Source organism: Peromyscus leucopus, chromosome 20 (genome assembly GCF_004664715.2).
Source record: "Peromyscus leucopus breed LL Stock chromosome 20, UCI_PerLeu_2.1, whole genome shotgun sequence".
Classification (NCBI taxonomy): Eukaryota; Metazoa; Chordata; class Mammalia; order Rodentia; family Cricetidae; genus Peromyscus; species Peromyscus leucopus.
This window is the reverse complement of record NC_051080.1, coordinates 62,984,541-63,056,629: the sequence shown is the minus strand read 5'-3', so window position 1 is coordinate 63,056,629 and position 72,089 is coordinate 62,984,541.

Below are 72,089 nucleotides of genomic sequence, written 5' to 3'. Positions count from 1 at the left end.
GCACATTGAACATGAAGAAGATGAGCTGGTGCCTATCTAGAAACTTTACCCTTAGATTCTAATATCTATGGTACAGGAAGGTACTTTGCAAGATACCAGAAGAGACATGTAAACACCAACCCAGCCACAAACCTTTTGATCTACAATGTTGTCCTGTTTATAAGATATGCTAGGGCAATTGTGGCACAAAGCTTGTGGGAGTAACCAACCAATAACTGATTTGACTTCACAAGATGAAATACATACCTGGCATTGCTTTGGTAATCAACGACCATAGACTATATAGCTCAGAGACCTAGGGTAAAACCAAATACTAGAGCCAAATTGTAGAAGTAAATGTCTTATTCAATAAGAAACACAGAACCAATGCAAAGATGAAAACCCAAGAGGTCAGAGCTAAGAGCCTTACCCTTCAATCTGCAGCTATCCTCTTCAGCCAAGAGAACTACTTCCTGTGTGTTTGTCTTTATAAAGACTTTCTGTTCTGCCTTCTTATTGGTTGTAAACCCAACACATGACTGTCTCATCACTGCCTGTCTGTACAGACCTCCAGGTCTTCTATGGTTGGTGTTGAGATTAAAGGCATGTGTCTCCATGCTGGCTGTATCCTTGAACACACAGAGATCCACCTAGCTCTGCCTCCGAAGAGCTGGGATTAAAGGCGTGCACCACCACCACCACCACCACCACCACCACCACCACCACCACCACCCAGCTTCTGCGATGGCTTGCTATTAGCTCTGACCCCCAGGCAACTTTATTTATTAACATACAAATAAAATCACATTTCAGTACAAATAAAATAGCACCATACCAAATATTTTTAAAAAATAAATAAAACCACAGTGATAAAATGATTCCTAATGTTATTCTGCTGTACTTATAGATCAGTGTGTGTGTGTGTGTGTGTGTGTGTGTGTGTGTGTGTGTGTGTTTTCAGACTTCAGAGAAGCTTCCTCCTGAAGATCTAACTTTTGGGACAGTGTCTGACACTTGGTACTGATCTGGTTTTTGTTGGCAAATACATTTCCTTTTTATTTTGAGAGTATAGGCAAGAGTTGGCCTGATTGGAGACACTGTTACTGACATAATATATTCTGTGCCTTATCTATCCCTCACTATATTATCTTTGATAACAAAGGAAACTGCTGTGGTTAACCTGAGAAAGGCCCTATCAGTTATCCATATCTTTAATGCAAATGAAGTATAACACTGAGGTATCCTCCCCAGAGAATTTAAACCAGGGTGTAATAATATGAAAAATACCAGAACTAAGAACAGAGAAAACAATTTAATTTTCTTTCTTACTAGCCATTTTTTATCTTGATCTCCAGGGCCCTCATTTACAAAATAGGTATGAATGTGTCTATCTCACAGGCATTCCAAAGAATTTAATTAATTAATACATGAGTGTCAGATAAATGGTAGAAAGCTAACTGAAGATTTGCATAAATATCAATGCCTTTTGCTCTTCCTTCATAATAATTATCTCTGTAAATGATTGGTGGTGGTGATAACCCTCTTTCTCCTTTTCATGCTCATTACCTCTTTCCTTTTCTCTCCTTTGTTTGATTTCTTCCAATGACTCTATTATTTAATCCTATTTATACCTTTTCTGTTAGTACATTCATATCTGCTATCCCCCCATATTGTAATACTTGATGATACACAGAATATAATTATACATTGAGCAAATGAGCATCTGCCTTGCACATTTAGGGCATGATGTTGCCTATAATTCTTCATAGCTCATAATTCTAATTTATATTTGAAATGTGTATATAATGTTAGGTCAATGGGTTAAAATTGTAATATTATTTTGGCAGATAGTATGTTTTCCAAAGACCTCTTCTCTGGTTGCATATTAAATAGTTTCATCATATAGACTTGAGCGCCCTTGACCACACAAATTAGAAACTGACTTAGTTGGCAAAAGTTCATCTACTTTTTGGAAGAAATTTAAAACTCTACATTTCATTTGTATTGTGCTTTTATTGTGTCATGAATATTTCTGACATGCTTGCCTGTTCTCTCTCTGTTTTTCTTTTCTCTCTCTCTTCTTCCCTTCCTCCTCCTCCTCCTCCTCCTCCTTCTTCTTCTCTCTCTCTCTCTGCAAATCAAAGTAGATGAATCATTCACACCTGTTACTGACACAATGATTATCTGCTCTTTGCTGATGTACATGCTTGTCAATAAAATTGGTCCCAACATGTGGCTGTCATCTGGCCTTTGAATTTGTTGACTATATAACCTGCCCAAGAAGAGTTTCCAGATATTTTAAGAAGCTTGAGATGGAGAGCTTGTCCTAGATTGTATGGCTGGACCTTGTACAAGTAAAGCAGACTTATCAGAATTTCAGATGAAGCAAGGAAAATGATTGAGGAGAATGATACAGGGGCAATAACTGGAGACCAAAAGTTGAAGAAATGCCTTTATCCTAATTTCATAAAACTCATTTGAGATTGGAAGACTGTAAAGTGGTTGTGGACTCCTAAGTAATACATGTAAAGCATCAAGAACTTTTGTCATTTATTACAGAAGAAATAGGAAGCTAACACGATGAATTAAAATGAGATGATTTATTATTGATTTTGTGCTTGGATTTTATTTTCTTGTTAGGTTTGGTAGCACATGCCTACAACCCAGCACTTAGGAGGTAGAAGCAAGAAAATTGTGGGATCTGGGCCAGCCTAGGCTACATAGCATAATCCTGTCTCAATAATAATAACAAAAATAATAACATAATTAAAAAGAAAAGTTTTATTCTTAATTTCCAAACTAGAATACCAAATGATGTACAATTTAACACCAGAAATATGCTCTTGGGGTTGGAAAAATGCTCAGCAGTTAAGAACCTTGACTGTTTTCTTGAGTACCCAGCTTCAATTCTCAGCTCCCATGTGATGGCCTGTAACTCTGGTCACAGAGTATCTGAGGGCCCTGTCTGGCCTCCATGTGCAGCACACATACACATGATACACAGAAATGCATTCTGGCAAAACACCTATACATAAGAAAACAGTGGACTCCTCAAGTCTTTAAATCTACTTTTTGTTGCCAGAGAGCTTCCCTGGAGGTTGTGAGCTGGATGAAACTTTTGATTTTATAAAGGAATGAAAATTTGACATAAATTTGTATATTCATCTAAGAATTAATATACTAAATATACACATGTGTTTACTTTTAATTGATCCTAATCTACTATACAAAGTTTCCCTTTATACCTTGATTCAAAGAATAAGTCACTGTTAGGCTTAGGAGATCTTAATAGATCGATATGTTGAGTGATGTCTGTTTGAGAGCCACAGACAGTGCTAAACTTGAGGGGACAAGAAAGACAATTGTATCATTTCAAGTAGTTAAAGAACCCTAAACAACAGCTGAAGTCCACTTTTGGAGGATAGAATTATTTTCTTCTTTCTTATCATATTTAATAGCTTTGCATGGTTCAAAGTCAATTTAATCAAACAAAACACTATAGAGGCTTAGTCTGGGTTGGCCTCAGCATCTATGTGAATGTATTTGGATCTTCACACACCATGGAAGGGTTCATTGTCTTCCCATTGTTGCTGGTTTGTTTGGGCTTATGAGTTAAACCTCTCTGAATCTGGGTTCATTCCAACAGTAAGTCCAGTAGTTTCTTCAGTTCCTGTGTTCTTATGTCATTCAAAATATCTCCACCACTGCATTCTTGCTGGACTCTAAGACGTGATAATACAAACCAAGCAAATTTGTGTCTGACATTCACCTTCAAGCATGCAGTGTGCACCCTCTCCTGCCTTGTTTGTTGACCATGACCCTTCTCCTGCTATTCCTTTAAGATGCATTAGTGACTCTAAATAAGAATATGGATAACTCTTTATGGTTATGTCATATGTCTCCTCCAAGTTAACCAAATGCTCTAAGATTAGAATATTTGCATAAGCATTAATTGGTTTTAGTAAAATATGATCACTGACTTCACTATTAGTACAAAATGCAGAAAATATGTACCTGATAAATTTGGAATATGTAAATCCATATTTGCATGTTTGATTTTTCTGGTGAAATTTACCTGTGACAACGAAGCAAGAGGCAGGAGATGGTTTGAAAAAAAGAAAAAAGGAAAAATTGTGTCATATATATATATATATATATATATATATATATATATATATATTTCCATACTAACCACAATTTCCCCCCATATTCCTCCCCCTGACCTAACCCTCATCCCCTCCTCTAAAAGGATAAGTTCTCCCATGGGGGGACAGCTAAGCCTGGTACATTCAGTTGAGGCAGGACCAAGCCCCTCCCCACTTCATCAAGGGTGAGAAAGGTGTCCAACCATAGGTAACAGGATCCAGAAAGCCAGCTCATGCACCAGGGATAGGTCCTGACCACACTGCCAGGGCCCCTCAAACAGATCCAGCTACTCATCTCTCTTTTGTATGTAGAGGGTCTAGTTTGGTCCCATGCAGGTTCCACAGTTATGCTAGGGGGAAGTCATTTGTTCCACCCCTTATCATTCCTATAAAAAGCCCTTTAGAAGAGACAGAAGGGGCTAGTGGATTAGGATCCACGGCTCTCCGGAGGCTATTCTTTGTTTCTGTCTTTTTCTCTCCCCTCTATTCTTCTATCTAAGTCTCTTATTCCTCTTTCCTCAAGAGTACACTGGTGGGAAAAAGTAGAACCTGGTCTCCCACAATAACCCCAGATTAGACTACTGGCAATAGTGGTGAGGATGCCTGAACTGGCCTACCCTAAGCAGATTGGTGAATACCCTAACTATTATCATAGAGCCTTCATCCAGTATCTGATGGGAGCAGATGCAGAGATCCACAACCAAGCACCAGTCTGAACTCAAGGAGTCCAGTCAAAGAAAGGGAAGAAGGAGTATATGAACAAGGGGGGTCAAGATCATGATGGGGGAAATCTACAGAGACAAGTGAACCAAGCTCATAGGAACTAATGAAACCTATATTTTTCTTAATGGCAAAAGCTCAAATAGTATCCTTTTGATGAGTGGCCATTTTGGTTCTCTGATATAGGCTTTTAAATATGCCTTTAAAATGTAGTCCAAACTGTATGTTGCTTAACATTTGACATTGTTTTCTCTGAAATGATTTTAGTGGTTAGTTGGATATTGGATATTGTAATGGCCTAAATTCTCTTTGTCAGTCCATTCACTGGCCACTGCAAAGCTGGCATTCAATATGCAATGTGAAATCAGCCAAAAGTGTCACTTTGGCTTTAGTTAGAGACGTCTGAACATTCCAGTGTCATAAAACAGAATCAGAAAGCTTAACCTTGGCCTGGGCTGAGCACCAGGAACAACATACAGCTTTAAATGACTCATTTTTTTAGCGACTCCATTTCTTCATCTTTTACAGTTAATGGAAAATATGCCCAATTCCAGTCATATAAATGGCTATGATGTCGGCTGTAATAATCTAAACAGATTAAGTAATTGCTCCTGTTCTTGGCTTTCATGCATTTAGTCATCTTGTCCCATACATTTAGGAACATATATAATCTTCAAATAGACCAAATTTTAAAGCATATGTTGGTTTCTTTATCAGAGTCAAAGGGCAAAGGCATAATCCTTAGTGGCTGACAGCATTCTCTGTGAAACTCATCATTGTCTTTTTTAAAACTAAAGTATCCCTATATGTCCAAGATTCTCTTGAGGACAGATTAAAAGAAAGATCGCCATATATGCACAGTTATTTTTACATTCATCCCTAATCAAATTAGTCATCTCCCCTCACAGATAAAAAGGTAAAGGAGGACTCCAACTGGGGAAGCAGGTAGGCTAGCCAGAGATCTTCACCTCCCCCTCCTCATCTCCAGATCAAATCAACCAGTCTCATCCCCAGCTCTGGGGCAGACCACATGCTGCAACCTTCACTAACTCCCGGCTCCAGCCTCTAGCTGATAACAGAGATCTTCTCCATCAACATTCCTCTCCACTTATCCCATTATCCCAGCCCCTAATTCCAGCAGATGTTGCCTGGGAAATCACCAGCCAAGCCTGGCAGATAAGCAAGTAGACCAGCAGAGCAGGAAAGATCTTCACTCTCTGTTCTCTCCTCCAAAATCAGTCTCCTAATCTCATCCCAGCTCTACAGAAGACTACCTGTTGTGGCCTCTCCTCTCTCTTTTCTCTCTCATCCCCAGGAGACTAAACACATCCTAATGGAACACCTTGCTTTTCTCACTCCAGTGGACCTCCTCAGCCTGTGCCCATTTCTAAGTGTCAGCTCCCAATACCTAGAAAGAAATTTTACCCAGAAATACCAGGGGTCACACCTGGCAGGATCCCAAAATTCTCTACCAGGCAACACAGAGCCACCATAGCCTCCTAAGAACCAGAAGGGCAACAGAAATCAAGGAATAAAAGACCTACCCAACAAAGACAAGACCAGATATCAGCACTTGGAATTATAATCATCCCCAACCCAAATGTCTAGGCTTTAGTCTAAAAACACAATAAATACCAACCAGGAGAATATGTTTCTACCAGATACAAGCAAATGTGCTATAATGGGCCCTGAGAACCGCAACAGAGCAGATGCACAAGACAGTGACCTGAAATTTGCCCTTGTGAATATGGTAGATGTCCTTACAAATGAATACATTCCTTAAAGAAAACACAGACGGTGGAAGGACATGCACACAATAGTGCTCAGTACCTTAAAGTGGAAATAGAATCAACAACAACAGTAAAAGCCAAATGAGGGAAATCCAGAAATGAAAAATTTAGAAACTCAAACAGAGGAAAGTCTCATCAACAGAATACAAGCAATGGAAGAGATAATCTCAGGCATTGAAAACATGCTAGAAGAAATGGCCACCTTGGTCAAAGAAAATGTTAAATCTAATGTAATCCAGGCACAAGACATCTAGGAAATCTAGAACTCCATGAAAAGACCAAATCTAAGAGTAATAGGAATAGAGGAAAGAGAAGAAACCCAGGTCAAAGGCACAGAAAACATTTCCAAAAATGATTATAAAAGCAAATTTTCCTAACGTAAATAAGGAGATGCCTATCAAAATACAAGAAACACACAGAACACCAAATAGACTGAACCAGAAAAGAAATTCCTCTCACCACATAATCCAAATACTAAGTGTACAGAACAAAGAAAAATATGAAAAGCTGTAAGAGAAAAAGACTAAGTAACATACAAAGGCAGACCTATTATATTAACACTTGACTTCTCAGTATAGACTGAAAATGCCAGAAAGACCTGGACTGATGGTCTCCAAGCTCTGAAGGGTCCTTCACAGATGCCAAGTCAAATTACTCTACCCAGAAATTCTGTCAATCATAATAACGAAGAAAGAAAAGCATCCCATTATAAGACCAATTTTAAGCACTAGCTACCAATCAAGCACTACAGAAGGCACTAGAAGAAAAACTTCAGTCTGAAGAGGTTAGCAACATACAAGAAAATATAAGGAACAAATAAGCCCAGATAAACAAATAAAATGGGGTAGAACCCCTCATTGTAACACAAAATAACAGGAATCAATATACATGGCTCATTGCTAACTCTCAGTATTAGTGGTGTCAATTCACCCCCCCATGCCCCCACTAACACGGACTAAAAGATTGGATGCAAAATCAGGATCTGTCCTTCTGCTGTATCCAAGAAATATGCCTTATCATCAAGGATAGACTTCCCCTTAGGGTAAAAAGGTATAAAAAGATACTCTAAGCAAATAGATCAAAGAAACAAGCAAGCATAACAATTTTAATATTTCACAAAATAGACTTCAAAACAAAACTAATCAGAAGAGTTACAAAAGGATACTCTATAATTATCAAAGGAAAAAAATCACCAAGAGGTGAAATTAAATTCTAAACATTTATGCCCAAAAATCAAGGGCACCAAAGTTTGTAAAAGAAACACTACCATAGCTTCAATCACATATTGACCTTTACAGAGTAACAATGGGTAACTCCAATACCCCACTGTCACTGGTAGGCATGTCATCTAGACAAAATCTAAGCAGAGAGAAATGCTGGAGCTGATCATTTCATTAACCAAATGACCTAACAGGTTTTAGCAGAACATGTCATCCAAACACAAAAGAATATATCTTCTTTTTGGCACATCATGGAACTTCTCAAAAATTGCCCACAGACTTGAACAAAAAAGCAAATCTAAAAAGATACAAGAAAATTGAAATAAAACTCTGTATCCTATCTGACCATGAGAGATTAAAATTGAATATCAGCTACAAAGACAACAGGAAGCTTGCAGTCATTTACAAAACAACTTACTACTGAATGAAAAATGAAGGAAGAAAGAAATTAAAGGCTTTCCAAAACTGAATTTAAATGAACATGCAACCTACACAAACTTACAGTACACTATGAAGACAATTCTAAAAGGCATGTTCATAGCATGAAGTACCTAAATTTAAAAAAAGAGGGATTTCATAGTAGTAACTTAACAGCACACCTGAAAGCTCTAGACCAAAAAGAAGATAGCACATCTGAAAGCAGACAGCAAGAAGCAGTCAAACTCAGGCTCAGGCCAACAAACACAAAATACAAAGAATCAATGAAACAAATAATTAGTTCTTTGAGAAAAATCAGTAAGATGGACAAACAATTGTCCACATTAACTAAAATGGCAGAGAAAGAAGATCCAAATGAACAAAATTAGAGATGGAAAAGGGGACAAAAGAGACACTGAGGAAATCCAAAGAATCAAAATGATCTGCTTTAAAAATCTGCACTCCACAAAACTGGAAAATCTAAAAAAAAAGTTGGAAAATTTCCTCAGTACATACTGCCTACCATAGTTAAATTGGGATCATATAAAGAATATAACCCTTAGTTAAATAGAAGCAGTTATTAAAATCTACAAACCAAAAGAAACACTGATATTGATAGTTTAGTACAGAATTCTACAAGACTTTCTATAAGCAGTACTTCTCAAATCATTGCACAAAAAAGAAACAAAAGGAACATGGTCTAATTTATTATTTTATGAAGTGACATTTACCCTGATACCCACACCTCAATGAAAGGAAGAAAGAAAGAAAGAGAGAGGGGGGAGGGAGGGAGGGGGGAGGGAGGGAGGGAGGGAGGAAGGAAGGAAGGAGACTTACAGATTAATTTCCCTTATGAACTGGACTCAAAATTCTCACTAAAGTACTTATAAACTGATTCCAGTCTCACACCAAAAAGACAATCTGTCCTGATCAAGTGTGCTTCACCCCAGAAATATAGGGATGGTTCATCATAATTTTCAACAAATTGAAAATTCAATGCACCACATAACCAACTGAAAAGACAAAACTATATGGCTATCTCACTAAATGCAAAAAAGGCATTTGAAAATACAACAGCCCTTCATGATAAAAGTCCTATAGAGATTAGCAATGCAAGGTATATACCTCAACATATTAAAGACAGTTTACAGCAAGACATAGCCAACATCAACTTAATCAAAGAGAAACTCAAAGCAATTCTACTAAATATAGAACAAGACAAGGTTGTCTACTTTCTTCATACCTATTCAATACAATCTTAACTAGAGCAATAAGACAGCTGAAGGTGTTCAAGGGGTTACAAATTAGAAAGAAAAAAGTAAAAATTTCTTTATTTTCAGATGATATGATTGTATATCTAAGTGGTCCTAAAAGTTCTGCCAGGAATCTTCTACAGCTGAAAAACACTTTCAGCAAAGTAGCTGGATACAAAGTTAACTCACAAAACTCAGTAGTCCTCTTATATACAAATGACAAATGGACTGAGAAAGAAACCAGGGAAACAACATCTTTCACAATACTCTCAAACAATGTAAAATATATTGCAGTAACTTTATCTAAGTAAGCAAAACACATATATTATAAAATTTTCAAGTCATTGAAAAAATAAATTGAAGAAGACTCTAGAAGATAGAAAAAAAATCTCCCATGCTAATGGATCAATAGGATTAACATAGTAAAAATGCCCATCCTACCAAAAGCAATCTAATTTTGGTACATTGAATCTACAAAAGATTCAGTGCAATACCCATAAAAATTCTAAGGCAATTCTTCACAGATCTTGAAAGGGTAATTTTCAGCTTCATATGGAAACATAAAAAACTCAGGAAATGCTAAAATGGTCTTGAATAACAAAATACCTGCTGAAGATATCACCATCACTGATCTCAAACTTTAACCTATAGTAATAAAAGCAGCATGGTATTGGGACAAAAACAGACATGTTGGTCAATGGAATCAACTGAAGACATAGATCTAAATCCACACACCTATATATTTTTTATAAAGAAACTAGGAACGCACATTTGACAAGTGATAGTATCTTCATCAAATGGTGCTTGTCAAACTGGATGGCTATATGTAGAAGAATCCAAATAGATCCATACTTATCACCCTGCATAAGACTCAAGTTCAAATGGATCCAAAGATCTCAGCATAGAACCAGATACACTGAACCTGATAGAAAAGCAGGGAATAGCCTTGAACTCATATACACAAGAAAAGGCTTTCTGAAGAAAACATTGTTAGCACAAGCACTAAGATTAACAATTAATAAATGGGTCTTCATGAAACCAAGAAGCTACTATATAGGAAGGAACACCATTACTAGGACAAAATGGCAGCCAACAGTACAGGAAAAGGTTTTTGCCAACTACATATCTGATAGAGCTCTAATATCCAAAATCTGTAAAGAACTAAAAAACCTGAATATCAAGAAAGAAAGTTATCTAATTTAAAAAGGGGGTACAGATCTAACCAAAATTTTCAATATAGGAAATGCAACTGGCTAAGAAACACTTAAAGAAAATTTCAACATCCTTAGTCTTTAGGGAAATGCAAATCAAAACTACTTTGACATTGCACCTTACACCTGTCAGAATGGCTAAGATCAATAAAATAAATGGCAGCCCATGCTGGAGAGGGTATGGAGTGAGGGGTACAGGCAAATACTGCTGGTAGGACTGCAAAGTTGTACAGCCACTATGGAAGTCAATGTGGTGTTTCCTCAGGAATATGGCAATTGATCTGCCTCATGATCCAGTTATACCACTCTTAGACATATCCTCAGAAGACACTTTATCCTACCACAGAGATACTTGCTCAATCATGGTCATTACTGCTCTATTAATAATACCCGGAAATTTGAAACAATGTAGGCATCCTTTGGTAGATGAATAGATAAAGAAAACGTGGTATGGTTGCACAATGGACTACTCCCCAGGCATTTTTAAAAAATGAAACCATGAAATTTGCAGGTAAATGGGTGGAACTGGAAAATAAAAACATCCTGAGTGAAGTAACCAAGACCCAGAAAGATAAATATGGTATGCATTCACTTGTATGTGGATATTATCTGTTAAGTCAATGATAACTAAGCTATAATCTGTAGGACCACTGAGGCTAGGTATAGAATAAGAGTCTAGGCAGAATAGATAGATATCCTTGGAAATAGAAATAGAATAGATAGTTATGGGCTGGGCAGTGGTGGTGCACGCCTTTAATCCCAGCACTCGGGAGGCAGAGCCAGGCAGATCTCTGTGAGTTCAAGGCCAGCCTGGGCTACCAAGTGAGTTCCAGGAAAAGGCGCAAAGCTACACAGAGAAACCCTGTCTGGAAAAAACAAACAAACAAAACAACAACAACAACAACAAAAACATAGTTATGGATAGTGGGGGTAGGGTCAGGTTGGAGGGGACACTGGAATAGGAGGGTTGCATAGAGAAGGAGAGGGAAGATGGGATGAGGGAGGGAACAAGGGGAGGAAAACCTAAATTTAAGTGCCATTTGAGGAGTAGTACGGGAACCTAATACAGCAGTATCTTCCGTATATAAGCAATCTAAATGAAATTGCCAAATAATGGGGTAGGCAGAGCCCCAACTGGACATCTCTTGTCACTAACTGAAGCTTCCAGTACTAGGAATTGATTTCATCTAATTGAGGTTTTTTGTTTTGTTTTGTTTGTTTTTGTTTTGTTTTGTTTTTGCCAAAGGGGCCCATGAGAATTCCTAAACAACCCAAGCTGTTGCTAAGATGATAGATTGCTCTCCACAAACTGAAGGCAAGACCCTTTTGTCAAAGACAACACCTACACAGCTGATTGAACATGGAAATGTTGAGCTGGTGCCAACATGTAACTTTCACCCCACAGTTAGCATCTTCGGGATGCTACCAAAAGAGGGAACTAAACACCAACCTATGTACAAACCCTTCAATTGACAATGGTGTTCTGCCTGTAAAATATGGTATTGTAACAGCGGAACAAAGCTTATAGAAGTAATTAACTAATATTTGATTTGAATTAAGCCACTCCATGAGATAAAATCCATACCTATCATTGCTTGGGTGACCAAGAACCTAATAGTAGATATCCCAGGGTTAAATCAAACACTGCTTTCTTACAAATGAGCACAGCAATAAATTGACTTCTAATGGCATCCTGCTATATGCACAGCTCAGTGCCTTGCTCAGCCATCATCAGAGAAGCTTTCTTCTACAGCAGATGGGAATAAATACAGACAATATTCACAGTGAGAGACCTTGGAACACTTATCCCTAAAGAAGATATCTCCATCAAGTCCTTCCCCTCAGGGCTCATAAAAAGTATGGAAGAGGTGAGAGAAAGAGTATGAGTGCCAGATGAGATGAAGGAAACAAAGTCATCTAAATCAACAGGATTAATGCATATAAGAATGTACAAATACAGAGGCAGCATACACAGTCTTCACCGATCAGCTCCAGATGAGGATCTAGAGCTAAAAGAAGTGGACAAATGCCTCATCCCTATTCTGGAAGCTATCTCCAATCTATAACCTCTTGCAAATGAACATTTAGTGTTTTCTAAGCATATCTTTCTGGAAAATCAACCTCAAGGGTAAGCCACATACCCAGCAGTATATAACCAACAGAAAACAAGATCAGTTACATCTTTGGAAGTTTGTATATGTATTATGGCTTCCAGTTTTGTATTTTTATGGGATTCTTGAGTGTTCAAACTAGTGGATCTCTATGTATGTTTCCTGTGTGTTTTCTTTCCCTCATGTTTGATGGTTTTGTTCTATTCCAATGTGTTGGGTTTTTTTTTAATCTTATTTTATTATCACCCCTAAGAAGCCTGTTTGTTTTCTAATGAGAGACAGAAATGGGCTGGATTCAGATGGGAGGGAAGGTAGGCAGGACCTAGGAGGTGTAGAGGAGGGGCAAACCTTAATCAGAATATATTATAATGAGAATAAAACTATTTTCAATAAAAGGAACATAGATAGTATTAAAAGGCAAATGAGGAAAACAGGGTACGGTGTTAACACAATAGAAAGCACATTGCAAGGGAACAGGACTTACCCAATTTTCTCTTCTAAGAACACTAATCAACAACTTTTGTAAGAAGCACTGATCTCTCATGTCTTAGAACAAAACAAATTGGAACTTCTTAAAATTTATCAAGTGAAAATTAGCAATATCAATGAACAAATCCCAGTTAATACTAGTACTCCTTGTTACAATAATAATATTAAAAATAGAATTTACTCAGTAAGATTTAATCTTGTTTTATTTTCTCAGCTAGAAGGCTATATATTAATAAAATAACTATCAATATGCTACAAAGATTATTAATTCATTGAAATAACATTTAAAAATAAAAAAAGCAGGAAGAATCATGGTAAAATGAGACCCTACAATGATCATTCATTTCTACATCCAGGGCCCAGTGGCAAGGATGGTTCTTATCCATCATCACTTCATTATTCATTGAGCATATTTCCATCTTTCATTTAAAACTAGGCTGTCTGGTATCTATCACATGTCTTCTCAAATTACTTGTGTCCTTGTTCCATAGTGTTCTAACTTGAATCTAAGCACATTTGAAAGAAAAATCACTGTGCCCTTTCCTACCACATCCAAATTATGTGAAAAGTTTTCTCTACTTCTGAAATATTATAGTATTATTTCTGGGGTTTAGCTATTTAGAAGTTCATATTATATCAATCACACGTCTTACTTCATAGTATTATCACATGTCTTCATAAAAAGTATACAGATCTTTGTTTTTGAGATAGTGTCTAGTTTTGTAGGATACCTATTATTTATGATAATCTCCTTGCCTCATCCTCTTAAGTACTAGCATTACAAGCATGAGCCATTGTTATCTTTCTAGTTAGTGGCATGAACCTGGGAGAGTGGAGTCTAAAAATGTCTCGTGAGATAGCCAACTTTATTTAGAGAATCAGACAGTTTATATTCTGAGGGTATTATTGAGAGTTAAGCAAGATCATATAAGCAAAGCTCAAATGAGTTCAGGATGTATACAGCCATGACTACAAGATCACATGAGTTTAGGTTTATACAGTTAAGAGGACAAGGCACGCTTAGAGATATCATCATAATAATAATAGTAAAATGACATGCAGCCTGAAGCAAAACCCACTCCTATTTACTACACTTGGGAGAGGCAAGAAAGCACATTCCAGGAACAATCCATGTGATAGACAAACAAAGGTTACAAGACTCTTGTCTTATCTACTTAGAGTTTTCTCTAAAGTTCTTAGAAATCTTCTTATAGGGCTTCATTCACGGACTGTGTTTCAATAAGCTACCATGCCCAACCACTGTATTTCATCTTTCCTACTGTCATCTCCAGGTCTAATTCTCCTTCCTTCTGTTTACAGATGTTCAGGGTCTCATCCAGGCGGGATTTCAATCTCTCCAATTCTCTTCTTCTATTTTAAGTGAGGCAGCATGAAATTTTCATTCTGAAGACTAATTAATCATGAGAAAGTTGTGTTCTTACACAGTAAACATGAGTTCTGTGATGGCAGCCACTCTATCTAATTTATCTCCACATTTGGCTGACTTCATTGCTTTCCACATAAATGATGAATGAATATTTGCTAAAAAGTTGCATAAAATGTCCTCAGAGTTCATCATGAAATCATTTTTATCATAAATCACAGAGATCTGGTAGTATTCTTTAGATTCACATTTATATAGGTCCTCCCATACCTACTTTTCATCATTTGCTCTTTAACCACATGCTTCATATAACAGAAGTCATGCAAATTATTGTTCCTCTAATTTTGCTTAGGCAACAGGCCCATAGACTGGTCCCATTGCTTGTATTTTTCCCTGCTTAGGTGCTCAGAAAATGGCTGACATGCTTCTACTTTGGCTTATAATCATGTTGGTAAATACCATCTTTTGTTTTACAGTTTTATTCACATTCCCATTGCTGTGATCACTGTGTTACCAGTTGTTCATTTATTTATCAGAAATATTCTATGCAATAAATAATTGACAGGAAATACATTAAGATACAAGACAGAGAGTTTGAATAAAATAAACAACCCAACTCTCAAAAGAGTGGCTATTCCTTCAGACAACAAAGGTAAAATAAAATAAACAGGCAAGTTCTGATCCAGGAAAATATTTTCAAAGTAAATCCATCTGAAATGATCATCTGACTTTTTAATTTGTGGCACTAGGTGGAGAATGTGAAGAGACAGCGTCTACAGAAAAAATAAAACAAAGATCTGAAGACCAAGGCCATTTCTGCAACAAAAAGTTCTTTTGTCTACCTTGGTAAAAGACATAGAGACACAGTTTTGTGGATTTACAAGATGTCAGATAACATCCCAATAATCTGTTTCAGTTAAAGATATAAGATAAACGAACAAAACACTCCCTTGAAACTGGCAATTTGATTGAAAAAAAATCTCTTGAAAGTAGTTATCTAAGCTTTATTGGACAAATTACTAATGAACATGGCAAAACCTAGCTGTATACTGGATGAAACTATGAGAGAAAACTTCTGTAGAATTATATTAGGAGATTGGAGGTATTTAATCTCTAATGGTATTTATTTGGCTGACCAAAAGCAGTAGGCAAATATATTACTGTCACGGGGTTGGGGGGGTAGTAATATACAAAATTAGTTGACATTTTGTGGATTATGTCAGACTACTTGGGTGTGTTATCTTTAAGAAGTCAATTATCTTTTGGTCAGCTACCTCACCCATAAAATGGGCATGGTAAACAGCATCCTTTTGTTGTTTTAGGGATTAAACAGGGTGTAAACTTACTCTTACTTTGTTTATATACCAAAATAGGGATCTAATTCTCAGTGCTGTGAAGAGAAATATACTAAAGAATTTTAATGACTAGAAGGCCAAGAAAATAGGAATTTAAGAAAATAGAAAACCAAAAGTAAATTGGTATAACCTACAAATTTAAAGTGAAATATACAGCAAGGTAAAAAAAAAAAGCTAAATAATATTAAAATAAAACAAAGTAAGTGTTTTATAATGAAACCTGAATTTTGGATTGAGTTACTGCAAAGCATGTCATACAATATTTAAAACAGATCCCTATTTCTGTATTTTAGTTCTGGAAACAAGAAGCTAAATATTCAAGGTATCTAGTTCTACTTTGTGAACATTTTCCAACACAGACACTTAGATATTTACTTAATTCCATTTTTATTTTTCTCTGTCCTCCATATAATTGTCTCTTTTTGTTCTGGTTTTGTTTTGTTTTGCTTTTTGAGACAGGATTTCTCTGTGTAGTTTTGGTGCCTTTCCTGGATCTCACTCTGTAGTCCAAGCTGGCCTCAAACTCACAGAGATCCACCTGGTTCTGTCTCCTGAGTGCTTAGATTAAAGGCATGTGCCACCACCACTCAGCTTGATTGCCTCCTTTTTAAAAACAAGACTGTTTATTTTGTTCACTTATACTCACCTGGTTTTTAATACTCTGCCTGCCAATTCTTTTCTATACACAGTCTATTTGAAAGTCAATGAATACATGCTATAAGAATGGTCACTGCAGCTGGGAATGTGATTTAAGGGAGTTTGCCTAAATGGAAAGTTCAAAAAAATTTTGAGCCGGGCGGTGGTGGCGCACGCCTTTAATCCCAGCACTCGGGAGGCAGAGCCAGGCGGATCTCTGTGAGTTCGAGGCCAGCCTGGGCTACCAAGTGAGTCCCAGGAAAGGCGCAAAGCTACACAGAGAAACCCTGTCTCGAAAAACCAAAAAAAAAAAAAAAAAAAAAAAAAAAAATTTTGAAACTGTGCCACATACTGAATGAGGAAGTCTCATTCAATGGGTCATTCACACAAGTTTTACATTAAACCTTCTCAATTGACAATTACCATCTCAGTTTTATTGTAAAATGAAAACTAACTTTACCATAGAAGAGGCAGCATAGAGATTTGAACTCATGCTTGACTCTGCTTCCTTGATATTCTCAACATACCTTCCATTGTACATTCTTAAAGTGTAGGACCATACCCATACTTTTGTGCCATTGACTTGATAAAGGCTCGATGATGCAGTGTTCTCATACATTGATAGTAGTGCAGATTTCTCTATAGCTGATACTTTAATTTTTGAGTTTTTCATGGAAGTCTTTCTCATCTTCTGGAAGTCTTTCTCATCTCCTCATCCTAATGGTTTTAAGTTAGGGCATTTCTGGTTTTGGTGTTTGGAAAGAGCATTTGAAATATTTGGTTTCATTTCCACTCATCTGTCCATCACTGCAATAAAGAACAAACACATGAAGTGAGGAAGGCCCTGTCAGTTACAGTAATGAGAAGTTAGTATTTTTCTCATAGAGGAAGTTCCATAAGTTCTTGGAGAAATGGAATCCTGGGAGATCACTTTGTGGGTAAATGTGCTTGCCAAGAAGCCCAAGGACCTGTCTTCTATACTGGAATCCATGTGGTGGCAGGACCGAATCAAATGTGGCAAGGTGTCCTCTGATCACCATCTATGTGCCATGGTATACACACATCCACACAGAAACACAGACAACCCACATGCAGGCACATAAACACACAACTAGATAGATAAGGAAAGCTCTAAAGAATATAATACTATCACTTTGTTTCACAATTCTCATGGATTTAAAAAATCCTATTAATTTGCTTTGTCAAAATGAACTTTTCTCATACCTGGCAGGACATTGTGTTTCATGTGTTCACTGTGAATCCAAGTACACTCTATTGTTCTCAGAGAGCTTATGTAATTCAGGGAATTGGGGAAGGGCTAAGTGTTGTATCCATTCTGGTGACATAGAAAATGTTGTTAATATCAAAAATTGGAAAGGTGGTTGTTCAACTTGTATGCTGCCCACAGAAATCACCTTATCCATGACTTATGTAGTATAAACTTTCTGAAATCTTTTAAAGAATGTGTTTAGTTTTTAGTGATCCTTATGCAACAGGATCTGAGTTAATGTCCTTTGTCGCCACAGCCACAAATCTCTGGGGCTGTGACACTTTTACCTGCTCAAATTCACAAATTCACAGCCACAGCCCAGATGGTCTGTACGCAGATAGTCAGCCTTATAACCTGTAAAGATTTTTCACAGTCAGTATACAATTCTCTCACTCTTCTGGGCTAAGATATCTCACATCATAGAATGGACATTTTGCAGTTGTTCTATGGGGTAAACTGTTAAATCTGTAACAGTGATGTGGCATTGCATTTATATATATAATGTATATACATTATGTTGTTGCATTTTTAAATTTGAATTTAAAAACAAAACAATCCTTAATTAATATAGATCAGTTACAATAACCAATATTTCTTAGAATTTAACTCAAGAAATCATTTTAAAATTCTCTGTAGCTAGCTGGTCACCTAGAGAAGGAAGTCTTTCCACTGTGCTCATTCACAGGTGAAAGTAGGGCTGAGCTAACGTAGCAGATAAATTGGATTTATGAAGACACAAGGCATGTGTGCATTAGAGTAGAGCTTTGGAACTAAGTTTAAAGAGTTTTAAAGCCTGTACTCCTAAACACCACTATGGTCTCACTAAGCCAGTGTTGATGCTTAACACATCACAGAGAACAGAGGTTAGAGTTTCTTAAGAGCAACCCACGAAACACTGTTAAAATTATTTGCCCCACTCTGGAACTTCCGAGTCAGAATATCTTGATAGAATACTGAAGATGTCCAAGGAAACAAACCACTTGAGTGCTTCTTAGATAAAGTATTTTAAGGATGACTTACTAAATTCCCACTATATTGAAAGATTTTTTTAAATCTTTTCTTTCATTCTTTGCTTTTTTGCCTAATTTGCACTCTAATGCAAATGATGCTGACAAGTACAACACACTTCAATTTATACCAAGGCTATGTGTATATTTCAGCACAGTATCTCTAACCCATTCTCTTCTCAGGAAATCGTCAGACTATTAGTGAAGTGTAATACTAATTGATAAGTGGTCTTACAAATAAAAACCCGGAGCCAGATATTGGGGTGAAAACTGAGAAATCAGAGGAATATGACAAGCCACAGCCAACTTCACCTTACCAACACCTCAGCTTCCAAAGAGAGCTACTTCCTGTATAAACACACCTATATGCCTTTCTGTTCTGTCTCTCTCCACCAGCTACATCACTTCCTGTCTGTCTGAACAGACCTCCAGACCTCTATGGTTAGTGCTGGGATTAAAGGCATGTGCCACCACACCTGGCCCTCTTCCCAATGTGGCCTTGAACTCACAGAAATTTGGATGGATCTCTGCATCTCAAATGCTAGGATAAATGGCAGGTGCTACTATTGCCTGACTTCTGTGTTTAATATAGTGGCTGACATTTTCCTCTGATCCTCAGGTAAGCTTTATTGGGGTGCACAATATATTGGGGGACACAATATATCACCACAGAGAAGGGGTCTTTAAAGGTACAGCTTTGAACTTCTTTCTAGAGAATAATGTTTAGTAACTATAGTGTGTTAAAAGCTTTGAATAACATTACCATAAGTACTGCCCACAAGTGTGTTGATATGTTGAAATTGAAGACCTCTGGACTTTTCCAACAGCCAATAGTTATAGGGAGCAGAAAAATCTTAGTAATTCTTATACAGTCTACTCCAGATTCACAGATGTCCAAATGTTCAGGATATTCTATTTTCTTTCACTACATGAGCTATGTTAGATAGCCATCCCCACTATTCACAACTATTTACTAATTTTCAGTGCCACTGTTATACTTATTGCCATAGGTTTCTCTTCAACCCCAGGTTTTTGGGTTTTTGTTGTTGTTGTTGTTGTTGTTGATGATGATGATGATGATACCAGTTCAGCCAGGTCTATTAATGATAATCAAAAGTAGGCAGAAAAAGAAGAGTTGGGAGATGCTTTTCACTGATGTTAATGTTGTCGTAACAAAAGGACAACATAGGGAGGTGTCCTTCAGTCTTCTCACCAAGAGAGCTGAGCAGCCTGTTGATGAGAAGCAGAAAATGAATGTGCATATCTGTAAGAGCAAACCTCCATGAAAATGAAGAACTCTGTTGGCGGGAGTCTTGTGTCTTCTGTTGGGTGACCAGAGGGATTAGAATAGTTAGGAGTCATATAGAGTTCATTGGGGCCTTAGATGCCAAAATGTCTTGTGTGAATTGTTTTAAACTGTTGAGAGTAGAAGGCTGTGGTGATTAATGTTGCCAACTTGACAAGACCTAGAACCACTCTAAGACAAACCTCTGGGCCCATCTTTGAAGTAGTTTCTTGTGGTGATATTGTGTCCTCCTTTCACAGCGGAGGGAACGGGCCCCTCAGCAACTCAAGCACAATCTGCTAGAAATAAGCAATTCTACTATGTATGCTATTCTAACTGCACATACCATAAACTTGGGATGCTCTAAACATCACTCACTCTTTATAGTCACACGTCTTCTGTACGCTGATATCACAAACACAGAGCCAGTCACTGGGTATGGTGAGTCCAATAAGTGTAAAATATCTGGAATGAATTCCATTTTCGAAGCATGGAGAAAAGTGCTCTGAATGGTTTGGAGATTTATAACTTAAACTCCATGAGGACTCTGGGCCTGACTCAGGGAGAAGATGAAACTCTGACAAAGAGAACCAATAGACACAAATGCAAAGAACTTTATGTGTGTACTGCTAGTGCCTTTCTTTTGGCCAAAAAGATAACAAAACCCCAATAAATTGTTGCGAAATGACCTATGGTTAACTGTCATGCCAAGTGTTTCTATAGTAGGATGCAGGCAATCAGGAATATGGGTTATGTATCATGACGGAGCTTATCTCTGGTTGTCCATGTAAGTACTCAAGAGATGGCCAACAAAGTAAATAAATTTATTCTACGTGTCACAATAAAGATATAGATGAACCGAGTAAAAACAAGTACACTTACCTTGGACTGTAATGGATTGTGAGATAAAGTATCGGAACTCTATGTGAAGTCCCTAAGCAATAGCATGTTTCAGTCTCTGTGGCTTACATACAGCTTCAGTCTAGTCACACCAGAACATGTATATTTCCATACCTCTGTCTTAAGGTCTCAATTCTTTAAACTATGCTCCATGAAAATTCTCACTCTATCTATCTTTACCCAGCTGGTGCCAACACTTTACCCAATATCTTGCATTCAGACTCCTGTGTGGTTCGAATTGTCTCCTAATTATGTTCATTTAACGTATTTTGAGATTTCTCACCATAATTTCTCTTATGCTAAGGTTAGTACAAAATGTCTGTGTTGGGTCCTAGATGGATCATTGATTAAGAGTACTTGTTACTCTTATAGAGAACCTTGGTTTGGTTCCCAAAACCCACGTGGCTATTCACCACTGTCTCTAACTTTAGTCCTAGGAATTAGAAAACAAAAAACAACAAAAACAAAAAAATCTCCTTCTAGCCTTTGTGGGCTTTGTACATACATGATACACTTACATACAGGCAAAACATTAATATACATAAAGTAAAGATACATTTTTTAAAATGTGCATTTAGCACTCCTCACTATTCTAGCAAAGAAAGTGAGCCACATGCTCAGGAAGTCAAGGACCATATTTCTAGATATCCAAGTCAGTGAAAACAAGGGGAGGCATGTACTTACCTTTAGCATCTGGTATTTTCTGAGTATCCAATTAAACAGTTAGTATAAAAGCAAGGATCCAAGGCTTCCTCAAATTAGAGGGTCTCAAAAATAATTTGAAGGTATGGCTTATGATTTGCTCAAGCATCTCTGAGATATTTGTTGAAAGTCAACAATAAATTGTGAAATGTAGCCAACTTCAAGGCTCAGGTATAAAAGTTATTTTTCACATAAGGAAGACTTTGCCAAGTGAAAGGCACTTTCTTGTGTGTAAAGCTTTCCCACTCATACTCTTATGAAGCCATCACACCCACTTTACTAGAGAAACAAGGTATGTATGATAATCCCCCCTTTACAGATAAGCATATTAAGCCCGAGTCTCATAGAGGCAGTGTATTTTCAACATCCCACAGCTCATAAACAGAAGAGCGCTTATTCTACCCAGGGCTCTGTAACTTCCAGTCACACATTCTTTTCCATTACAGCACATACGTCATTGATTGTTCCTGTCTGTCAGGTTCAGGGAGGTAGAAACTCAAGAGCCCAATTAAAGAACCATCAGTCACATCAGTATGTAGGGGCCAGCTAAAGTGACAAGCTGCATGATGAGGTTCAGTTGGACCCTGAAAGCTCCTCTCTTTAACTTACTAAACATACAGCTCATGTTTATTTGAGCAACAGGCAAGGCTGTGTTCTAAGGTAAGTCTTATAGCATGATTTACTGAGCATAGGGATTTACTAAAAAGCATCTGCCAAAATCAATCTAGTCTAAATACGAAAATGTATTAAAAATCAAAGTTCATACAGATGAGATTTGACAAATACCACTCCAGTGGGTTTGTAGACAAGCAGGGGCTCTGAATTTCATCACTCACACAGTCAGACCTTTCCCTAGCCCCTACAAACAAAGCTGTGTGGGTCATATATAAGTACAACTTGTTCTGGTAGCCTCTGGAATTAGCTCACACATTACAGATTTCTTTGGAATACTGGGCTCAGTTCTTAAAAGTTCTTGGCATTTGTACTCCTGCCCTCAGAAGACAGCACTTCAGTTTCGCTCCTTCTGGCGCTGTCCTTATTTCTCTTACATATCGTCATTTCATCAAATGTATGTCCTCAACCTGATTCCAATTTTATTTTGTTTGTTGGGCCAGTGAACCTGGGTAACCCAAGGCACATGGCCAAACATCTGGTAACAATAAAAGCAATATTACAGTACAGGAACATCGAGAGTCCTGTGGCCATAAGGTAATGTGGGGTAGCTCTGAGAAATATAGGATGGTGTGTGTTCTTCCATGAGAGTTCTGTTCTCCAAGCTGACACAACTAGGTCAAAGGTCCCTGACAGCATGCTTTCAGGACATTAGGCTGAGGGAAAACAGGGCTTGCATTTGCATCTGGTCCTTATTTCCATCTTGACTTATCATTTCTTCAAATAGTCTCAGACTCACAGAACCCTAAAAACTAGAGTGAGTGAGTGAGTGAGTGAGTGAGTGAGTGTGTGTGTGTGTGTGTGTGTGTGTGTGTGTGTATTAGATGCCCAGCTGAAAAGGACAGGACTGACAGCCTTTGTATGATGCCTTCTTGTGTTTCTTAGGTTTTGTTTTTACAGTTGGGCCTGGTAGAGATTGAAAGAGTCTAGGAAGTTCATTCCTCCCTATCCACAACCTCAGTGGTTCTTTTCTTTATTTCTGTGAGTTTGCTTTGTTGCTAGAGCCTAGGAGAGTATTTGGTTCCCAGATGATGTGGACTGTATTTTGGCAATCATGTAAATGTGAAAGCGACTCCCCATTTTCTCTCTGTTCTGCTGTGAACCTCACTTCCCATGCCATCTTCACTGGCTGGTTTTACAGGTTTCCCCCCACACTTTCTGTTTCCCCGAACCCTTCCTCCCTCTGTTCCCACATATTAATGCCAAAGAGCCATCTCAGTTCTTCCTGGGACTATTTCAATGAAATCAAATTTGGTGTTTAAATTTTCCTTACTTCTTGTAACTTCAGAATTCAAAGTTTAAAATGAAGTGTACTAGCCTCATTTTAGTTTCCTATCAGATGCTTCCTTTGCTTTTCAATATTGGTGTTGAGCAGCTGCTCTCTAATATAGATGAATATAGATGAATGTGCTTTCTATTTGGAATCTATAAGGCAGACAGTGTAGAGTTCTATTTGAAAGTGTTTCTTAAGAAATTCAATCCTGTGTCAATTGAGTCTTATCATCTACTACTGTAACCAAGGAGAACAGCAAGAGTAGGTGCTGTTTGGAAGGTTCTGGGGTTTCCCTGACCAAAATAAGGAAGTATCCTTCATCTTGATGTCATTTTTGTCTAATAATATATGGCTTTTAAAAGAATTGTTATGCAGACCTGTATAAAATCTCTCTCTCTCTCTCTCTCTCTCTCTCTCTCTCTCTCTCTCTCTCTCTCTCTCTCTCTCTCTCCCCCATCCACTCTCTCTCCCTCCTTATACCCCTCCTCATTGCTTACAAAGTATACAAAGTAGTAGTAGTAGTTTCCATATTTCATCATCTTTCATTTAGGTTAGGCCTCCCTCCTTCACCTCTCAGCTTCTTCTTCCCTCCCCTGATCACTGCTTAAGCTTCCCATCCCCTAGTTTCCCTCATCTCTTCTCATACTAAATGTGCTCTGCTATCCCTTCCTCCTTTACAGTAGCCTTCACTACAATGACCCTCTTACATTTTCTTGCCTTCTTCAAGTATACCAAGTTAAACACACACACACACACACACACGCACACGCACACGCACACGCACACGCACACGCACATGCACACATGCACCTCTAAATGCTAGAAGCTAGAGTTCATAGACAAAAGAGAACATGAAACATTTGTCTTGCTGGACCTGGAGTACCTCAGTATAACTTTTTCTAGTTTTTATCCATTTACCTGAAAATTTCATAGTTTCACTGCTCTCTCTCTCTCTCTCTCTCTCTCTCTCTCTATATATATATATATATATATATATATATATATGTGTGTGTGTGTGTGTGTGTGTGTGTGTGTGTGTGTGTATGTATAATAGATAGATAGATAGATAGATAGATAGATAGATAGATAGATAGATAGATAGTTATCTAGGATGAATTTATGTCTTATATTGTGAATTGAGGAGCAATGAATACAGATGGATATAGCCCTATAGCAGGATTTACTGAGTGTAGGGATTTACTAAAAAGCATCTGCCAAAATCAATCTAGTCTAAATACAAAAATGTAATAAAAATCAAAGTTCATACAGATGAGATTTGACAAATACCACTCCAGTGGGTTTGTAGATAAGCAGGGGCTCTGAATTTCATCACTCACACAGTCAGACCTTTCCCCAGCCCCTACAAACAAAGCTGTGTGGGTCATATAGAAGCATGACCTCCTTCTAGGATGAATCTATGTCTTATTTATTGTGTATTGAGCAGCAATGAATATAGACATGCAAATGTCCCTATAGTAGGATATAGAGTCCTTTGTGTATATACTCAAGGGTAAAGTTGCTGTATTATAAGATAGTATTATTTTGAGCTTTCTGAGGAATTCTTACACTGATTTCCACAGTGTCTGCACAAGTTTACACTCTCACCAATATTGAATATGGCATGCTCCTCTTTCCACACAGCCCCCCATCATCTGCTGCAGTCAGATTTAATGATGATTACTGTTCTGGTTGGTGTGAGATAGACACTTAAAGCAGCACAGTGGTGCTGAAAGGTATCTATAGTACAGGCTTCTGAAGGAGAAAAGGCATCAATGCTACTTAACATCCGTGAACCCTAAACCAATACTTATATTCCAAGCAAAATGTGCCGAATGGTGCAATAACAGCCAAACTGTCATGAGAATAACCAAGCAATCTCTAACTAGATATGAATGAAGCCCACTCCATAAGAGAGAGTCCATGCCTTGTAATACAAATCCAGCCCACACCCCATGGCCCTGTGTGGGACTTAGACTACCATGCTCTGCTGCTTTATAAATATCTATGTTTATTCCCATAAGCAAATGCTCTACATTTCAATGAACTACTGTGAAAACCTGCAATAGGTACCACAAGACTGGACATGCCAATAGTCAATCCCAGATAGGAAGGGGTTCATAGCGCCCTGCCACTCCCTGATGAACTAGTGGCTATTGGTGGATTCTGGGCAAGGGTAAACATCATTTCCAGTTACATACTAGCTGGTGAACCTACCAGGCATAAATGGTTAGCTACAAACTGATGGTCACACAGGTGATGCTGATGAAACTCAGAAAAATCACACAAGAAAACAATCAAGAATGAATAGTGTCAAGGGATTTGGAAAGGGTATAAAAGGGGCTGATGGGAGGCTCCAGGATGGTGGGAATAACAGTAATCAGAATATGTTACGTACATTACAAAATTGTCCCAAGAAAATTTAATAAAAAGTTTTTAGAAGGTCATTTCAAGGATCAGGATCTAGCTCAAGGAAAGAGTGCATGTCTGGAGTACAGAAGACTCAGGTTTGTGCACAATACCAAAAAATAAAATAAAATACTTTTTTTTTCCTTTTTATACTTGAATGATACCAAACATTAACATGACCTTCTAAGAAGTCCTTACGGGTCTTTAATTATATCATTGTTGAAAAATAAAACTATTAATTTTTATAGCTTCAGATTGTATTATTCTTCAATTAATATCTGTGATTCGAGGTAGAGAAATGATAAAAATATTCCTCTCCAAAGAGAGCTGGCCTTACACACAGGAAAAAAGTAGATTCATACTCTCTTTGAATAGTCATGCAGCAGTTGCTTGGCTCTCCACTTTCAGACAAAATATTTTCTCTTCTGTTGCCATCCTGTGTTATACATGGACACACAATAGGCCTCTCTCAAAATTATGCTGTGAAAAATACCCAGATCCAGGGAGAGAGATGTTGCATGTTCTGTCTCCTATGGTCCCACTTTTAAATCTTTAGATTTCTGTGTTTAGCTTGGCATGTATGTAGAACCTCCCCCCCAAAAAAAACTAGGAAAGGGCCATGGAAGTATATTAGTTACTTTTCTGTTGTTGTGGTAGAATATCTAGGGAAAAAACACAACTTTGAGGAGAAAGAGTTTATTTTGGCTTTTAGTTCCAGAGGGGATACAGTCCATCATGGTTGGGAAGGTACGGCAGTTAGGAAGGGGATGGATAACTTTCACTCACAGAGAGAGAGAGAGCAGAGAAGAAAGAACAGTGTGTCCAAACCGTAAAACCACAAAGTTCTACCTCACTGACACACTTCCTGTACCACAGCTCCACCATACAAAGGCAACCTTTCCAAACACTGGGGAACACATGAACCTATAGTGAAGCATTTCATATTCAAACCACAGCTGAAGAGGGGAATATCTTAATGGAGCAAGGATAACAGAGCACAGATAGTATGAAGGGATGTGGGGAATAATGAGCAAGAAAGATTTAAATGGGGAAAGGGATGTAAGGGTATGGCAGAGGAAGGTGTGGGGACAGGAGTAACTGATGCTAAGTGTGTTTGAAAAGCAGTATGGAAACTTACAATTTTATAAGATTATTAAAACATAATGAAAAAGAGTTAATGGAGGTAGCCTAAAGAGGTGAATGATGCCTTCCTTTAAATATTTCCTTAGAGCCAGCTCTGAGTTTAGACAATCTGTCTTAGAGTTCATGTTGTCTAACTACTGTGGTGGTTTTGTGTTCCCCAAAATATTGTGTACTCTAATAAATTTATCTGGGGTCAGAGAACAAACAGCCACTAGATACAAAGGCTAGAAAATGGTGGCACTCACACCTTTAATCCTAGCATTCCAGAGATAGAAATCCCTCTGGATCTCTGTGAGTTCAAGGCCACATTGGAAACAGCCAAGCATGGTGACACATGCCTTTAATCCCAGAGAGTGGTGGTAGGAAGCAGAAAGATATATAAGGCATGAGGACAAGAAACTAGAGGCATTTGGCTGGTTAAGCATTTGGCTGGTTAAGCATTTGGCCTGGTTAAGCTTCAGGCTTTTGAGCAGCAGTTCAGCTGAGATTCATTCTGGATGAGGACTCAGAGGCCTCCAGTCTGAGGAGACAAGACCAGCTGAGGATCCGGCGAGGTGAGATAGCTGTGGCTTGTTCTGTCTCTCTGATCTACCAGCATGGACCCCAATAACTCTCCTCAGGTTTGATTTTACTAATAAGAACTTTTAAGATTCCTGCTACAAACTACCAATCTTACAAGTGTTTCATGTCCTTCTCAACCACACTGTCTATCACTATGATGACCAGTCAACACATAGTTCTGTTTAGGACACTTGGGAACATTATAATGAACTTTCTACTTATTTTAAAATGTTCAAAGAGAACTTACTCAAGTTATGTGGCTCATCATAGATGACACAAAGATAGTTAGAATAAAAATTGTTTAAAATTTCCTGGTTCTCCATTGCCTTTTAAGACATTTCCTATTTTCTTTAGCTTCCATGTTTAAGTTGATAAAACTGGAAAATATTTTAAATATCATATGGAAAGACAGAATTAAGTATTGGAAAATTAAAATATGCAAGCTTAAACTAAATCATTCATAGAAAACCTGTGTCAAATCTTTGATTTGTTTGTTGGATAATAAATAGAATTTCCTATATTATATATTTGAAAGGTGAGGAAACCTGACATTAATTCATTTGGTTTACCTGCCTAGAACAGAGAGTTTTTATGGTACCTTTCTGGTCTCAGCTCCTTCTTCAGAGATATAGTTCTGTGAATGACATTAAAGGTCAATAGAAGAAGGATAGTGCTTTAAGGAATTTCAATTAGATACACACACACACACACACACACACACACACACACAGTATTTTGTCAGTTGAGAATGTCCTATAAATTCACATGGATGAATACTTAGATCTCCAGGGTCTAATATAGTTGTTCCATTTGTGAAACAAGCTTGTCAAAGCCTTAGCCATGTGTACATTGGTGGAACTAAGGAAGTTTTAGCTGTCTTTCCCTCATGTTGGATTCAGGGAGCAGTTCATATCTGGGATTATGGAAATAAGGAAAAAATGCTTCCACAAAGAAAAAAATATGATATCCAATAGAAGCACATCTTTCTTGGAGGTTATAAATGGCATGACTCTAAGGACTGAAGTTTCTACAGTTTTACTGTCAGAAGGGAAGTCAGTTTGAAATTGAAGCAATGTACACAGGAGTGGAGAACTAAGAGGACCACAGAGAAGCTGAGTTACACTCCACACTGGTCATATGTGATACATTGTCCCTGCCTCTGGCTTTTTAGGCATCTTTTCCAGTATAATTTGTAATTTTGGGCCAATTTATTTGGAAGTCAAAGAACTCTAAATCATCAGTGAGGGAATGTGGTTTGCCTTGTGAATGAGTGTTTCTAGTCAAACACAACAAATAAATCTGAAGGACATGCTTGATATTGGCATCACCTTTTCACCCCATAGCAACTTGGAAGGCCAGTAGATCAGACATGGCCAATCACATCCCCTACAGATCTTGAAATATTTATCTCAACTTTTCCCATAGCTCCTTAGTGTGGAAGAGTTGTAGTTATAATCCAAAAATGAGCAAAAGGATGGACGGCTCTAACATGTAAAAAAGGGAGGAAAACAAAAAGCATGAGATCAGTAGAAAGGTTTTGTTTTTCTGTTCTGCTTCAGAATTTGTATGGTCAGAAGATGGAAAAATAGACCACTGATAAATTTAAATTGGGTTGAGTGAAATGTAATTATGTGAGTGTTGAATCATTACCTATAGGAATAAGTCTTGCTAGCTATCCAAGTTGGATTGGCTTACCACATTGCAGATGTGCAAGGTTAAAGTAGCAGCAGAGTGTCAGCATGTCCATGACATCAGGCATCCAGAGCAGAAGGGAAACAGGAGCAGAAGCCAGCTTTGCGATGTCCTAATGTGGAAGCTACCATGGAAATTGCTTCAAGTCAGAAGAAATACAAAACTCTTAGTACTAAATTTAGTCAATGAGTAACTGATCAAAGTCAAAGTTCTCTGCTGTCAGTTTTCTTTCCTTTATAAATGCTCATTGCTAGAATAGATTTTAAGGATTTGCATGGTGGGTTCTACAGCATAAAGTGAGAGCAAATTTTGGGATAACTTATATGTTTTATACATTCTAACCACACATTAAATATCCAGCCTCGTCCTAGAGACATTATTATCTTAATTTTTCTATATAGAATGTTCTGTTTTAAAAGACAAAAATGTGGGGCTAGAGAGATAGCTTAATGGCTAAGAATACTGACTGCTCTTCCAGAGAACCTAGGTTCAAGTCTCAATATTCTCATTGTGGTAGTTCGAAAGAAAATGGCTCTCATAGGCTTAGAGGGAGTGACACTATTAGAAGATGTGGCCTTGCTGGAATGAGTGTGGCTTTGTTGGAGGAAATGTGTCATTAGGGGTGGGCTTTGAGGTCTCAGAAGCTTAAGCCATGCCCAGCAAAATAGTTCACTTCCAGCCAACTGAGGATTAAGACATAAAATTCTCATTTCTTTCTCCAGCACCATGTCTGTCTGCCTGCATGCCCCCATGCTTGCCTGCCATGATGATAATGGCCTAAACCTTGGAAACTGTAAGCCACCCTAATTAAATGATTTCCTTTATAAGACTTGCCATGGTCATGGTGTCACTTCCCAGCAGTGGAAACCTAACTAAGGCTCTCAAGGTGGCTAATAACTGTCACTCAAGTTCCAAGGAGATAGTATGCCTTCTTCTAGCCTTCAAGAGTTTTGTACATACGTAGTACACAAACTTACCAGCACATACATATAAAATAAAAATAAATAAATCTCAAAATTCTGTTAAGGGGTGACAATTTAAGCAAAATATTCAACTAAAACATAGGAATATATTATGAGGGTATAACATGCTATTGTTTAACAACCAATAAACTGATAAAAATATTATTTACTGGATTTTATGGTGCTCTTGACTTTGTCAGAGACACATGTATCTTGTTTTATTCAGTATGAGCATACATTTGGATTTATTTATAATTTATAATTTCCTCATTGAAACATTTATCTTCAAATGATACAAATGATGAGATACTAATTTATCTGGGCCACGGTCAAAAGCTCATATAAGGAATTATATTAAGAAGGATTTGGCAAAGTCAGTAGATTGTACTGAAGTCAATCAAGCAGAAGAGTGATCAGCCCTCACTGAGCATCTCAAGTCAAACCATCTCTCACTTGCCTTTCCAGGTCACTACATTTTTCCATATTTGTATGTACATTTGCATATATGTCTGAAGGGATTTCCAGAGAGCTTTAGGTCAGGGGAGAAGATCTCTGAATGTGATTGGTGGCATCCTTTGGCTTGGCCTCATAGAATAAATAATACAAAGCACTAAAAAGCCAGCAATGGTTCTTCTCTGATTGCTGACCAATGCTTCCTCAGTGACCAGGAACCATGATGCTTCTTCCCACTACAATGGACTACCTCCCCATGCCCAGGCTTTGAAATAAGATAAACTCGTCCTGCCTTCAATATCTTTCTGTCAGGTATCTCATCACACCAGCAGTAAAAGTGATTAGGGACTAGCCTAGTTTTGTTTCTGTATTTTTACACTTTCAGAATCCATTTGTGATACAGATCTCTTTTTCAGTTATTGAACACACAAAGAAGCCTGGAATAATGGAGACACTAACAAGTTTGATTTTTATCTAAAGATGTTTTTTTTTCAATCATTTTCATAAAAACAATGTATTTATATATGTATGTATGCATGCATGTATGTATGTATGTGTATGTATTTATCTGGCTACTACACTAAAAGGAAACATCTCTACAATTGTCATTTTAATTCAAAAATCTGAAGAAATTTCTCAGTTCATAAATCATAGACTAATGTTGATAATCATTCCAAGAATTTAGAGGCAATCTTGGTACTTTTGATGTAACTTACTTTTTAAAATCATACAGTGTTCAGGGGTGAAAGTTACATTTTGTAATCATGAATGAAAATGCCAGAGGGCTTACAGTTTCAGGCAAATCTCCAAGTAGTCATAAGAACAGGACACAAAATTTCCCAATATCAGCTTGAGGCTGCCATTAAACCTCAACCAGCAGCTTATTGTTCATTATGGTTTGGAGCTAAAGTGACTCTGTGCAGTTCTGGTGGAAAAAACAAACAAAAACAAAACAAACAAACGCCTGAATCTTCATATCATTCCTGTTGATACAATATCTTTTTGTTTGAAATGAAAAGGTCCCCAACTCTTTATTTGAATCCACAGACCTCTTGCAGCCTGATGCAGCTATATAACACATTTATTTGTAGTCAATATTTCAAAGTCTTTTCCAAGACTCTGTATCAGGATGAAAGAACAGGGCAGTGTTCAGTACCATCTGTATTTCCCAGTGCCACCTAGAAGGCGGGCACAATGGGTGGAGATGAAGTAGCTGTTTTGTAACAGGGATAAGAAACGAGTAACTAGGTGCTTCAGAAGCACTCTGGGTCCACTCCTCCTGTATTAGCATGTTCATATTCTAACTCATGGGAGAAAAAAAGGTTTTTTTTTTAATGAAATGTATTCACTTATTTTACATTTCTACCACAATTTCTCCTCCCTCTTCTCCCCCCATTTCCACTCTACCTCTTCCCTCCTGGTCCCTCCAATCGACTCCTCCTCTGCTTCTGTTCAGAAAGAGATTGGGCCAAGCTTGGGGAAATCATGCTGAAGAGAGGGAGGAAGGATTGTACTAGCCAGGGGAGTAGAGGACCTCACAAGGGAGCCCACAGAAACAACTAACCTGGGTTCATAGGAGCTCACGGTGTCTGTGTCTGGCCCTATGACCAGTGAACCTTCATGAGACCAACCTAGGCCTTCTACATATGTATGACAGTTGTGTAGCTTGATCTACTTGTGGGACTCCCAGCAGTGGAAGCAGGGGCTGTCCCTAACACTTTGTCTGGCTTTTGGGAACCTATTCCTCATATTGGGTTTCCTTGTCCAGTCTTAAGACAAGTGAAGAAACTTAGTTCTACCTCAGCTTGATATGTCATGCTTTGTTGACACCTTTGGAAGAAGTTTTTCTTTTTTTTTTTTTGAATGACTATTAACTAGATTTCTGATGTTTAGGTATAAAAACATTCCTTATAATTATTAACTTTGATGGCTTTATTTTTAAGATAGGAATTTAAAAAGAGACTCAAAGAGAAGTGGAAATTAATTAGAGTCATGAGAACTTTTAGTAAGAAACGCATTACAATAGCCTTTACCTCCCATACTTACAAATGTCCTGTGGCCAGCAAGTCATGGGGATTATGGGTGGACAACAATTGTTTCCTCAAAGAAAAGAAACACTGAAGGCAACAAGTTTCCTGCTAGTGGGAGATGCCAATATTGTGGATAATCCCAGAGGAGTGCAAAATGACAAGTGCCCTGTAGTATTTACTGTCGATAACAGTGATTTCTTGATTATCTTATGCAATTCATTTAAGCAAATTATTGTCCTCTGCTGTTGTTCACTGGTGCATCAAAACATTAGGATGACAAAGCAAGATTCCACTGTGCATCAAGCTGCTCTTCATGCCCAGATCTAATTCCATTAATGGGTGTTTTGGTCTCGTGTAGATTTAAGAAAGTTGAGCTCTGTGCTAGGCAGACAATGGCCTCTGGATGTGAGTATTTGAGTCTGTCTGTCTTCTTTTTCTCTCTTGTTTTTGCTCCTTTAATTAAGGATCCCAGAGCATTGACTGCATGTCATATACATCTTGTTTCAATCTTCAGTTATGAATTTATGCTAAATCAAGTGAAAGTTTACAACCGTTTTATATCCTTTTATGTAACTTTCATACACAGGAAATTCTTCTCTCACTTACTGGTGCTAAAAGGCCTGTCTCAAGCCATTGCATCTCTTTGTCACATCTCCACACATATTTCTCACAAACAAATCCTTTTAGTAAAGCATTTGGCATCTTTATCTCTCTTTATGGAAATGCAGTTTTGAGATTTCCAATTACACATATGGACCAGATATGAACCATGACTTAAATGAACAGGGAATTCTGTATGCTTTTGCAATAGTGGGACATGTATTATATTTCTTTGACGACAGTACTTCCTTACTAATTCCCTGCTGCTGCAAGTGTTTGGCCCTCCTGGCATGTTCTCTTTTTGTGCCGTTTCCACTTTATCTGTTCCGAAGGAAAATGTGAAGATGGAGGGGAAAAATAAAAATAGGACTTTCGGCCTGATCTCCAAAATGTCAATGCAAATTCATGGGGTAAATGTCACTACTGGTAGTAGAAATGTTGAATTATAGTACTGTCTTATCCCAGAATTCACCTGAATTCTCAACACATTCAGGCAAGCAACTGACTTCATAGTCAGATTTTATTTGATTATTTTTTGAGACAAGGTCTCACCATGTAGCCTTGGCTACCTTGGAAGTCTTTATATAGACTAGGCTGACCATGAACTCAGAGATCTGCCTGCCTCTGCCTCCCAAGTACTGGGATTAAAGGATTGTGCCATGATAGGAACAATTACTTATATATCACACTGAATGGCAAGGTGCAGGCTTAGAGAAAGATTTAGACTAATGACGTCATGATCATCCAAAGCTGAGACAAAGTTGCACTTTGCTGTAGGGTTCTTCCTTAAGCATGCTATCACAGGGAACTTTAAAACAGGCATCACTAAATCTGACAGTTGTGTGAAGAGGAAAGAAAAAACTGTAGATTGGAAAATAAAAATGAACAGCAATTGAGACCGTAGCATAGGCATTTTGATACCTATTTAAGGTTCATGGGAATAATATGTCCACTAAGAAATGAGCATAGACTATAAAAATGCTTTAGCTATCTAAGGCATAAAGCAGTTCTGAAGTTCACAACTTTTGGTAGAGCTATTGCCCTTATTTGGGAGCAAAAATCATAGTTTTCAAATCTTGTAAGTTCTCTGGCCTTGCATCCATATCCACCCAGGCATGTCCACATGCTATGGTTTCCATGCCTCTTTCTGTCATCAGTCAAAACAATTATAGTTGTACTTTTGTCATTAATCTAGGTACCAACTTTGCAGCATTTCAACACCATCATCTGTGGTTCTTGCCATGAAGTTAAATCCCATGGATTAGCAGAATGTTCCAGCATTGATAAACTTTCCCTTCATTCAATCTTATGGTTCAGTTAATTTAATAAACCTCCTTCAGGATCTACTGCCACCAATCTCTCCAAATCTGCCAGTATGCACCAGGTTGATCCTTAAGCCCTTTAGAACAGATGTTCTTTTCTCATTTGCTGGTACTGGGCCAATACCAGCTCCTCTCATGATACCCTAATACAGTTATTTAACTAGGCAAGTGTAGAGAATATGTTACTGTTCCAAATACTTGAATTAGGATACTTTTTGTCAATGGAAAAATTACTAAGAATATATAATGCAAGAAAATTCAGTTCATCTCTAGCAAATGTAAAGGCACATACCAATAAAGTGTCTGTAGAGTATGTATGTGTGCATGCGTGCGTGCGTGCGTGTGTGTGTGTGTGTGTGTGTGTGTGTGTGTGTGTGTGTGTTTGTGTGTGTGTGAAAGAAAGGACCAAGGGTTTATGGGACAGATGTCAGCATGAGCTTATGAGGACAGAATCGACACATTCAAAATATATTACCATTATTCCACATCATTATTGTCATTACTGAGCTTTACTTGAATGCCTAAGGATTAAGAACTCCCATCTAGCACTTCTGATATAGTCCATTTACACAAGTTTCAAATGACACCACTGTAATTTTTATACTGTATGTAATCCTTCCTGCCACCACATCCTTAGGCATACAAGCAGACACTCCAATGTCAGTATTTACTTTTGTTTGAGAATTTGATATTTCACAGTGTTCTTGAAAGTTACTAGAAAATATCTGTTTTGGTGGGCATTTAGACTGAAATGAAAATCTATTCAAAATTAATTTGGTACAGTTCTTGCTGCACAGGCCTGGGGATCTGAACTCTGTCCCCACAACCATGGAAAAGGGCAAGCACAATTGTGCATACCTGCCATCTCAGAGCAGGGAGGTGACACAAGAGGGATCCTCAGAGCTCATCTAGCCCAGCAAGCCATCTTAGCTAATGGGTGAGCTCCAGATTCATGAGAGACCTTGCCTAGTAAAATAAGGAACAAGGCCAGGGAGGTGGCTCAGCCAATAAACCATTTGTTGCCCAGTATACAGCAGCATTTTGGATCCCCAGCACCTACATAATGGTCCATCTGTGATCCTAATTTACAGGAAGTATCAACTGGGAGTCTGTGGAGTAAAGAGCAAGTTGGTTAGCCAGATTAACTGAAATGGTGGCCTCAGGGTTCCACCAGATACCTTGCCTCATTGTACTAGGTGGAGAACTCAAGGAGGATACCTGACTTTAGCCTTGGGCTGTTCAGGCACACACAGGCTCATTTGAACAAATACAAATACTGGTGTCTGCACACATAGCAACACACATACACACTGGCATCACACACACATATATAGTACGTAAATTTAAAAATACATAAATACATAAGCAAAGAGTGAGAGAAAAATACACCTGACCATCATCTCTGGCTTCTACATACATAAATATGTATACATGCATGTGCATATACAAGCATTCACACATACACACAAAGATAGTATTTATTATTATTATTATTTTTTTTTTTTTTTTTTGGTTTTTCGAGTCAGGGTTTCTCTGTGTAGCTTTGCGCCTTTCCTGGAACTCACTTGGTAGCCCAGGCTGGCCTCAAACTCACAGAGATCCACCTGGCTCTGCCTCCTGAGTGCTGGGATTAGAGGCGTGTGCCACCACCGCCCGGCAGTATTTATTATTTTTATAAATATGTTGAAGTAAAGTGTGCCAGCACTTAAGCAAACTACACAGGGAGCCTTAAGACAAAAAGGGATTGATACTTCTAAAGAATAAATGATCTAACCTTCAATACAACAGGAAATAAAACTGTGTATTTTATTGTGTATTGTAGCTGTATAGAAATTTAATTTTTGTATGTATAACTTACTATATATTTTTTGTAACTGAAAGCATATATTCATTGCTCTTTGAAAACATTTCTTCTTTGTCCTTCAACACATAAGCCCCATTGTGAGTTTGTCTATGTCTTGACTCCAAAATTCTGAATAGAGTCAAAATTCTGAGCAATTATGGAAGCCCCCCATCAGATCTTCACATGTTGCAAATGAAAATTTCAATAAACATGTTCTTGGGAAATGAATGACAGATGGTCTTTTAGTGAGCAACTCCTTTATCTTTTTTGTTAACTCAAAATCAGCATCATATGTGTTTTGTATTTTTCTTTGCATACATGAGCGTGCATCTGTTTCTTTGGCCCATGCTGTTTTCTTGAGACTCTTTTCACCAATTGTAAGAATGACTTCTCCACTGACGTTCGTTATTGTCTTCTGTTTCTCTTCCTACTGTAACTCAGTTCTCAAGTGAATTCTCACACACACATTTCTCCATACTCTTTAAAATGCCAACCTGACTGGTTGTTTTACTGTAATAAGACAATTCTGGGAAACTATTGAGCCTGAAGAAATGGCATAGTATCTGCTGTGCCATCATAGAAACCAAGGTTCCCATCACAGAATTCATATGAAAAAGCTATACATACTAGTGTGCACTTTCAATGCAGTGCTGGAAAAGCAAAGATAAGAAGGTCCCTGGACATCACTATCACATAACCTAATCTAATTGAATGTCCAGGTCCCAACAACAGACTGTTTCTGTCTCAATATAATATGGATAATGCCTAAATAACAATATCCAAGGTTCTCTTCTAGCTACCACATATATGTGCATGTGTGTGCATCCACACACATAAGTGCTCACCCCCCAAAACATGCACATCTATTCTACATTCAAATTGTTGATTATTTCTGAATTTTGAGCATCTGTCACAATGAAGGCCTTTAATAGTCAAAGGAAAAAATAAAATCAAACCCTCTCATCCATCTTCACTTTTCACTTTTTTAAACCTGGAGAATCAACCATCACTGAGACTGGGCATGGATTTCGTTACAAGAGATGAGGAAGAAAATATCTTCCCTGTACCACAAGCTCCACTTAGAAGCAAAGTGACAGATGAAATCTAGTGAAGGGAACATCAACACATGTGGATGCTTTACCTAAAACAACTCAGGCTGGAGGAGCTAGGACTCTGAACCTGCCAGAGGCTGGAATCTGACATAGAGGTTTCAGGATAGCACCCTAACGGAAAAATAAATATTATCTGTCAAAAGCACATTGACTTAGCACTTTTGAAGACATATTTCATATGAGTAAATTTTTAAAGATTTAAGAAACTTAAATCTTTGGTGAAAGCAAGGGAGGGAGAGAGAGAGAGAGTGAGAGAGAGAGAGGGAGACAGAGAGGGGGAGAAACAGAAACAGAGAGAGATAAACAAGACAGAGAGGGGGATATGAAGTTGAGATTTTGTAGGAGACACAGAGGCATTGGAAGAGGAAAATAGCAGGTAGATGTGACCACACTTCAGTGTATACATGCAGGAAATTTTCAGTAAATATATGCTAATAAAAATAAACAAACAAATTGACCTTTATGCAAAAATGCAAAAATCTCAAGTGCCACATCTAGTGATTGAACAAATAAAAAAAAAAATGATATCTGTAGGGCCAGTGAGATGTTTCAAGTGCTTGCCATCCAAGTCTGGTAATCTGAGTTTGAGTCCCAGAATCTCTGATGAGGACAGAACTGACTTTAGGAAGTTGTTCTTTGACCTCTGCATGTGAGCAGTAGTATTAGCTTGCCTGTGCGCGTGCCTGCGTGCGTGCATGCGTGCGTGCGCGCGCGTTGTGACTCTCCAAATCTGCTTAACAATTAAGAATAGTAGTAGAATTTTTCACATAGGTTGTGAGTTTAAGTAAAACTTAATTCATTAATACATTTATCACAAAAACATATGCATAGAGAACTCTTGATTAATTCTTGTTCATTTCCTTCCCAATTTCTTGGCTCTGGACTTTTAAGAGTTTTGTTTGTGTAGGAACTGTGTGGAAAATGTGTGGAAAAAATGTCCTTCTGTTCTACATGATGTGAAAGGTCACAAAGATAACATACATGAAAAAAGGAGACAAGCACAATATTGTTTAAACCACAGCATTGTTAGGAAATTCAGAGAAGATAAAGCAAAGGATGAACTTACCCTGCATTTTTCCTAGAAAACAACCTAAAGTTCAAGTCAACAAGAAGACTTGTTTATCCTTCCATCTGTCTTTCCTCAATTTGAAATGTATCCAGAGCTGTTTCTAAAAACAAGGAAACTCAAAAATTGAAAAACTCAACAGCAGACGTCATTATATCTGCCTGTCATCCAAGACCCATATCTGGACAATCTAGATTCCTGAAGAAAGTCCCTCACCACTGCCCTATTCCCACATTTCTAACAGATTATTTAGAAAACACTGTTGAGAGCACAGCCACATCTAATAACTCCTTTTCCAAATACATCAGATTTTGATTTTAATAAAAACAAGAACCAAAGCCTTTGGACATTCATTTTTACCAATGGAAGTTGTAAATACAACATAAGACCTCTTTACACCGAGTTTACTTGTGTAATGCCACCATGAAATCAATGGTTTGCTCAAAGAATTTAGGGTCAGTTTACCTTGAACTCTGAAAAAGTCTCATCCATTGAATGTAAGATGTAAAGGCAGAAAGTAGCAATATTTAAGTGTTTGCATAGGTTGAGGCTTCTGCCGCTCTCCAATGTGGGCTCTTGTATTGTCAGCGTTCAACACTCTTCTCTTCTCAAATAAGAATATTCAGTCTTGGGGCAGATCAGTTCATACTCTTATAAAGCTCATTAAGGATTCAAAGAAAGAACATATAATGTGGGGGGGCAATATCAGTTCAGTATATCATGTGTAAGAGGGCAGAAGAGAGGGAACCAAGTGAGAGAGAGAGTATCTGATCTGACTGGAAGAAGCAACATTATGTGTCAGTGTTACTAGGAGGGTCATAAGTGAATGTATCGCAAGTGCAGTGAATGAGTATGTGGGAAAGAGAGAAAAATGAGCTGTGAGTTTGTTATCAAGGTTATAAATTACATATGGTTTAATGTCTTATAAGGAACACAGGTGGACTTTCAAATTCCCTTTAGCCAGTTTTCTGAATATTGAAAGTAGAATAGAATGTGAACTATAAAATTAGGAAGAGAAGGGCAAAGTTAGGGAGAGAAGGGTAGAAGACAAGGAGAGGCACAAAGAAGTTGGGACTCAGTAAATTAAAATAAATTATTTGGGAGTCCTGGGGCTTTAGAAGCACTTGGAAAGAGGAGAAAGGGTAGTTCTTCAGAGACACAAGCCTCATTTAGAAATGAACAAGAGGCTGAAGAAGACTATGCTAGGCTGGCTCCATTACTTGTGGATAACAAGGTGGAGAGAGTGTGGTAGAGAAGAGCACCTTGTGGGGGTCTGGAAGCAGAGGACAGAGGAAAGGGAGGGACTGGATACTGTTGTGAACCCATAATTTCTGGCATGCTTATTTAAGAAAACATTCAGAGTTTTAAGAGAATTCTTCCAAACTGAAAAAATGTTTGACTCAGATGTAATTTTCAGTTTTCTTGGTGTTCTTTTATGAGAGATGCCAAAGAGCAATGAGAGGGGGAGAGGAGAATGGGACAGACATTGAGAAACACATTGTCACCACACATGCTGATTCAGAGACTGAGGTCAAAGTATTTATGGTATTTAGTCAAGAAAACAACAAATGGAAATCTCTACTGGGAGAAAAGTGAATGTTAATAAACCCGTGATTTCCCTGCATGAAGTGCTCTCATGATGATGTTTGTAAAATGTCTATCTGTAATAAGAGGGCACTAATCTATATCACATAGGTCAGAAAGAGAAAGAACTGCATCTCATCTTCATTTACTCATTGTCTTGTCATTTGGACTATACATGCAATGAATCCTTTTTTAAATGAGAATCCTCCACTTCTTAAAAGATGTGTTTATGTTTATTTTATGTGTATGAGTGCATGTTCATGCCTGCTGTGGGATAATGCTCTTATACACTGTAGAGATTTGTCACTCAAATTGGTTTAATAAAACGCTGATTGGTCAGTAGCTAGGCAGGATGTATAGTTGGGGTGAGCAAACTAAGGATGCTGGGAAGAGGAAGTGCTGTGTCAGGAGTTGCCAGCCAGATGCAGAGGAAGTAAGATGAGAATGTTGAACTGAGAAAAGGTACCAAGCCACGTGGCTAAACATAGGTAAGAATTATGGGTTAATTTAAGTGTAAGAACTAGTCAGTAATAAGCCTGAGCTAGTGGTCAAGCAGTTATAATTAATGTAAGCTTCTTGTGGTAATTTGTGAAGTAGCTGCTGGATGTTTGGGAGTTGTTGACAGAACAGAAACTTCTGCCTGCATGTGCCTGATGTCTTCAAAGTCCAGAGGAGGGGTTTACAGAATGTTTGTGAGCCACCATGTGGGTACCTGAGAAATGGACTGTGATCTTCAGCAAGACTAACAAATGGTCTTAACGTTGGAGTCAACTTTCCAGGGCTGATTCTCCATTTCTTAAATGTAGGTATGGCTAGTTCTTCCAAGTTAAATATGTATCTTTTATTATCTAGTTATAAGTAAGTCTGGTGTTGTTTACTGGAAAATGCTACATTTTCATCAGAAACAGTCCCTTATTTCTAAGCTTATGGAAGCCATAAACCAATGAATCAGTCACAAGGCAGCATATTATGTGCATATATTAATATGTGTGACTTTTTCTTTTATTCTAGACTAATGCTTTATTTATTTGATATACTGTCAAATTGCTAATTTAGAACTCCTGTGACATAGGGATTGGTGCTCTAAATAACCAATACCAAGGTGTGGACTGGAATGGAGCCTGTCCTTCAGACATATGTGTAGAGTGGAACAGCTGTTAGGTGCATGTGGCAAATGAACACCTAAAGTGTGGTTCTTCCAAATGAAGAGGGCTAAGGACATCACATAAACTCTGCAATGTGTTAGTACCAAAACATTACCTACAGTGTCTCAGTTATTCTTTTGAGTAATTTGAGCATTTTTCAGGCAGGCATAGCACTGGACTGGAGCAGTAGCTAAAATCTTACACCTTGAAAAACAACCATGAGGCAAAGAGAGCTAACTATAAAAGTCATGGGCTTTTGAAACCTCAAAGCCCACACTTAGTGACACCTTCTCCAACAAGTTCATACCTCCTAATCCTTCCCAAACAGTTCTACCAACTAGGAACCAAGTATTTCAAAATAATAACATACTACCTTGTCCTAAACATATTGTTAATATTAATTGGTCTTTGTTTCTGTTGTTTATTAAATATAGCTATTATAAAATATAGTATTTTGTATTGGAAAATAAATTTGGCCTTTGTTTCAACTGGGCTGCTTTGATTGCACAAACTCCATGATAAGGTAGTGATACAGAGTCATAATTGATTCCATTTGTATCAGTGTGGTGAATGTACAAAATAACAAGTGTAATATGCTTAACATTAAAGTATGTATTGTTTATTAGAGGCACAATATGTCAAAGATAGTGTCATAGTCAGTTATCTATTGTTATGACAAAACACCAAAGTAAAAGAAAACATTTAATTTGGGGCTTATAATTAAAGAGGGTTAGAGCCCATGACCATCACAGTGGGGATCATGGTAGCAGGCAGGCAGGCATAGAACTGGAGCAGTAGCTGAAATTCCATATCTTGAGACACAACCATGAGGCAAAGAGAGTTAACTGTAAAAGTCATGGGTTTTTAAAACTTCAAAGCCCAACCTTAGAAACACATCCCCCAACAAGGTCACACCTCCTAATCCTTCCCAAACAGTTCCACCAACTAGGAACCAAACATTCATGTATATGCGCCTATGGTGATTATTCTCATTCAAGCCACCACAGATAGAAAGATAATCCACTATATGGGAACTAGTGTGGTGTTAGTATCATAATCATTTTACCATACCTTCTAGAAAATCAAGATAAAATCCCAAACTGTTAATTCATACTGACCAATGGGAAATTTCAGCTCAATAAAGGTGCAATGACTTCTACTGCCACAATACTCTACTTTTTAATAAAACATAGTATATGGGTGATGGAAAGCATTAAAGTATGTTTAAGATGGTTTTCTAATATAGCAATATCTGAGCAGCATCTTTAGCAAGGAACAGACAATGGATAGACTGTCAGGTGGACAAATCTCTTTTGCATGTGAAATAAAGCAATAGAAATGTGAATTACATTTGAGTACTCATTTACTCAAGACATTCTAGGTTGAGAGTCACATCAGGATTCTTCACCTCCAGAAATGTCAGAACATTAATGTGCTATTTGTATAGCTGATTCAAACAGGAGGAGAGGTGGAAAGGAGGTAGACAAGAGGATGAAAAGGGAAAAAGGGACATAAAATAGGAAGGGGAAGAGAGAGAAGAGAAACATATTGCTCATAGTAGATTTTATTTGGCTGAAAATGACAAAATTAAAGCATTTCACAAATCTAACTCTATAAATTTCACACTTACTGTGTCCAAAACTTTTACAAAAACACCACATTGGCCTCGCAAGAGAATGTCTATTGAAAATAAACAACACCCCTCTTCACAAGGCTCAGGATTCATAGCAAAGATGATGCAGAGAGACTGCAAGAGCCATCAGTTGGGGAGGACTCCTGACAAACAGTGTCTTTGGGACAAAGCAGGGCTTCTGCAGTCAGGAATTCATAGTTGCTGTGGTTAACTGTTCAAGAGCCACACAAGTTCAGCTAGTCATGATTCCAATATGGATTGGGGACCTTCTGAGGACCTACATTTAGCTGAGGGTTTACTGTCAGGTGATAATTGCCATGGGTAGGGAGAATCAGTTTTCTTCATGGGTGGGGTACTTGGTGGGTTGCCCATGCTCCAGTAAATACTCCTCACTCATGCACATATGAACATCACGAATTGAACTAGGGTTATAAAAGAAGACCTTGGGAGGCAGACAGAATGGGAGATCTTCGATGAGTTAGAAGGACAAGAGTAGGGGTAGATATGATCAAAATACCTTTTATACATGTATGAGACTTTTAAAGAATAAAAAAATTTTAAAGCACATGAATTTTGGAGGTGGTATTTTTGAAGGATAGTGCATAAGTGAAAGATGGGGAAAATGGAATTGATTTAAGCACAATGCATTATATATAAGTACAAAGTTCACAAACAAGAAAAAAGAAAACTTAAATATGGAGCCCTAAAAGATTTACATATGATACATTCAATATCACCAGTAAAATGGAAAGATTTGACTATTTTAATAGATAATGTCCTTGCATTTCAGGGATTTGGGAAATTTTCTGTTAACACTAAATAGAAGAGAAAAAAATTGAATGATAAAAAAGGAATCTCTGACAGCTATCATCTTCATAGGTCAGTGACGTATCTGAGTAGGAGGGGGAAAAACAAAAGAGCTACTAATATTAGGCTGGATATGTGTGGGAAATTCCTCTGTTTGCTGCCTCAGGGACATAGCACAATTATCAGAAAGGAATGTCTGTCTCAGATCATCAGAAGGAAAGGGGAAGTCAACACAAATGACCAGAAACAATTTTTTAAAGTCTAAGTCTGGAAACAGAGGAGGAATAATGAAAGAAGAGTGATGTCAAAGATGCCATGCTGATGAGAACAGGATTCTGATTTCATCAACCAAGTTCTGTAGGGAAGATGAGCCTTTGCTAAGATGTCAAGATTAACCAGACTTAGAACTATCAAGGAACTGACATCAAAGGTCTACAAGTCAGAGGAATGTGCTAGATGATGGCACATAAATGATATCAGAGTCTCAAAAATACAAGGAGAGAAGTGGGAGATAGATGAAAGATGGGGTGGGTCCGCCCCGTTCCTGAAAAGGTCTGAAAAGACTGAAAAGTCTTGTGGTGAGTTTTATGCACCTTGGAATGGACCATTTTGGCAGCAGATATTTGCATAAAACTAACCACAAGACTTTTCAGGAACTGGACTGAGAAAGAGGAATAGGTTCATAGAAATACAAACTCTAATGTTTGCCTTCTCTATGTGATCTCCATAGCTATTTATCTATCCCTGAACTAGCCTCTCTGTCAGGTATGTTCCCTTCATCCAGCCTAAGGGCCTTCAGGTGTAAATAAAGGATACTTTTATGTTTACTAGTTCCCCCAAATAAATATTTATTAAAGGTATTTTGATAATCATTACATGTACCATACTAGAAATGATAATGAAATTTTCAAATTCTTTGGGATGTGTCAGTGAATATTTCTTAGTCTTCTTGAGTAAAACATAGTAAGTATGAAATATATAAGCCACATGTTTCCCTGCAGCTCCTTATGACAAGAGTCCCTTTTTACCTCCAGAGACCAGGAACATTCCTTCAGGTCAGGGATATCTTTTACCCTTTCTCAACAGTGCTAATCAGAAAGTACTTGGCACACTGTGAATTCAAAACCCAACAGCATGAATCACAGGAAAACAAAGCTTACCGTCAAGTATTGTCAGTTGTTATCTCTATGTTCCTGAGCAAGATAGTTAACTTTCCAAACCTTTCTTTTCCTAGACATAATATTAGAATAGCAATATCATCCATCCGTTCATAGCATATTTGTATGTCAGCAACCAAGCTATTGGGGGTGGGGTATTATAGTGTTTAATAGTCTCGGGATATCAAATTGTCTTCATCCCAATTTTACTAATGAGGGAAATGTGGAACAGAGAGTAAAATCTCAAAGCTGTGTACCAAGAAAGCATGAAGCAAGGATTTGAATCCATCAATTCTTATTCATAGCAGGCTTTTATTCATTAAATAAAGATTAATTATTATCATTACATTGGTGAATAAAGGTAGTGAGTATGTTGATATTCACTGCTTCAGAGTAGGAAGCAGCACTGCACAGTTGTGTTTGAGATAATGCAGGTTAAAGGATGCAATGTCTACCAGATAATGATTTGTACAAAAAAAAAAAAAATGAATTCCCATTGATTTGTTCAGAAAATGCAATTCCTGTCTCCATAGTCTTAGTTTGAAAAAAAAGTCAAAATAGCTGTTTTTTCCTTTCCCATAGTTCTCAGTCTTGAAGAATTGAAAGCAGAGGCATACTGCTACCAGATGTTCTGTAGCTGTTTTGGTTTGAATGCACCTAGGTTCTGAGTTTATCACTGACAGGTGTATCTTCACTATGCTCATGTGTAGCCCATCTGAAATTGCTTGTGGGGCAAAAATGGAAAAGGCATAGAGTTAAAGTGAATCTCCAGGACATATTTATCAAATGTCTAATTCTCTATCTCAATACTTAAAAGACTTTCTTGTGTTCCCGACCATATACTTAACGACAGCTGGGTGAGAAGATGGATTATTTACAAGAATGCCCACACAAACATAAACACCACAATTGAGATACCTATCTCAACTCTATTAGTAAGTTTAAATCAAAAAGTATTCGTAGTGTCTGTTCCTAAAACCCTAATGTAAATATTGTTACTTATTTCCTTTACATGACAATGTATTATGACTACATTTTTTTAAATCATCTACAAATCAGAGAGTCTGAAAAAAACAAAAGATGAATAACTTGTGGGTGAAAAAGATCACCAGAATTTAGGAATCATCTTAAATCAGAAGAGAAAGTGGGTATAAAATAATGTGAGTCAGTGAAGATATATGATTCAACTTTGTGCCAGTATATTGAGAATAACCATCCTTCCACAGACACTCAGAAATTTTTTAAAAGGGCCTACAAAGTTTATATTTAATAGTTTTCTAATACTCACTCTGTCCCTTTTATTATCAGTTGTAATTTCCCAGTAATTATTTAATCACCTTATATAAAATGTCACTATCAAACAGTATTTGTTTATTGTTGCATTACCTTATTGTTTCAGTAAAGTTTGCCAAGAAGAATAAGTATTTACTGTGTTGTATATCATTTCTAGTACAGCATTTGCTTTGCTCAAAATAAACAACAAAGTAGTGAAAACTAAGAATGAGTCTACAGGAGATGCAAATTTTCCAAGGCAACCATGACATACAAAGTATCCAAGTCATTGCCCTATGTATGTAGTACTCAGTGACTGACCATCATTAGGTGTTCCTGATCCAATGTTCTTCCATAAAACCTCACAAAAAATTAAAACCGGTAATGGACATAGTATTAATTTACCTGCATAGGGAAGGATATTGTAATGCTAGAGATAGGATTATAATTTTAATAGGGACTCCCATTGCATCAAGTGTTCATTTATTTAATCTTTGTACTATACATCTTGGTTGAAGATAAAGCTCAACTAGCTATTAACATCTTCCTCACAAGTACAAAGCTTTGGTTCCATTCACTAGTACTGCAAAAAATAAAAATAAAAGTGATTTTTAGACTATACACAGAATGTATTGTGTTAGTCACTTTAATATCACTGGAAGAAAAATGCCTGACAGAGGTAACTCCGGAAGAATAGATTTCCTTTGGCTCATTATTTCAGAAGGTGTCAGTTCAACATGGTTGGGAAAGCATACCAGCAGAAGCAGGAAGACGTACCTCTATTGTGGCAGATAGGGAAGCTGGGGGAACAAGAAAACAGAATTAAACAAACAGCACCATTAGAGCCCACACCAACCAAGCCCCACCTTGCAAAGCTACCATCAAAATAGCATCACCCCCCCCCTTTTTTTAATCAAGCATTCCAAAAATGAGTCTGTGTAGGACATTTCAGATGTCCATTCATATTGACTGTCTTTTAAGCACTTTTTTGTTAAATTCTCATAAAAGAAACTAATTAAATATTAGTTTCTAATATTTAACTAGATATTAATTAAATTGTCCCAACTTACAGAGTTATTCATTGCCAAATTGGAACTATCAATTCAGCCGGAACCCGAGTTCTTTCTCTGCATACTGCAGGCATACAGAGTTCAGCAACTGCCCCCACATCACACAGATGGCAGAGGAACTGGAATATAAACCCAGGCCTTCCTAACTTTTCTCTAGTAACACACTGCCTCTGCTAAACTGTTAATCAAACATCAATATCACCTCAAATCCCACTACTAGAAAAAGCCCTAAGCTTTGATCTAACTTCATTTCTTCCTCCTCAGACTAGATACCCAATGCCCACAGAGAAGAGAGTACAATTCACAATGGAACTCAATGAAATATAAGCTTAGAAATGCAATCTTTTCTTCACACTCATCCCACACCCCTGCACACTGTGCCTCTTTCATGAACTGCTTTGTAAATTCCTTCTGTTTCTAATGCTTATATCTATCATAAAATGAGAGGTGAAAAAACAATGAGAATAAAATGTATAGTGAATTTAAAATACAAATTAATATAAGTTGCAGCATTATGACATTAAAAAAGATCACACTTCGTATCTGCGAATGTACATCATTGTCAACAGAGCAGTGTGAGATAATGGCAATTTATTTACTTGCTACTCCATCACATGTGTACTTTATAAAATAATCTATTTGTTCAACAATTGCACAATAAAGGGATGCTAGTCAATAGTCATGAGATCGACTTGGAATTTACTTAAACCCTAAAAGGCTGTAGTGTTTCAATCAGCAATGTTTATGACTTTGATCTCCCAGCAGAGACGAAATGTTTACTGAATACATGAATGAACAAGTGGGTAAAAATGAGAAAGTGCTGTATATTGATGATACATAATCAGTAACAGTCCTTTTGTATCTCTCCCATAGGCACAGTGGGGAAGACAGCTGAGATAGATATATTTTAATGTTAAGAAAGACTTTGAAATTTTCCTGAAGACTTGAGTGACTCTCTATATATTTCTGAGCTCTGCTTTCTCACACTGTTACTGTCTTCTGTTAGCTTGAAGCTGTAAAGAAAGATTTCGAAATTTTCCTGAAGACTCAAATGACTGTCCATATACTTCAGAGCTCTGTTTTCTCACACTGTTGCCATCTTCTGTTAGCTTGAAGATTCTTTCCTGTGTGGCAAGAAATTGAAGCTGAGGAGAAGCAAGAGGAAGCAGTGGTGAAGCCCAAGTCCAAGAAGTCTAAAAGATCAGTGTGTCTTCTGCAGCTGCCAATGGTGGGTTTACCTTACAGTAGGCAAAATGAGAGTTAAGGCAGAAGTAGTATTTAAGAAAATTTCAAAAAAGTGACTGACCAAAATACTCAAAAGTTTAATTGTATGTTCTGACCTAATTGTGGCTGGAAAGGTTACTCACTCTCTACCACGTCCCTTATTTCCGTGACCACTTGGCTTATTGTTCTTTATGTCCAATATTACTAAAGATAAAATTGTTGACTCATGTGTGGTTCTATATGATCTTTAGGGAATCTTTCACTTAGGATATCTTTTCTAATACATATTAAGATATGGAGGTAATATTTTTATATAGATTTCCTACACATGGGACTTGATGGTCTGACAGTGGAAATAAGCATTTTTCAGATCCTCAAAGCAAGAATCCAAACATGATTTAATTCCACACTCAGCTTAGTTCCCTTTTTGTTTTGTTTTATCCCTACTGTTATTTTTTATTCAACTGTGACTTGTCTTTTGTTTTTTTTTTACAGAAAAGAATGGAAAAGCTTATTGTGTCTAGAAATATAAATATTTACATTTATGCAGCTCTTATTTCTCATATTATTTAAATTCTACATATATTACTTGGTTGGATTTTTACATTATAAGAAGCATAGAAATCCAAAGAATACCTTGGATAAGAATACTCATTAACATTTTGGATAATTGGCAATATCTTAAGTAACTCAATTTTGTAACCAAAAATGTACATTGAAGATACAGCTCATAAAAGAAACTGAAAAAATTTACAAAATGTAGACTGAAAAACATTTTATGCTCTGTTCATATATTTCTTTTTTTTCCCCACCTGCTTTTTATAGACAGGGTTTACCTGTATATAACAGCTCTGGCTATTCTGGAACTTGCTTTGTAGGGCAGGCTGGCCTTGAACTCACAGAGCTCTACCTGCCTCTGCTTTCTGAATGCTGGGATTAAAGGTGTGTGAAACCACTGCCCAGCCTGTTTATATATTTCTAGATGAGAGTGCTTGAAACTGATTCTTTTGTCAGTCTACATCACTAACTCAAAGTCCATTGTTTGCTATGTCTGTACAGAACCCTGATTACTTTCATTGGTTTAGCTTTTCTTTCATATATATCACACTTAAATTGTTTCAGATACTGACTAAAAAAATAACTAAGTAACTTTGTAAAGAACACATGTTGATAAGGTTGCTCACAGAGGGTACTTGTGTGTATGTGTGTGTGTGTGTGTGTACGCATGGGTGTGCATGTGTGTATAATTGTATGTGTGTTCATGCACCTACTGTTATTTTACATTTATAACCCTGAGGTTTCTGAAGATGTGCATGCTTGTATGTGCATAACTCACATACACACTCTCTGACACTATAATTACTCACAGAAAAATAAAAATAAATAAATAAATAAATAAATAAATAAATAAATAAATAAATAAATAACAAAAAAACCCACTGGCTGGTGAGCTGCTTCTTCCATAAACATACCTGATAAATTCTGTTACTGGGTCGTTGTTCTGAGTCATGTGACATTGTTCTGATCTCCCAGGCTCAGTGGCAGAATGCTTCTTCCTCTACCCTGTACTAGAAGTTTAATGATCCCCATATGCGAAGGATCCCCCAGTGAGGGAGTTGAGAGCAGTTTGGTGACCATAGTCTGAGTGTTATGTAAGCCTCTTTCCTAGCTGAGACATTTCTCTTCCCATTCACAGCAGGGTGTCCCCCAACAATCCATCACTTAACACCATGGCTCCTTAATGATTCAACACTAAATCTTGGGTTTCGGTCCCTTTGGGATCATTCCATTTACTGATAGACAACCAAGAAACATTTATTGAGAACCTGCTGTGTGAAAGCCGCAGTGGGGGAGGGTTGCAAAGCATCATGACACTTTGATACTTTCCTCAAGCAATCCAATCCCTATGTAAGAGAAAGAGAAGGTATTGAAACAAGTCAATGTTGGGTTAAAATGCCAGATTATGTTGGAAGGGTATGATCTGTTCTTGATAGTCTCAAACAAAATCAGTAAGTACAGGAGAGCTCCATAAGTGGATGTGCCCATATGCTAAGGCAGTGAGAAGTCTTGGAAAGGAGAAGGCATCGTGAGAAATACAGTGGTTGCAACTGTGTTATATGAAAAGAAAAGCAGAAGAAGGAATCTCTAAGGTGTGGTTTTACATCATCAATCTCATTATAGTTTCCCTATTTTTTGAAAGAACTCAGAGAAAATAATAATTATTATCAGCCTAGTAGTAATGATAACTAAAATAAAATAACATTATTGAATTCTTTAAAAGGAATTCAAATGTGGAAAGCAATACCATAGTGGCCACTCTGCATTACTGATTTAATTGGATGAAGAGACATCTATGGTTTAGTGAGACATCTCTTTGGGGATGTGAATTAAGAAGACGTCCTCTGGATGTGGGTGGTACCATCATATGGACTCGGAGCCTTAGGCTGAGTAAAAAGAAGAAAAGGAGAAAGCCATCTGAACATGAGCATTCATCTCTCTACCTCATGATCCACCCGGATTTGAACAAGCTGCTGCATGCTCCTGCCAGCACAGCTGATAGATGCTCTGTTGGTATGTCTTTCCAGCCAAAAGATTTTATTATCAATCCATGAAGTGTGATTAATACTCCCATGTGTTGTTTCTGACCAGAGATTTGGTCACAACAATGAGAAAAATAACAAATATATGCTCCAAAAACAAGCTGACAGCTTACATTAAAGCATTCTAAAACCTTCGTCTGATTCAACAGTAGACTGGAATGCTTAAGGTTTTAGATCTTAGTCAAAGCAGTATATCTAAGTATATATGTCAAACTTTTGAAATTTACCAGAGAGAAATAGAAATATAACAAATTAAATATGGAATACAGAAACTCTCATAAATTTAAGTGCAGTATAGAAAAAATAATGTGGACACAGATTTAAAAAAAACTGATAGACACAATATTGGGTAAAAATGAGTGAAAGGGTCTATCTGTCATAGACACCATTTGTTTATGTAGTCGAAAAACAAAATACACTATCCTGCTATACTATAATCGGGGAACCATAAACAACATTGCTATTAAAATAAAAAGAATGGGAAATGTATTCATTTTGGTACAATCATTACATTTACAAAAAAAACTAAAGTAACAGAATAAAGAGATGTGGAGGGAAGCTTTCAAAAACTTTTATAATTGACTTCATGTATTTGAGATTTCCAAAGAAAATATAGCAATATATTAAAATTTGATAAAAGTGTAGCTGTATATGAACTACTTTATTTTTAAATTTGAACTTACTTAAAATATTGGGTCAAGGAAAAACATGTAATATACTTTCATCAAAAACCAGTTTATACCTTTCATTGGACTCATCATCAGAGCCTACAGCGGGCAGGTAACTATAGCACAGGAGCTAAAGGAACCTGCTAAGCAGGACTTACAGAGTTTAAATTCCATCATGAACTCTTTCCCAATATTTGGAATGGAGAAAGTTATGCAACTTTTCTATACCTCAGTTGCAGTGGTTGAAAATGAAAGACAAAGCTAATGCCTCTGACAGAGCGATGACTAAGCTCAATTTTATCTTTCACTATACTCGGTGCAGTACCAGGAATGCAACAGCTTACTTTAGATCATAACTAAGTATTGCTTTCTGGAAGGATGCTTTGGCTTAAGGGTACAATTTTTGTATAAATGAAACAAAATCCTTGACATTGTGTAGATTATTTTTAAGTCAACTGGTTATATGACATACCTGAAACTTGAAATTATTCTTGTACACAAGACTTAAATGAGAAAATCAAAGGGGGGAGTTATCCTTATATTCTTATTGAACAACACACACACACGCACACACACACACACACACACACACACACACACACTTACATTCTACTACTCTTTGCACTTATTAACAAACATTTTCTAGCTTTCTATGATCTCTGTGTAACAACATTGGTCCCTACAGACTAACACTCATATATTCAACTCACTCCTAAATTATAGGGCCCATGATTAATATAAAAATAACACCCTCAAGCTCAGACCTATCCATGGGACTTTTTCTACCCAGTTGTATACATGATACTCAGTCAAGTACTGTATCTATTTATTTTTTTCTGTGCAATTTGGAAGCTAATATTACTCCTTTTAATACTTGAAATTATTTATATATTTATATATATCACATATATTTACATATAATACATTATATATAAATGTATATTTAATGTGTATTTAAAATACATATGTCATGGGATGTTTTGTACGTTAAATATGTTGCTCTGATTGGTTAATTAATAAAACACTGATTGGCCAGTAGCCAGGCAGGAAGTATAGGCAGGACAAGGAGAAAAGAGAATTTGGAGAAGGGAAAGGCTGAGGCGGAGAGACGCTGTCAGCTGCCGCCATGATAAGCAACATGTAAAAGATACTGGTAAGCTACAAGCCATGTGGCAACTTATAGATTAATAGAAATGCGTTAATTTAAGAGGGGAATCTGTGGCTATTATGTTGAAGTAAATGATGTTGTAAAATAAATTTACTTTAAAAAAAAATCAATTAAACTTGAATCGGAAAAAAAAAAAAAAGATATAAGAACAGTTAGCAAGAAGCCTGCTGAGGCCATACAGTTTGTAAGCAACATGTCTCTGTGTGTTTACTCAGTTGGGTCTGAGCGGCTGTGGAACTGGCAGGTGAGAGAGATTTGTCCTGACCGTGGTGGACCAGGCAGGACCAAAAAACTCAAGCCACATATGTATCTACTATATCTGTCATCTTTAGGAAATTAAAAAAGTATGTAAAATATAAACTGTCAGCCCATTCAAGCTTTTCATAGGTAAATCATCCAAAAATAACTTTAAAAACACCCGTTAGATTATCATTTGTGTTCCATAAATACTTTGCTGTAATATACGGTAAGACATGCCTCAAAAGCTGGCAAAGGGTGGTGGGCTATTTTCTCTAATACATCTAAAGGATCTGCTTTCTTTAAGACAATGCTCCTTATAATAATTGCAATTCTTTGCATATATACAAACAGAGATAATTTAATGGAAATACTGTTCTCCTTTCCAATTTGTCATATGCCTGTGCCTTGGGGTCTGCAAGACTAAAACAGAGATCCATTACCAGGCCCTGAAGTTTTTATTAACTATTACACAGAAATATTATCACCTTCATGTGTGCATACTTTTTGAGAACAGTGTATATAGATACTCACACTGGTACATGTGTTCATAGGTCACATTTAAATATTTGATCTTATCCCTTTCTTAGAGTTGATATTTTTCCTATTGTGAGAGGTTTTAAAAATTAATTGATAACAAATATTTTCTTTTTTATTTAATTTTTTATTTTATATACCGACTACAATTTTCCCTCCCTCCTCTCCTCCCATTGCCTCCCCACACCTCCCTTCTACCCCCCATCCACTCCTCCTTCCTCTCTATTCAGATGGGGTAAGGCCTCCCTTGGGAATCCACAAATCATGGCATATCAGGTTACAGCAAGACCAAGCTCCTCCCCACTGCATCAAGGCTGAACAAGTCATCCTACCACAGGGAATAGGTTCCAAAGAGCTAGCTCATGCATCAGGGACAGGCCCTGGTCCCACTGCTAGGGGCACCACAAAAGACCAAACTGCTCGTATAATCCCTCCACCCTTTTTTAACTGGACTTCCAGAGCTTGGCCCAGTGCTTGGCTGTGGATTTCTGCATCTGTTTTCATCAGTTACTGGATGAAGGTTCTATCATGACAATTAGGGTAGTCACCAGCCAGTTGAGGTACCCTCTCTACTATTGCTAGGAGTCTTAGCTGGGGCCATCCTCATGGATATCTATTTCCTCTTCCCAGGGAGATCCATGTATCCCTCTTAGGGTCCTCCTGGTTACCTACCTTCTTTGGGGCTGAAGATTATAGTCTGGTTATCCTTTGCTTTACATCTAATATCCACTTATCAGTGAGTACATACCATGTTTGTCTTTCTTAGTCTGGGTTAACTCACTCAGGATGATTTTTTTCTAGTTCTATCCATTTGCCTGCAAATTTCACGATGTCGTTTGTTTGTTTGTTTGTTTGTTTGTTTGTTTACAACTGAGTAATACTCCATTGTGTATATGTACCATATTTTCTTTATCCATTCTTCAGTTGAGGGGCATCTAGGTTGTTTCTAGGTTATTATGAATAATGGTTCTATGAACATAACTGAGCAAGCGTCCTTGTGGTATGGTTGAGCATTCTTTGGGTATATTCCTAAGAGTGGTTTTGCTGGGTCTTGAGGTAGATTGATTCCCAATTTTCTGAGAAACCACCATACTGATTTCTACAAATGTTCTCTTATTATGAAAGGATAATCACTGGAGTCTGGAGAGTCTCTTAAGATTTACAGTTCACACATTTGAATTATTAGCTATCTTTTTCAACCAAGTTGAAGCCACCTTCAAACTTTCAAAGGATGTCTATATATCTTACTTTCCATGATTACAGTAATTTATTGATGTTGGGGGACATAAATGCAACATGAGGCACATGGAAAGTTCAGAAGACAATTTGCAGGGTGAGTATCCCAAGATGCAAACTCAGGCTTGGCAATATGTGTCTTTTACTCATTGAACTAAGAGGCTGGCCCTTCATATTCATATTGATGCAAAATAGAGCTTCATAAACTGTGAGCCCTCACTCCAAGGTGCATGTATCCATTAAACAATGCTCATTATTCACATGTTTTAAAACAGCTATGAGTTTAGCTCTATTATCATCCATTGCATGTTTCTCTGTCTTGTGTGCCAAGAATTCATCCAAATCTTTGCCAAACTCCTCAGTTAAATTCAGATATATGGCTAATTAAATTCATCTAATCTGCACACTTGTTAACCTTGTGAACAGGAATGAGGTAAGTTTGGCCTGACTTAAAGTCCTGATGTTACCTCATAGGATCATCACTTAGAAGCACTCACACACTGTCAGCATGATAGCTCATTCTGTACTTTTTCTGGGAAGCCAGAGTACAGCCTGTGATTTCTCGGAGCTCTACCTATTTTTGTCTCTCAACTGTAACAATTTTGAACCACACCAGCATTATCTTTATGATATTACAACAAGTTACATTCTTAGTCTAAAATGTACTGATTCCAAAGAGCCCAATTCTCTGTCATCTAATTACATCTTGAGATTTTATGTTCACTTTATACACATGTGTCTTACTATTCCTGCTGCTGATCATTCTCTTTGATAAAGAGGCCAAGATGTTTGTTTGTTGAAAGTAGCAGAACTTAGGACATAGACTGCTTGAAACAATCAAAGCATAGACAACTGTTCGTTCTTGGCTCAAACCACCTGATGTTATTTTTTTTATTTTTTATTTTTTGTAGCTAGCTCTCTGTTGCTTACATGATCATCATAACATGGCTTGTGTTGCTGCTTACATCAATCTGGATTTATGGTTCCTTATTCTTATTTTACTGCAGAAGAAAAGAGGGAAGGAAGAAGGGATATATTCCAATAACAATAGGATGTAACATTTTCCCAGTAGAATAGTTGGTCACTACTATGTAACAGCCCCATCTGTATTTCAAGGTGGTCCAAATATACTACACTTGTTAAGATCCACAAACAGATCTAGAATCTGGGAGAACAAGTCACGGAAAATATACCTTCTGAAACAAAGAGCTTGTTAAAAGATAATGTGGAAATGCATTCCTAGATAGGAAACTCTAGGAAATTAATGAGAAATGTGAGAGTCTGTTTATTTTTTAATATTATGATATTGCCCTCGAATTGACTATTAGGATTAGGAATTTCGCTGGGCCCCAGCACTTGGGAGGCAGAGCCAGGCGGATCTCTGTGAGTTCAAGACCAGCCTGGGTTACAGAGTGAGTTCCAGGAAAGATGATGCAAAGCTACACAGAGAAACCCTAATTTCTACTTTCTTTATATCTCTCATCTGTTTTTTGGCAGTGACTTGTTTAGCAACACTATCTGTCCTGTCCTGGAACTCATCTTATCAACCAGATTGGCTTTAGACTTATAGAAATCTTGCTTCCTCCAGCTTCTATGTGCTAGGATCATGGGTGTGAACCACCGTATCCAGCCTGACAGGAATCCTATTATTAACTGAGTTAGTTCCTAGGGACAGACAAAAAAAAAAAAAAAAAACCTGACTGTATACTGTATAGGAACGACAACAGACCAAAATGTAGATAAAGAGAGTAAAATAAAAATACCCTTTTGCTGGCTAGTTTTATGTCAGTTTGACACAGGTTATAGTCATCTGATGGGGGGAAACCCCAATAGAGAAAATGTCTCTGTAAGATTCATCTGTATTTTTGTAATTTGTGATTGACAGTGGAGGGTCTAGCTCATAGTGGGTAGTGCCATCCTGGGGCTGGTGGTCTTATGTTCTATAAGAAAACAGGCTGAGCAAGCCATGAGGTACAAGCCAGTATGCTGCACTCTCTCATGACCTCTGCATCATCTCCTGCCTCCAGCTTCATGCTGTTTGAGTTCCTGACCTGACTTCTTTCAATGATGGACTATGATGTGGAAGTGTAAGTCGAATAACTTCTTTTCTTCCATCTTGCTTTTTATCATAATGCTTTATCACTGCAATAGTAATACTGACTAACAGCTTTATTGAGGCATCCTGAAATCTCGCATCAGGAAGATAGGGGAAACAAGAGTCTGGAGTCCACCCCAGGGGCTCTGGGTCAAGCATTCTGTAAGACCCTTAGTATCTCCTGTCTTTCTTCCATATCTCAGGCAGGTGTTTGTCTCTGGGTGTTCATCTTCTTCACTGTTGCCTTTCCTAGGAGAAAGGACACTGCCCTCTTAGCAAGCCTGTCTCTGGTCTCCTTACCTGCCTATAGCCTTTCAATATTCCTTCAAAAACTTTTAAATTATTTTTATTTTTCTGTAACAAATCCAGTACACATATCTTAGAGATATGCCAATCTAATCGAAATATTCATATTTTTAACAGTATTCATGTAACATACAGCTTTGAACTTCCGTTCCTAATGGTCACATTCTTACTTTCAACCTTTTATTCATAGACATTTAAAAAAGGCCAGGCCCGGTGGCGGTGGCACACACCTTTAATCCCAGCACTCGGGAGGCAGGGCCAGGCAGGTCTCTGTGAGTTTGAGGCCAGCCTGGTCTACAGAGCAAGATCCAGGATAGGCACCAAAGCTACACAGAGAAATCCTGTCTCAAAAAACCAACCAAATAAATAAATAAATAATAAAAAAGATAAAAAGGCCAGACTTCTTTTGCAGACTAATCATAACAGTCAAAATCTATGACTTTCACATGGTCTTTGCATCTAGCTCACAACAGATATAGAACACAAGTTCCCTCCATGCCTGATTCTCCTGGTCAGTGCTCTCTAGTATAGCAGAATCCATAGAATAAATATATATGACAAGTCTCTGTACTGCACCCAGCATGAGAGACACGAAACTAGGAAGCCTTGTTTGCTTCCATGTTTGTGTGTTTAGAACCTTTTTTTTAAAAGCTTTCTTAGGTTTTATATATATATATATATATATATATATATATATATATATATATATATATATCTCCACACATTGGACACCAGTTGGAGGTGAATTTTCTGCCACTCTCTCTAGTATAGCAGAATCCATAGAATAAATATATATGAAAAGGAAATTTTTGATTGTTACATTATGCAGTCAGAGTGGTCTAGCAGTGGCTATCAGAGAGACTGAGTAACAACAGTAGGTCCCCAGTCTCTGAAGATTGACTCTATAGTAGTCTTAGTGTAGAGTACACAGTGTACAGGATTCCAGGGAAACGGCTGGCCTTCAGTCAGCTGGAAGCTTGTAAAAGATGTCTGTCACCTTTATAAGTCCATTTGGACTGCATAATCAAACTGTAATATAAATCTCTATCCATGCCGTATGAAAAGATGGCACATAATAATAAGTCATGAGGACTCTGTGGCCAACAAGATTCATCATGTTTCATCTCACATCAGAGCTGCTCCCATGCCAAGGGATCAGCTTACATGTTACCTGTCCTGTGATCTTTTTAACTTCCTCCCCCATATCTGTAACTAAGATACTCAGGAGGTCTCCCCCAGTCAAATCTTACCTTCGTTAATCTTGAAGGAATCCAAAGCCTTTTGTTTCCTTTGGAAACATAAGTATAACCTCTCCCACAACTCAACACATTGTCTGACTTCCATTTTGAAGTTAAGACATTTTAAAAATATATATGTTAGTTTAATTTAGCAGTTTCCATAATCCAATGTCTCTCAGCAGATGTTGTTTTTTTTTTTACATTAGCATTTAAAAAGTTCAAAGTTAACAAGACACACAGGATCCATACCCCCTGTGTATTTTCCATTTTTACATGGTTTATTCTTTTTTATTGCTTTACTCTCTCTTTAAAGACTTTATTTTTAAACTATTTTTTTCTATGACTGTCCATACCCTTTTATTTCCTTAAGCCTACACACATTGTTAAACACACTGTAACCTGTTTAGAGGCTTTCTTTCCACTCTGAACCTGCTTTATTGCATATCTGTAACATTTTCTGACTACATGAGCAAAACCTAAAGCCTGCCACGCTTAGGTCATGGTGCCCTGGTGACTTAAGCACATAGGCAGTTAGTCGCCAGAAGACATGTCTCTGTACTGCAGCCAGCATGAGAGACACGAAACTAGGAAGCCTTGCTTGCTTCCATGTTTGTGTGTTAGAACCTTTTTTTAAAGCTTTCTTAGGTCATATATATATGGACACATTGGACACCAGTTGGAGGTGAATTTTTCTGCCCTGCCTGCCAGCTCCCAATTCATACCATGGAGACTTTTAATTAATTATGAAAGCTTGGCTGGTTGCTTAAGCTTTCTCTTAACTAGTTCTTAGAACTTGAATTAACCCATATTTGTATTGATGTTCTACCACATGTCTTTTACCTCTCTCATATTTCGTGTGTCCAGTCATTTTGCATTTGTCGGGTTTCTCTTCCCTTCTTCTTCCCAGCATTCTCTCTGCCCCCCAAATCCTGCCTAGCTATTGACCATTTAGCTTTTTATTAAACCAATCAGAATGACACATATTCACAGTGTTAAGGAATATTCCACAACAAAGGGACTATCTATGTAGCCTTGTCCTTCAGCTATGACCCCATGACTTAGAGGTGCTGTGGTGAGCACTTCATTCATCATAAATTTACTAGAAGCCTCTTGGTTTTCACTGTTCAATCATGTCATTCTTTATCAGAACTTTTCCAAAGCAGGCATAAATGAGCCTCTACTGTGAGTTAAGGGGAAGCAAAGAATTTATTTGGTTTTGAGCTATATTATGAAGCAATGACATCAACAGGGGGAAATTTCATTGTCTTGGAAACAATGTAAAGTGCAAAAATACAATAGATATATTTTTTAAATCATGATGTTGAAAACATTATCAAAGAGTATGAGAAATAGTTTTAGGACAGGATTTACATTAATTATACACACACCAAAATGATGGTCTTTTTCCACCCTTGTGTTGTGAAAGTATTTCCAATCAAATGAAGTCTCTGAGTAATTCAGAAGTTTGAAGTCAAGCTTTATATATAAATGAAAAATGTTTGACCACAGTAGCAGTTATCTGTAGGATTTGACAGCTGCTTCCTGGGTGTGAGATTTATAGAATGCAGAACATGCAGGGCTTCTTTGGCAAAACAAACAAACAAACAAAAACACAGGGAAGGATGGCACAGTGGGATGTCCTCAAAACACTTAGCCACATCTGTGGGTGAATCTCACCTGAACCCCCTCATCACTCTAAGGAATATAGACTTTATTTCTCAAACAAATTAAACTGGAAAGATATATTAAATCAATTTTTCTTTACTACAAAGAAGTTGGAAAAGACACTCAGTAAACTGACATAGGAAAATTGCTTCAGAGATAAACTGATGGTATAATTACAGGTTCTTGAGAAGTGATGTTTGTTACAAGGTTTCTATTTCTCTAATTGAATCCTATAAGACCAAATTGGAATCAGTTGTGATGAGTGTACTCAGCTGGAAAACTGGCCATTATAATTTAAACTAAATTAGCTTTGCAATATAGTTCAGGAAAACTCTGATATTCCCCCACCCAATGAAAGAATCTTTATCCTTTCCTATATGGATAATGAAAGTCCTTGCCTTATCTAAGGAGCCCCACCACCCCAGACATGCTACGAGTGTTACATATGCATTCTAAGAATTTTCTCATAGGAAACTCAGACTTCCCTGCATCTTCCCCTCATTATACTCAAAGATATGTTGTTAAATAATCAACAAGAACAATAGTTTGTACGACAGTCTGATTGCTCACAATTATTTCTGAAATATTTCAACAGCCAAATGGGTCATGCCTTATATAGAGCAAATTCATACTGTCACAACTCTTGTTTATATTTGTATTTGTTTTAGTAACCTTTCACCTTCGTGCAAAAAAATTATCTGAGAATATTTCCTATAGTGTAAATAGAACTGTCAAACAGTATCAGTGCCAGAAATTGCTTTGTCAGTTTATGAGATGTATAACAAATTATTGATCCCTAATTACGTCCAGGATTATGGGAAAACTTTGGTGGTAACATTTAGGTCTCAGTGTTTCTTGGAACCTCCTGTATTCTTACTAGTATCCCCTTGGACATCCTATGATCCACATACAAGAAATTTTAGCAAACAGTACAGTGTTGTGAGTTCCCGTTTGACAATTGTTTGCTCTCTAGATCTTGGCAACTATGAAAATCACTTCAGACATAGTATTTCTCTTAAGTTAAACTAACAGGAAAGTGATGGAGTCTGGAGTCCTAGTGGACTATTTCCAAAGCAAAAGTTCATGATCTGTCTACTAAAGCCCTTCCCAGATTTTTTTCTCAGCTTGTAGTGGTAATTAACAATGCCAGAAAAGCCTTCATCTGACCATCAGATTTTTCTGCATCTGAGACTAGTCATGAAGGTGTTATTCCCAGGGCTTTTGGGTAAGTTACCTGGGGGTGTTAGTTGATACACACATGCATGTTTGGAACAGAAGTTCAGGCCAGGAATAAACGATCCCCTGCTCAATAGATGATTAATTCATAACTAACAAAAATGTGCTATTTAGAAGACAGGAACAGCATAATGCATGAGTATGAGATTGAACTAGAATGAAGGTGAAAAACATCCTTTGTTCATTAAATTTTATCTCTAAATCTCTTCCTAATACCAATTAGAGTATATAACATCCACTGACTCATGTATAACAGAAGCAACAAACACAAAGCTTGTGGAAATTAATATGTGTGAGCTGTAGAAAAAAATGTATATGCCATTCACACTTGAACATATATTATAGAAACCTCACTGAGTTCAGGAGTGAGTAGGTTACTTTTAGTTTTGTAATTTTAAGTTTAAGTATGTTACTTTTACTGTTCCTCTTATGGTAATTTATTATTTTATAAAATCTCCCATGTCAGTAATCCATTTATAACATTAGTGTGGTAGGCAATGTTGAGAACCTATTTTGTTCCATTGATCTACATGTCTGTTTTTCTGCCAGTCCCATACTGTTTTATTACTGTAGCTCTGTAATATATCTTGAAATCTGAAATCTGGAATTATAATCCCTCCAAAATTGTTCATCTTGCTCAGGATTTCTTTTTACAGGGGGAAAGTGTCTTCAGTTCCAATATGAATTTCAGGATACTTTTTTTCTATTTCTGTGAAGAAAGAGATGGGGATTTTTCTTCAAGTTAGGAAAAAGGCTAGAAGAAATAATGTCAAAATGTTCCAGAATATAGAATAACAAAAAGAAACAAACAAAAACAGAGCTAAATAGTATGAGATAAAGGACAAATCCAAGAAACGACAGGGTACAAGTAATAAGCCTTAGGAAATAAATGCCTAGAGTATAGTATAGAAAAAAATAAAAAATAAATAACTTCCCTTATAACTGTGATAATTCAAATTGAAAAATGTTTCTAAAACCATGAATAAAATTAACTTCACTCCCTTCCTGCCCCCCTCCCCTTCCCCCCAGCCCACCTCCCATTCCCACCTCCTCCAGATCAAGGTCTCCCCCAAGGACTGGGATCGACCTGATAGACTCAGGAATCTGTGGCTTTTATGTAGAACTGAATAGTATTGTAAAATAAAATAAAAATAAATAAAGAAAAAAAAAGGAAAAAAAGAATAAATATCCCAAGATATAAAACCAAAAAAAAAAAAAATTAACTTCAAAAGACATAGACCAGGACACACACACACACACACACACACACACACACACACACACACACACAAATAAAAATAAAATAAAGTTACTTAGTAATTTTGTTAGAAGATGCTCCAATGTTAAGACACTGGCTGATCTTTTTTTTTTTTTTTTTTTTTTGGTTTTTCGAGACAGGGTTTCTCTGTGTAGCTTTGCGCCTTTCCTGGAACTCACTTGGTAGCCCAGGCTGGCCTCGAACTCACAGAGATCCGCCTGGCTCTGCCTCCCGAGTGCTGGGATTAAAGGCGTGCGCCACCACCGCCCGGCCTGGCTGATCTTGTTGCCCACTTCCTTCTGAAGTCAATGTGTTTCTGCTGAGTTCCTTCTCCTTAGGCCCAGTGTTTGGTTCTAAGGAGAGAAAGTGAAGCCACAATCCCTATGCTAAGTATTCCAAAATCTGTTCAGCTGAACAAGTGAACTAATAAAATCTTACATAGTTATATCCTCTCAAAGGTGATCTAGCAATTATAGAGAGGTAAGATATTGTTAGTCAGATGTTTCCTGAGCACAATCCTGGAATGCCATTCTAAGAGTTTACGTATCTGCATTGTATTTTCCCTTATAACAATTACCTGAGGTGAAGATTTTATCTGGCATTCTGGCTAAGATACAAAGACTTACAGACACTGAATGACTCACTCATAGCAATACTACAATGAGTGTTAGGATCAAAAATTTTACACATTTGGCTGAAAGGTTCAGGAACTCACCACTGTCCTGGGCTGTATGTACTATTGTTTTCAAAGTGATTTCAACTACACAAGAGGAGTCATTGCTGTGCGTCAGATAGAAGCCCAGAAGTACCAGTAGTTATAGGTCCAAATGAAAAGTGATCACAGAGTGCAGGTGTGTGGGCTCCCACTCGTGTTCTGAAGTGATAATCATCTAAATTATAGTATTATGAATTGAGGCCTTGGGAAGGCTCATAGAGTGAAGGGCTTGCTGCTGAGAGGAGGATGATCCCCAGGACCAAAGACAGAAGGAAATACTCAGCTCCTGAATATTATCCTTTCTGACCTCCACACAAGAGTACACATGCACAAACACAACTCATATACACGTGTGTGTGTGTGTGTGATAATAATAAAGTATTTCAGAATATTTTTACAAGGCATCAGGAACATTCAAGGTGTTATTAGATTCTGAGGCCAGAATGCTAATTAATGAAGTTATCCCCTTCATGAAGGCTACCGTAGTGAGTTTTCTAACTGCTTTGTTGCTATGTGAGTATACATGAATTATTGAACCAGGAAGCAGGCTGTTTCCATGCTCTGGATGCTTAGTACTTTGGTCTTGGATCTACCAGCCTTGTAAACTATAATAAACAAATGCTTATTGGGTTGGAGCGATGGCTCAGCTGCTGAAAGCACTTTTTGCTCTTGCAAAAGATCTGGATTTGATCCCAGCAACTACATGGCTGCTCACAATCACCATTACCTCCTGTTTCAGGAGATCTGGTGCCTTTTTCTCACTTCTATGGGAGCCATGAATGTATGAGGTAGACATATGCAAGTGAAATACATATGCATATAGAATAAAATAAGTAATTAAAAATCTTGTTGCTTAAGGTGCATACTTATGGTAATTTTGTTATATTGGATGTCATTCTTTGGATTGCAAGCTCTTTGACTGAAGGCTATTTCATATAATGGTGCTATTGGATAATTGTGGAGACCTCAGCAGCTAGGCACAGTTAGAAGTAAGTCTTTAAGGTGTACTCTTGAAGCCCATATTGCCTCCTAACTACTCCTTCCTCTCCATTTCCCACAGACCTGGAATTCACTCTCTCTTGGCTTCTTGACCATAGCGATCACACCACTTTCCTCTGCCATACTTCCCCTGCTGTGTGACATTGCTACCTCACCCTATGCTTAAAACAACAAAGCAAAATAGACGTGGACTGAATCCTGAGAAACAGTGAGTCCAAATACAGCTTTTCTCCTTTTAAGCTGTTTAACTCCAGTATTTTGTTATCACCAAGGAAAGCTGCCTACCACAATAATTCAGAGGAAAGAAGAGAAGAAAACGAAACACATGGGAACTTTGAAAGCAAAAGAAGTCACTGTCACCCCACCAGGTGGCCCAGCATGGGAGTGTTAATTACATCAGATCTTCTCTTCATGTTTTCTTTCTGCCTGTTGCCTCAATCTGAGCCTCCTGGAGGTTTAATTTCATGAGCAGAAATCTCATCTCCTCATCCCTTGTTTCCTGATAAGAAGACTGAACAGTTTCTTTTCCTCTCTAAGCCACAAATAGAAATTTGATTCCATATTGAGTTAGCCATCCGGTTGATATTCTTTGCGTCTTCTATTGAAGTAGGTTTGGTGAGTCTGTAGAATCATGCATGGAAGGAATCAATCAGTTAGAAAGAATTAACGTAGGCAGTGCAAAGCTTTTGCATTCTGACCTTTCCTGGGAAAGGGGACTGCCCAAAGCACGTCATGGGGGGTTAAAAGGAAAACATAAATAATGTCACCCAGAATGTAATACGATTCAGAGGATGAAATGGGGTCAGCCCTTGAGGAAAAGAAGCTGAGATCGTTATATGTTAACAAGGCAAACTGTGACCAGAGGAAGACAGTAATGAAAGAGGACCGGGGTCCTCAGGGCAGTATGGGAACACCAGGTGGAAAGCGGAGCTGACTAATCGAAACCATATTCTCTGCTCCGGAAATGAAGTCTCAGCTCTCACGCAGTAACCAAGAAGGGTGAATGACATTATAGAGTTGAAGGAAGTGGGCAGAGGAAGTTATAAAGACAGTGAGGAGCAGAGAGCAGCGGGCTGCCTGAAAGATTACTCTAAAGTTGGAACCAGGAGAGCTTTGAAACAGCCCGCCGAAGGCAGAACTGCGCCTGGATAATGCCACAAATCCACGATCTAGATTCTAACTGTGCAGGAGAAGAATCAGCCCAGAAGGAGATGGCACATGAGAATGAGAAGCAGAATTACTTAGTGTTACGATGTTTCACATCAGATTTTCTAGGGAAGATGATAAACTAAAGCCTTTGGAAATCGACATGTGGTCAGTGATGTGTTTTTTTAAGTGTTGCTGTGAAATTCACAGCCCACTCGATGTCCTGCCTGGAGAATTGTGTCTTTTTCTAATTTGACTTACAGCAATGAAAATTGTTTGAGGGCCTGGAGGCGAGGGTCAGAGCAGACTTTTTTCAGCTTTCAAAGTCCTCAAAATATTGAAATAGCCCTCACATGCTGTCCAACACCAGTTCTCTGACAGCACCACCCCCCTTCATGTAGAGATGCAAAAGGTCTGGTAAACATCCTAGCACCTTAGAACTCTTTATTTGCATTTGATTGGATATGACAAACAGAATCCACAAGGAACGCTGGTATCACAGGTCACACTGCTGCTGTTTGCAACCAAGCCCTCCCATGAATGTTTCTTTCTTTTACCTGCTTTCTCTACAGGTTTAACAAAAACCAAAATTAGTATTTTACATTTGGAGCCTTCTCTAGCTTGAATCCCAACATTTCCCAAAGGCCTGTGTAAGCATTGATTCCCTAGCCTGTGGCACTAGCTGAAAATGGTGGAAATTCAACTTAGTGGGCAATCATGTCACTGAGGGATGCCTAAGGAAGCATCGCTGGGATTCTGGGCTCTCCTCTGTCTATCTGCTTTCAAGTTTTATAGGTGTATATAACATTCTTCATCACATGTTTCTACCTTGATTTACTGTCTTGCACAAATGCAACTGAGTACGGACTGAAACTTTTTCTTCATTTTGTAGATTGCCTCAAGTGTTTTGTTACAGTAAGGTAATGCTGTCTGACACAGGGCCTTTCACTTTAAGGAAGTCAGAATTGCTTGAGAATTTCTACTGATTAAATTGAGGATGTAGCACATTTCTGGTTTCTCGTTCATTTTATTTATTTATTATTTTTTTATGGAATCACTAACGTGTACTAAACATTGAATAATTGCTAGGGATTCAAGAGTATCCAAGATGTACTCAGTCACTGTCAACTAATATTTTAGTAAGAATACAAATAAATTCACAATTAGTCAGAGTTACTATCAGTGTTATTAGGAAACCTTAGGATTTCCTATGAAGACATATAAAAGGATACGATACATAGGCTACCTAGACAGAGTGATATTAGTCTTCTGTAAGGATGAAATGCTTTTATTTAATACTCAAAGTTGAGTGAGTTGCTAGACATACATAAAGTAAAGAGAGTAAGAAGAGGACGTTTTATCTAGAAAGAACAGTGTGTATGAAGGCTCATGATGCAAAAGAGCCAATTCACATCATGTTTAAAAGCTGAGAGAAGCTCAAAGACTACAACAAAAAACAGTTAGTTGGCTACTAGATTATGTGGAGATTTTATACACTGTGATGAAGTATTGGGATGTTGGCCTGAGAATCAGGGAAGTCAAAAGTCTCCCTTGTTCTTTAAGAAGGTTTTCTCTGTGGCTTTGATGCTAGTGCTCACATGTTTTGCTCCACTTTCTTTGCTGTGTTGTGACTTTTACAGCTGGATTCTTTCTGACTTACCCCCTCTCTGTCCCAGAAAGATCCTCCTTGTGGCCTGTTGGGTTCAGTTTGTACTGCCTATCAAACATGGACTCTGCACGCTTAATCCCCAACTCTACATCTGGTGACCAGAAAAGAAAAAATAGAAACAGGAAACGGTGGGAACTGGGAAACACTATGAAATGTGCTGATTGTTTGTTTTAATTCAATTGGCTTTGCTTGTTAGTTTCTCACAGGAGCCAACTCTGGGATCAAATGATTAGAGAAACTGTCAAGTTATTGTCTATGAGAAATATTATAGGAAAAATTCATATACATGAAATAATGATCCTACATATATATGTATATGCATACATATATACATACATAAAATCATATGCATAGAAATATATATATAATTTCATATACAATACACATATAATGTATACAATCATATCTATAACTACATATACATCATATTTGCACTAGGGGAGAGAGAATAAGCATTAAAGAGTGGCTTACTTTTAGAGATGGAGATTATTTCATTCCTCATCATGAGTTCAAGTGCCTTACATGGTACTTTGAACATGATAAATAGTAGTACATATTGGGAACAAAAGCTCTGCCATGTGATGTGCACAGTCTTCTCTTCTGTCCATTATTAGCTTTTCCAACATACACATGCAGGGACAAAAAGAAAGTTCCCAGTGTACTCCAGCAGAACTCAGAGATATGCAAGTGGATAAAGTCATGACAACATTCTCAGGCACATGCATGACTTATAATGCCATTTCAAAGTGTCATCTCCATCCATGAACTAGCAAAGTAGTTAGGAAGTCAGGATTGTGATGGACCTGACTGCTGAGAGATGACAAAGGTTATCTATGCTGATCTATGTGCCAGAAACCGATGCCATTAGGATCATTTCTAGACAATACAGGAAAAAAATCTTGTTTATCCTGCCAGGTGACATGGCAAAACTGTCTCTCTCTGAGAAATTTCTGTAAATCTTCCTGAAGAAAGAACAGCATGTCTCTTCTAAGCTCTTTATGCTTTATGTTTGCAGTTCAAATGGTACATTTTAACTATATTATGCATTTAAAACACAATTCTCAGCATTGAGTATTTCAAAATTTTGAGTGTATAGTCTTATAATGCTAAAATACACTTTTGTGTTTAGCATTTCTCCCCAAATAGATGATAATAAGCCTGTTTTGACACCTCCATCCTCTAGCTGATACAGAGAAGGCACTTGATAAGTGAAGTTGAGTCTAAGAATGGGAAGTAAACCAGAATGAATGTGGAATTTAATAGCCCCAGGGAAAGGGAATTTCAGTTAGTGGCTCTCTTCTTAACAGCTACACTTCACAATTAGATTTGAATTAAACTCATGAGGATGTAGCATCCTTTGATTTGCCTTGTGACATCTGAATACAGGAAATACCTTGTGACAATTGAATACCAGCACATAGTTCAGATTTAGCTGTGGATTCCCAAATCCAGCTAGACTGGAATATATGTTGGTATTTTTTACTCCCCCAGATCAGGATACTCCCATCCAAAAGATGTAGACCATAAAAGGTCAATACCATTGATGAAAGCCAAATAGAAATACTTTGGTTGTATCATGGTGAGGGATGGATTCTCTTTGGTGCATTTTATGCCAATTTTGAAGGCCTTCTCACTGGGTTTATCTTGTTAGACTTACGTCTTTCTAAACTCAATCAGACTTAACTGGAAAACTGTGGGAGTTTTTTTGTTTTTGTGTTTATTTTTTTACATATTCCTGGGAACTCACATTCCAGAATTTGTTTGAATATCTTTAAAGATAGCCAACTAGAAAGTTTACAGAATTGCTCAACTAAATGTTATAGAGTTTTCACTATTTAAATAGACATTTAACACAGGTTTATGCTGATGTTCCAATGCCTCTAATTTCTAGACTCTTTATACTGTAAAGCTTGCAAAACAGATTGAAATATATCTCCAGCAAACTAGACTATTACATTTTACATGATCCTATGTTAGTGTGTGTGTGTGTGTGTGTGTGTGTGTGTGTGTGGTGTGTGTGTGTGTGTGTGTGTGTGTGTGTGTGTGTGTGTGTGCGTACAGTTATCCACATCAGAAGAGGGCTTTGGATCCCCTGGAACTGAAACTACAGTCAGTTGTAAGCAGCCATATAGGTGCTGAAATTGGACTGTGATCCCCCAGAACAGCAAAAAGTACTCAATCACTGAGCCATCTCTCCAACCCTATATTCCTCATCTTTTGTAGGATCCAAATTACACATCTCAGTCCTTTTGATATTTAAAATTTCCAGGGCACAGTCCTGCTGTGGTAATCCTCTTTGAATTTCTGCTATGAATATGATCTTTTATTAATTGTTTTTCTAATGAGATTTCTGATGTTATTATGAGGAGCTGTGGATGTCACTAATTTTTTTTGAATTACAATAGTCTTTCTGTGGGAGGGAAACAGAGAGAATGAAAGGAAAGCTAAGTTCAACAGATATTTTCTACGAATTAATGTGAATGCCTCTTGAGATAGTTGACAAAGACCTCCTGGAGACAATAGAATATAAGTGAAAATAGAATGCCTGACATCAGCTCAGGAAGGCTTGATCAGTAGGAACTAGAGAAGAGAAGGAAGCAAACAAGAGACAGAGCTAGACTGTCTAGCGAGCGGGGTAGAAGAATTAAGAAAAAAATCCATTTCTGTGAAAACCAAGAGAAAATGTTTTAGAAAAAAAGGATGTGTCTGTGCAGAACATTTAGGTTTGAGATGTCAAGAGGAATGAGAGCAGATGTGAAAACAAAGAAAGGCAAGGACACAATCAGAACCTTCCCCACTGAGTGTGAGAGGAGGAAATCTGACCGGCAAAGCTAAGAAAGTGACATCAGAGGTAATAGAGTCACTGCCATTTTTAAATGCACAGATGGGTAGCTTATTGGTGAAACTATTAAGGCCACTCCACGTAGTTAAAAGGGTTGTTTATTTTGTGGGGTATCTTACAAATGGAGGGATAGTTTACAGGGTCTGGAAAAGGTGTGGCACAGTCCGGCGGTGTTCTCTGGAGAACTCTGCTCGGTCTACCTCCAGCATCAAGGGTCCAGGAACCAAGATAGCTGGTGCATCCAGATCTCAGGTCTACAGGGTCCTCCCTTGGCCCTGCCTTGTAGGCTTGACAGTTACTGAAGCCTTAATGGGGGCTGGAACTTCCAGATCAAAACTGAAATGGCTACCCACTACAGTAGCTGGAGGCAATTTGAAGCTAAGGAAACATTTCAGTCTGAGTTTTCAGAGAGGGAACCATAAAGTATATTTGTGGGTTGGGGTAATTAAGACAAGTACAGGGAGGAACTGATGGTGCTGACTGACAAGGATCCTGGGAGTCAGTTTTCTAAAACTTAGAAGACCAGAGTACTGGTGAGACTGATAGGAAGGAAGTCAAAGAATTCAGACACGAGTTCAAGAAAGTTGACGTGCTTGGCCAACAGAAATAAAGAACAAGTCCCATATGCTTACTCTATTTTCTCAGTGAAATGCAAGGAAAGCACTAAGAGCCTTGCTGAGAACAGAGAATGAGACATTAACTAGAGTGAGTGAAGGGGGATGGGAGTCTGTGGACACTTTCCTCTGCCCACTCCCAGAAGCTATTCCTAAAGAGATACCCGTCTTTGTTTTCTCTCATTTCCTCTCGGGGGTTGATCCTTTGCCTTCCCACAACCTTTGACTTCTTTGCTCCTGGCGTCCCTGCTTCACAGCTGACAGTTTGCAAGGTTGGTGGCAAAGGAAGGGGACAGTTTGTTATTTTCCCTCAGGACCTGCTTTGTTAAGCTGGAGGACTCATCGCTTTGTTTTCAGAATCAGGCTCCGTGTGTATTTTGATAAATTCCCTAAGGCCCTCTAGACACCCAGGACTGAGAGATGAAAAATGACTATTATTGTTACCCCCCTGTATTGTCCACCATCCCCAGCCATCACATGTTTGTAACTTCCTGGTCTCTATGGTTCCTCCTTCACTGGCCATGACTGGGGGTGAAGTGGAGCTGTTTGTTCCTTCTGTAGGGATCACAGAGACATGGCTGTCCAGAGAAGATTCAAGCTTTAAAATCACTTCAACTCACACATGGGCTCGACAATTTTTGCAAGGTTTGATCTGTGTCCTGCCCTGAAAGGAAAGAGTAAGTGAAAAACAGGGAAAGGGGAGCTGAGTCCATTCAGCCAAGTGAGTTGTTACCTCAGCACCAAACACTGACATTTGGGAGGAATCCAGACAATGAGTTCATTTATTTATTTTCTGTACAGATATGTGTTATGAAGATCCAGACTCTAGCGATTTTTACTTTACTTGCTTACCTTTACAACCTAACACACACACACACATACACACACACACACACACACACACACACACACACACACACGCACACACACACGCACGCACACACACATGCACGCACGCA